Source organism: Sphaeramia orbicularis, chromosome 1, assembly GCF_902148855.1.
Source record: "Sphaeramia orbicularis chromosome 1, fSphaOr1.1, whole genome shotgun sequence".
NCBI classification, from domain to species: Eukaryota; Metazoa; Chordata; class Actinopteri; order Kurtiformes; family Apogonidae; genus Sphaeramia; species Sphaeramia orbicularis.
The window spans coordinates 13,684,117-13,756,205 of record NC_043957.1 but is presented as its reverse complement, the minus strand read 5'-3'; the positions used below and the strand labels follow the sequence as shown (position 1 = coordinate 13,756,205).

The window sequence follows — 72,089 nt, the reverse complement described above, 5'->3', positions numbered from 1 at the left end:
TGTCGTCATGGCAACATGATATTAAATAGAGATGTGTCCTCTTTGGCTTTTTGGTTCAGTTTGGCATGAGGGATGTGTGTGCCAAGTTTCATGATCCTGTGTCAAAAAATTTTTTTTCACTCCCATTCAAAAACTCTAGGGGGCGTGAGAGAGCCGTTTTACAATCCAGCTATACAAATTCCATATCATCGTGTTCAGGTTTTCATTTCGCACAAATGTTACTTTGGGTCCAACTCAATCTGACACTTTCTTTGCGAGACAAACTCACTTTTATACTTCTAAAAATGTCCACTTCATTGTGAGGTCATCAAAGCCACGCCAAAAATTTGATCAAAAATTTAGGTGATAACTTTTGATCACATATGTGTGTCGGTGATTTTCTCCCAGTTTGGTCCTAATTGGATGTAATCCCTCGGGGGAGATGATAAAAGTATGAGGGGTAGGATTTTTGAGGTCCACATTTCCATCCAATATGGCCGACTTCCTGTTGGGTTTAGGGCGGGGCCATAATGTAATTTTTTACTTGTCTTTTAATGGGCTATGTAAGGACCAAGTTTAATGTTTCTATGTTGAAATTTTTTTTGGGTGGGTTCCCATTCGCGCAATGTATTTTCATATTTTGAGGGGGCGTGGCAAAGTCATTTTTCAATATTTTGAAAATTCGTCTTTCTGGAAAATTCTACTTTTCCACACTGTAATTTTCAGTCTGTGTACCAATAATGGACCACAAATAGTTTCTCAGCAATAGTGTCCTTGTGGTAAAACCCCATTCATTTAAATGATACAGTTTTGGTGTTTTCATGGCAACACAATTGTAAATAGGGGTTTGTCCTCATTGGCTTTTTGGTTCAGTACTGCATAACGAATGCATGTGTCAAATTTCTTTTTCCTATGTCAACATTTTTTTTTCACTCCCATTCAAAAACTGTAGGGGGTACCAGTTAGCCATTTTACAATCCAACGATACGAATTGCATATCATCGTGTTCAGGTTGTCATTCCGCACAAATGTTGCAGTGGGTCCAACTCAATCTGACACTTTCTTTGCAAGATATCCATACTTTTATACTTCTAAAAATGGCCGCTTCATTGTGAGGTCATCAAAGCCACACCCAACATTTAATCAAAAAATTAGGTGATAACTTTTTATCAAAAATGTGTGTAGGTTATTTTTACCAAGTTTGGTCCAAATTGGATGTAAACCCTAGGAGGAGATGATGAAAGTATGAGGGGTGGGATTTTAGAGGTCCATACTTCCACCCAAAATGGCGAGCTTCCTGTTGGGTTTAGGGCGGGGCCATTATGTAATTTTTTACTTGTCCTACCATGGGCTATGTCTAGACTAAGTTAAATGTTTGTACGATAAAAAAAATTTGGGGAGGGCTCCCATCCGCGTAATGTATTTTGATTTTTGAGGGGGCGCTACCGAGTCATTTTGTGATATTTTTTCTTGGCGACTTCAAATAAAAAAAATTTTCGCCAAGCTTGAATTTTTGGTCAAATAAAATTGACTTTTCGTTAACGTTCAGGGGGTCAAATTTGCATCCAAAGAGGTGAGAGAATAATAATAATAATAATACTAACTAGAACTGCGAGCAGTTATGAACGGGGGCCAAGCCTCCCCGCCCTATCGGACCCCAGGCCCCACAGAGCCCACAGAAGTCGGCCCCGAAGGACTTGGGTCTTGGGCTGAGCTGGTGGAGGCTTGGCCCCGTTCATAAGGGTTTAATGTTGGAGTTAGTATTCCACCATCTGAGCCGCTGTATTCACTGGGATGGCACAAATGCACGAGTAGAGTGGAAGGAGGAATGTGTGGGACTGGGATTAGCTGGAATAAATTACGTCCACGTTGACCAATCATTACTAAACTTTACAGCTGGTCTCAGGAGTGACCCCACATCATACCCAACCAATTTCGTTGAAATCTGTAAAGGCGTTTCAGAGATAAAAGTTTTACATATTTGCAGTGCCCAATAGAGGCTAACATTCATCAAATTCGGCCCATACCCTCACAGTGACATGTAAACAAAGTATCTAATATTTGGTGTTGAAAGAATTTAATTTGTCTGAGATTTGTAATAGTTAACATTTTTTTAGCTAGCTACAGAAAATTATTCATTGAGAAATTTCACATTTTTTGACTGAACAAAATCCTTTTGGTAACTTAGTATCATGTCTATGAGAAGAGCGTACATGCCAAGATTCACGCACATCAGAAAAAATCCCAAGTAGGAGTTTGAAAAAGTAGGTTTTCCAGTTTTCGCAGTTTTGCCGAAAAAAAAGTCATCTGCCTGACCACGCCCATGTGATTCAACTCTATTCAGGGAATCTGAGGATATGAGGTTTTTTAATGTGCGATATGCAGTGTGGGAGTTATAGACCAAAATGCATATGCCTTGGTTCTATGGCCCCCTGCTGGTGGACATATATAATTGTTTGCGTCTCAGTTCCGTGCAGGGGTCTGGACCAACCCTCCAAATGTCACCGCTCTACCATGTACGCTTTAGGCTGCAGGAACAGTTGGAACCGGATTCCCTGCATTCACTGGAATGGGACCAATGCAATAGGAATGCAAAAGGAGGAATGTGTGGGACTGGGATTTGTTGTAATAAATTACACCCGCGTTGACCAATTATTACCAAACTTTACAGCTCGTCTCAGGAGTGACCCCACATCATGCTCACCCAATTTCATGTGAATCGGACCAACTTTTTTGTGACTTTGTTTTTCTCTGCTTATAGCGCCACCTATAATCCGATTTGTTCCAAATTTGGTACAGAGCCTCTGGTTTACGTCTAAAACAAGAATATTAACGTTGACATGGATAGCATTCATTTTGACAAAGATATGCAACAATATGTGTTTTTTAGCTAGCAAAAATTTTTACTCATTTATAACTAGTAAATTTTTTACAGCAGCAAGCTGATTGTAATAACTTTAGATCAGAAGCCTCTGGAGATTGTCTGTGCAAAGTTTGAAGCCAATGGGGCTTAAACCCTAGTAGGAGTTCGAAAAAGTATGTTTTCAATATGTAGCGACTTAGAAAGAAAAATATGAAGAGGAAGTGGGCGTGACCTATGTCAGAAGACTCATCTCTATCCAAGGAATACAAAGATGTAAAGTTTATGAATGTGTGATTCAAAATGTGGAAGTTAGAGGCAAAAACGCGTATTTGTCTGTTATAGCGCCACCTAGTGGATCACATCCACAGTTTTTTCTCTGGTAGATCTGTGTCCTATTCTATAGGGTCCATAGAAATTTCACAGCCCTCAGAAGAACAGTTCAGCTGTAGGAAATGTTTGTTGTTTAAGTTGTAATAGGCCACGCCCACATTGTTCAGCCACACCCACCTTCAAGATCTGGCCTCAGGAAAGGACCTTCATCATACCCACCAAATTTTGTAGAAATCGGTGCAGCCGTTTCAGAGATATAAATTTTACATATTTGCAGCGCCCCCTAGAGGCCAAAATCCACCAAATTCGGCTCATACCCTCACACTCACATGAGAACCAAGGATCTAAGATCTGGTGTTGATAGCATTTATTGTGACCGAGATATGTAAGAGTAAGCATTTTTTTAGCTAGCTACACAATTTTGTTATTTAATTATTTGCGCATTTTTCGACCAAACAAAATTCTTGTAATAACTTTGGGTCAGGCGCATGAGACAAGTGTATGTGCCAAAATTCACGCAGATCGGACAAAGTCCCAAGTCGGAGTTCGAAAAAGAAGGTTTTCCAGTTTTCGCGATTTTACGGGGAAAAAAGTCGTGGCGGAAATGGGCGTGGCCTAGCTCACGTGATTCAGTACTATTCAGGGAATCTGACGATGTAAGGTTTTTGAATGTACGACATACGGTGTGAGAGTTATTGTCCAAAATGCGTTATCCTTGATTATAGCACCCCCTACTGGTGAATATATGCGCCTTTTTGCATCAGAGGTCCCTGCAGGGGTCTGGACCAACCCTCCAAATTGCACCACCGTACCATGTACGGTTAAGGCTGCAGTAACAGTTTTATATACGGAAGAATAAAAAGAACTAGAACTGCGAGCAGTTATGAACGTGGGCCAAGCCTCCCCGCCCACTCGGACCCCAGGCCCCACAGAGCCCACGGAAGTCGGCCCCGAAGGACGTGGGTCTGGGGCTGAGCTGGTGGAGGCTGGGCCCCATTCATAAGGGTTTACAGTTGGAGTAAGTATTCCACCGTCTGAGCCGCTGTATTCACTGGAATGGGACAAATGCACCAGTAGAGAGGAAGGAGGAATGTGTGGGACTGGGATTAGTTGGAATAGATTACACTCACACTGACCAATCATTACTAAACTTTACAGCTGGTCTGAGTAGTGGCCCCACATCATACTCACCAAATTTCATAGAAATCTGTAAAGGTGTTTCAAAGATAAAAATTTTATATATTTGCAGCGCCCAATAGAGGCTAACATTCATCAAATTCAGCACATACACCCACAGTTACATGTAAACAAAGTATCTAGTATTTGGTGTTGATAGCATTTAATTTGTCCAAGATATGTAATAGTTAACATTTTTTAAGTTAGCTACAGAAATTTATTCATCAATAATTTTCACATTTTTTGACCAAACAAAGTCCTTTTGATAACTTAGTATCATGTCTATGACAAGAGCGTACATGGTAAGATTCACGCAGATCAGAAAAAATCCAAAGTAGATGTTTTAAAAAGTAGGTTTTCCAGTTTTCGCAATTTTGCCGGAAAAAAAGGCATCCCCCAAATCTGCCTAACCATGCCTTCATGATTAAACCCTTTTTAGGGAATCTGAGGATATGAGGTTTTTTAATGTGCGACATACAGTGTGGGAGTTCTAGACCAAAATGCATTGTCTTTGGTTCTATGGCCCCCTGCTGGTGGACATATATAATTGTTTGCATCTCAGTTCCATGCAGGGGTCTGGACCAACCCTCCAAATGTCAGCGCTCTACCATGTACGCTTTAGGCTGCAGGAACAGTTGGAGCCGGATTCCCTGCATTCACTGGAATGGGACCAATGCATTAGGAATGCAAAAGGAGGAATGTGTGGGACTGGGATTTGTTGTAATAAATTACACCCACGTTGACCAATCATTACCAAACTTTACAGCTTGTCTCAGGATTGACCCCCCATCATGCTCACCAAATTTTTGGTGAATCGGACCAACTTTTATATGACTTGGTGTTTCTCTTTTTACAGCGCCCCCTATTGTCTGATTTGCACCAAATTTGGTACAGCGCATCTGGCTGACCTCTAAGACAAGTATTTTAAGTTTGATGTTGATAGCATATACTTTGACAAAGATATGCAACAATATGTGTTTTTTAGCTAGCAAAAAAATTTGTTTGTTTATAATTAGCACATTTTTTACAGCAGCAAACTGATTGTGATAACTTTAACCCTCCTTTTGTCTTCGGGTCAAAATGACCCGCCACTGTGTTAAAACCCCCCAAAAAATCCCCTTAACGATATTTTTTCAACTTGAAATTTCATGACTTTTCCTAGATTGACCCCAACATTAGAAAAAGTGAACTGTTGCCTTTATTCACATTCCCATGCATGCTGTACGAAAAAAGGTACAAAGGTTGTCTTCGGGTCAAAATGACCCAACAGTGAAATTCAATTGAAATCACGGTCACAGAGTTATTTACACACCACAGAATGTGAGAATGTGTTAGTTCTGTCTCAGATCAATCAGTAGCAAATGTAATACAGGTGTTCTTCTCGCGACTGCAGTGCCTTTGATCTGTCTAAAATCATTCAGTAGCAGACGTAAACAAGACAAGAAGGGTGGCCTTCTCGTAGACTGCAGAGCCCTATTTCTTGCCCATTGTGCTGCAGATGACAGTACCTCGAATTCTCTCTGTGCTGAAGCCATCAGTGCGCGTTATAGCATCGAGCAGGCTCTAGAGCTGATTTTTTCAGATGTCCAGCAAGACAACTCTGATTCAGAAGAGGAAGTGGAGGATGTATCAGAAGAAGAAGATGGGGAGGAATACAACCCAGAGCATGATGAATCATCTTCAGAAGAAGAAGAAGATAACCCTGAAGCTGAAAGAGAGACTTTCACAGAAGCCTCTGCAGGAGTTGTCAAAGCTATTCAGAGTGCAGGAACTCCTGATCAACCTGAGGATCGTGCTGCCACAGCCACTGCCCCAGGTGGGGCAAGTAAGAGGAAGAGATGTCAGTTCTGCCAGCCAAAGAAGGACTGTACAACACATACTGTGTGTTGCAGGTGTAAGAAATATATCTGCAAGGGCTGTGCACTTGCATACTGCCCTACATGTGCTAATTAGTTGAATGAGTTGTTGTTTTTTATGTTGTATATTTTCTTACATCATTCACTGGCAAAAAAAAAAAAGAAAAAAAAAATCAAAAGAAACTGACTCATTGGGATGAATAAAAATACTTTCAAAACTCCGTTTTGCATATATATTTTCTTTCTTAAGCTATAGAAATACAGGTGAAGAGGGAAAACTCAGGTATTCATACATTTTGTGGTGAATGACATGTTTCTTCAAGCAAAATGAAATTTTATGTTTAAAATTCAATTAAGCTGGTTATATTGGGGAGTTAGTGAAGACGGGTCATTTTGACCCGGAGGACATGGGGTGTATAAAGAATATGAGGACAAAAGGAGGGTTAAATCAGAAGCCTCTGAAGATTGTCTGTGCAAGGTTTGAAGCCAATGGGGCTTAAACCCTAGTAGGAGTTTGAAAAAGTATGTTTTCAATATCTAGTGACTTAGAAAGAAAAATATGCAGTGGAAGTGGGCGTGGCCTATGTCAAAAGACTCATCTCTATCCAAGGAATACAAAGATGTAAAGTTTATGAATGTGTCATTCAAAATGTGGAAGTTAGAGGAAAAAAACGCATATTTGTCCGTTATAGCGCCACCTAGTGGAGTACATCCACAGTTTTTGCTCTGGTAGATCTGTGTCCTATTCTATAGGGTCCATAGAAATTTCACAGCCCTCAGTAAAATAGTTCAGCTGTAGGAAATGTTTGTTTTTTAACTTGAAATAAGCCACGCCCACAATGTTCAGCCACACCCACCTTCAAGATATGGCCTCAGGACGGTACTTCCATCATACCCACAAAATTTTGTAGAAATCGGTCAAGCCGTTTAGGAGATATAAATTTTTTATATTTGCAGCGCCCCCTAGTGGCCAACATTCACCAAATTCAGCTTATACCCTCAGAGTCACATGAGAACAAAGGATCTAAGATCTGGTGTTGATAGCTTTTACTTGGACCGAGATATGTAAGAGTTTGCATTTTTTTAGCTAGCTACAGAAATTTGTTTGTTAATTATTTGCGTATTTTTCAACCAAACAAAATTCTTGTAATAACTCTGGATCAGGTCCATAAGAAGAGTGTATGTGCCAAAATTCACGCAGATCGGACAAACTCCCAAGTCGGAGTTCGAAAAAGTAGGTTTTCCAGTTTTCGCGATTTTAAGGGGAAAAAAGTCATGGCGGAAATGGGCGTGGCCTAGCTCACGTGATTCAGTACTATTCAGGGAATCTGAGGACATATGGTTTTTGAATGTGCGACATACGGTGTGGGAGTTATAGACCAAAACGCATTATCTTTGATTATAGCGCCCCCTACTGGTGAATGTATGCGCATTTTTGCGTCTGAGGTCCCTGCAGGGGTCTGGACCAACCCTCCAAATTGCACCATTTACGGTTTTTGTACCATGTACGGTTTAGGCTGCAGTAACAGTTTTATCAACGGAAGAATAAAAATAATAATAATACTAGAACTGCGAGCAGTTATGAACGGGGGCCAAGCCTCCCCGCCCACTCGGACCCCAGGCCCCAAAGAGCCCACGGAAGTCGTCCCCGAAGGACGTGGGTCTGGGGCTGAGCTGGTGGAGGCTGGGCCCCGTTCATAAGGGTTTACAGTTGGAGTTAGTATTCCACCGTCTGAGCCGCTGTATTCACTGGAATGGGACAAATGCACCAGTAGAGCGGAAGGAGGAATGTGTGGGACTGGGATTAGTTGGAATAGATTACACTCACGTTGACCAATCATTACTAAACTTTACAGCTGGTCTCAGGAGTGACCACACATCATACTCACCGAATTACAAAGATATCTGTAAAGGTGTTTCAGAGTTAAAAATGTTACATATTTGCAGCTCCCAGTAGAGGCTAACATTTGTCAAATTCGGCTCATACCCTCACAGTGACATGTTAACCAAGTATCTAATATTTGGAGTTGATAGCATTTAATTTGTCTGAGATATGTAATAGTTAACATTTTTTTAGCTAGCTACAGAAATTTATTCATTAATAATTTTAACATTTTTTGACCGAAAAAAACCCTTTTGATAACTTAGTATCATGTCTATGAGAAGAGTGTACATGCCAAGATTCACACAGATCAGGTAAAATCCCAAGTAGGAGTTTCAAAAAGTAGGTTTTCCAGTTTTTGCAATTTTGCCGGAAAAAAAGTCGTCCCCCAAATCTGCCTGAACACACCCATGTGATTCAACCCTATTCAGGAAATCTGAGGATATGAGGTTTTTTAATATGTGACATACAGTGTGGGAGTTATAGACCAAAATGCATTGTCTTTTGTTCTATCGCCCCCTGTTGGTGGACATATATAATTGTTTGCGTCTCAGTTCCGTGCAGGGGTCTGGACCAACCCTCCAAATGTCAGCGCTCTACCATGTACGCTTTAGGCTGCAGGAACAGTTGGAGCCGGATTCCCTGCATTCACTGGAATGGGACCAATGCATTAGGAATGCAAAAGGAGGAATGTGTGGGACTGGGATTTGTTGTAATAAATTACACCCACGTTGACCAATCATTACCAAACTTTACAGCTGGTCTCAGGAGTGACCCCACATCATACTCACCAAATTTTGTATGAATCGGACCAACTTTTTTGTGACTTGATATTTCTCTGTTTATAGCGCCCCCTATTTTCCGATTTGTACCAAATTTGGCACAGAGCCTCTGGTTGATCTCTAAAACAAGTAACTAAAGTTTGATGTGGATAGCATTTTTTTTTGAGAAAGATATGCAACAATATGTGTTTTTTAGCTAGCAAAAAAATTTGTTCGTTTATAACTAGCACATTTTTTACAGCAGCAAGCTGATTGTGATAACTTTAGATCAGAAGCCTCTGAAGATTGTCTGTGCAAAGTTTGAAGCCAATGGGGCTTAAACCCTAGTAGGAGTTCGAAAAAGTATGTTTTCAATATCTAGCAACTTAGAAAGAAAAATCTGCAGTGGAAGTGGGCGTGGCCTATATCAAAAGACTCATCTCTATCCAAGGAAAACAAAGATGTAAAGTTTATGAACGTGTCATTCAAAATGTGGAAGTTAGAGGCAAAAACGCGTATTTGTCCGTTATAGCGCCACCTAGTGGAGCACATCCACAGTTTTTGCTCTGGTAGATCTGTGTCCTATTCTATAGGGTCCATAGAAATTTCACAGCCCTCAGCAGAACAGTTCAGCTGTAGGAAATATTTGTTGTTTAAGTTGAAATAAGCCACGCCCACATTGTTCAGCCACACCCACCTGCAAGATATGGCCTCAGGATGGGCCCTCCATCATACCCACCAAATTTTGTAGAAATCGGTCAAGCCGTTTAGGAGATATACATTTTTTTATATTTGCAGCGCCCCCTAGTGGCCAACATTCACCAAATTCAGCTTATACCCTCAGAGTCACATGAGAACCAAGTATCTAAGATCTGGTGTTGATAGCTTTTACTTGGACCAAGATATGTAAGAGTTAGCATTTTTTTAGCTAGCTACAGAAATTTGTTTGTTAATTATTTTCGTATTTTTCAACCAAACAAAATTCTTGTAATAACTCTGGATCAGGTCCATGAGAGGAGTGTATGTGCCAAAATTCACGCAGATCGGACAAAGTCCCAAGTCGGAGTTCGAAAAAGTAGGTTTTCCAGTTTTCGCGATTTTACGGGGAAAAAAGTCATGGCGGAAATGGGCGTGGCCTTGCTCACGTGATTTAGTGCTATTCAGGGAATCCGAGGATATAAGGTTTTTGAATGTGCGACATACGGTGTGGGAGTTATAGACCAAAACGCGTTATCTTTGATTATAGCGCCCCCTACTGGTGAATATATGTGCATTTTTGCGTCTGAGGTCCTGGCAGGGGTCTGGACCAACCCTCCAAATTGCACCACCGTACCATGTACGGTTTTGGCTGCAGTAACAGTTTTATCAACGGAAGAATAAAAAGAATAATAATAATAATATTGAAGAATAAAAATCCGTACAAAAACAATAGGGTTCCACAGCACCGCTGGAACTGTGGAACGCGTATGCTGGCATACGCGTCCCCCAGTCCCCGCGGGCTTGGCCCCCTAACTAGAACTGCGAGCAGTTATGAACGGGGGCCAAGCCTCCCCGCCCACTCGGACCCCAGGCCCCACAGAGCCCACGGAAGTCGTCCCCGAAGGACGTGGGTCTGGGGCTTAGCTGGTGGAGGCTGGGCCCCGTTCATAAGGGTTTACAGTTGGAGTTAGTATTCCACCGTCTGAGCCGCTGTATTCACTGGAATGGGACAAATGCACCAGTAGAGTGGAAGGAGGAATGTGTGGGACTGGGATTAGTTGGAATAGATTACACTCACGTTGACCAATCATTACTAAACTTTACAGCTGGTCTCAGGAGTGACCTCACATCATACTCACCAAATTACAAAGATATCTGTAAAGGTGTTTCAGAGTTAAAAATGTTACATATTTGCAGCGCCCAGTAGAGGCTAACATTTATCAAATTCGGCTCATACCCTCACAGTGACATGTTAACCAAGTATCTAATATTTGGAGTTGATAGCATTTAAATTTTCTGAGATATGTAATAGTTAACATTTTTTTAGCTAGCTACAGAAATTTATTCATTAATAATTTTAACATTTTTTGACCGAAAAAAACCCTTTTGATAACTTAGTATCATGTCTATGAGAAGAGTGTACATGCCAAGATTCACACAGATCAGGTAAAATCCCAAGTAGGAGTTTCAAAAAGTAGGTTTTCCAGTTTTCGCAATCTTGCCGGAAAAAAAGTCGTCCCCCAAATCTGCCTGAACACACCCATGTGATTCAACCCTATTCAGGAAATCTGAGGATATGAGGTTTTTTAATATGTGACATACAGTGTGGGAGTTATAGACCAAAATGCATATGCCTTGGTTCTATGGCCCCCTGCTGGTCGACATATATAATTGTTTGCGTCTCAGTTCCGTGCAGGGGTCTGGACCAACCCTCCAAATGTCAGCGCTCTACCATGTACGCTTTAGGCTGCAGGAACAGTTGGAGCCGGATTCCTTGCATTCACTGGAATGGGACCAATGCATTAGGAATGCAAAAGGAGGAATGTGTGGGACTGGGATTTGTTGTAATAAATTACACCCACGTTGACCAATCATTACCAAACTTTACAGCTGGTCTCAGGAGTGACCCCACATCATACTCACCAAATTTTGTATGAATCGGACCAACTTTTTTGTGACTTGATATTTCTCTGTTTATAGCGCCCCCTATTTTCTGATTTGTACCAAATTTGGCACAGAGCCTCTGGTTGATCTTTAAAAAGAGTAACTAAAGTTTGATGTGGATAGCATTTTTTTTTGAGAAAGATATGCAACAATATGTGTTTTTTAGCTAGCAAAAAAATTTGTTCGTTTATAACTAGCACATTTTTTACAGCAGAAAGCTGATTGTGATAACTTTAGATCAGAAGCCTCTGAAGATTGTCTGTGCAAAGTTTGAAGACAATGGGGCTTAAACCCTAGTAGGAGTTCGAAAAAGTATGTTTTCAATATCTAGTGACTTAGAAAGAAAAATGTGCAGTGGAAGTGGGCGTGGCCTATGTCAAAAGACTCATCTCTATCCAAGGAATACAAAGATGTAAAGTTTATGAATGTGTCATTCAAAATGTGGAAGTTAGAGGCAAAAACGCATATTTGTCTGTTATAGCGCCACCTAGTGGAGTACATCCACAGTTTTTGCTCTGGTAGATCTATGTCCTATTCTATAGGGTCCATAGAAATTTCACAGCCCTCAGCAGAACAGTTCAGCTGTAGGAAATGTTTGTTTTTTAAGTTGAAATAAGCCACGCCCACATTTTTCAGCCACACCCACCTTCAAGATCTGGCCTCAGGATAGGCCCTCCATCATACCCACCAAATTTTGTAGAAATCGGTGCAGCCGTTTCAAAGATATAAATTTTCCATATTTGCAGCGCCCCCTAGTGGCCAAAATCCACCAAATTCGGCTCATACCCTCAGAGTCAAATGAGAACCAAGGATCTAAGATCTGGATTTCATAGCATTTATTTTGACCGAGATATGTAAGAGTAAGCATTTTTTTAGCTAGCTACAGAAATTTGTTATTTAATTAAATGCGCATTCTTCGACCAAAGAAAATTCTTGTAATAACTTTAGATCAGGCGCATGAGACGAGTGTATGTGCCAAAATTCACGCAGATCGGACAAACTCCCAAGTCGGAGTTCGAAAAAGAAGGTTTTCCAGTTTTCGCGATTTTACAGGGAAAAAAGTCTGGCGGAAATGGGCGTGGCTAAGCTCACGTGATTCAGTCCTTTTCAGGGAATCTGAGGATGTAAGGTTTTTGAATGTGCGACATACGGTGTGAGAGTTATAAACCAAAACGCGTTATCCTTGATTATAGCGCTCCCTACTGGTGAATATATGCGCATTTTTGCGCCTGAGGTCCCTGCAGGGGTCTGGACCAACCCTTCAAATTGCACCTCCGTACCATGTACGGTTTAGGCTGCAGTAACAGTTTTATGGGCGGAAAAATAAAAAGAATAATAACTACAACTGCGAGCAGTTATGAACGGGGGCCAAGCCTCCTCGCCCACTCGGACCCCAGGCCCCACAGAGCCCACGGAAGTCGTCCCCGAAGGACGTGGGTCTGGGGCCGAGCTGGTGGAGGCTGGGCCCCGTTCATAAGGGTTTACAGTTGGAGTTAGTATTCCACCGTCTGAGCCGCTGTATTCACTGGAATGGGACAAATGCACCAGTAGAGTGGAAGGAGGAATGTTTGGGACTGGGATTAGTTGGAATAGATTACACTCACGTTGACCAATCATTAGTAAACTTTACAGCTGGTCTCAGGAATGACCACACATCATACACACCAAATTTCATAGAAATCTGTAAAGGCGTTTCAGAGATAAAAATTTTACATATTTGTACCGCCCATTAGAGGTTAACATTCGTCAAATTCGGCTCATACCCTCACAGTGTCATGTAAACCAAGTATCTACTATTTGGTGTTGATAGCATTTAATTTGTTTGAGATTTGTAATAGTTAACATTTTTTAGCTAGCTACAGAATTTTATTCATTAATAATTTTAACATTTTTTGACCGAACAAAATCCTTTTGATAACTTAGTATCATTTCTATTAGAAGAGCGTACATGCCAAGATTCACGCAGATCGGAAAAAATCCCAAGTAGAAGTTTTAAAAAGTAGGTTTTCCAGTTATCGCAATTTTGCCGGATAAAAAGTCGTCCCCCACATCTTCCTGACCATGCCTACATGATTCAACCCTTTTCAGGGAATCTTAGGATATGAGGTTTTTTAATGTGCGATACACGGTGCGGGAGTTCTAGACCAAAATGCATATGCCTTGGTTCTATGGCCCCCTGCTGGTGGACATATATAATTGTTTGCGTCTCAGTTCCGTGCAGGGGTCTGGACCAACCCTCCAAATGTCAGCGCTCTACCATGTACGCTTTAGGCTGCAGGATTAGTTGGAGCCGGATTCCCTGCATTCACTGGAATGGGACCAATGCATTAGGAATGCAAAAGGAGGAATGTGTGGGACTGGAATTTGTTGTAATAAATTACACCCACGTTGACCAATCATTACCAAACTTTACAGCTGGTCTCAGGAGTGACCCCACATCATACACTCCAAATTTTGTGTGAATTGGACGAACTTTTTTGTGAGTTAATATTTGTCTGTTTATACCGCCCCCTATTGTCCAATTTGTACCAAATTTGGTACAGACCATCTGGTTGACCTCTAAAAAAAGGACCTAAAGTTTGGTGTTGATAGCATTTATTTTGAGAAAGATATGCAACAATATGTTTTTTTTTAGCTAGCAAAAAAAATTGTTCATTTATAACTAGCACATTTTTTACAGCAGCAAGCTGATTGTGATAACTTTAGATCAGAAGCCTCTGAAGATTGTCTGTGCAAAGTTTGAAGCCAATGGGGCTTAAACCCTAGTAGGAGTTCGAAAAAGTATGTTTTCGATATGTAGCGACTTAGAAAGTAAAATATGCAGTGGAAGTGGGCGTGGCCTATGTCAAAAGACTCAACTCTATCCAAAGAATACAAAGATGTAAAGTTTATGAATGTGTCATTTAAAATTTGGAAGTTATAGGCAAAAACGCGTATTTGTCTGTTATAGCGCCACCTAGTGGAGTACATCCACAGTTTTTGCTCTGGTAGATCTATGTCCTATTCTATAGGGTCCATAGAAATTTCACAGCCCTCAGCAGAACAGTTCAGCTCTAGGGAATGTTTGTTGTTTAACTTGAAATAAGCCACGCCCACATTGTTCAGCCACACCCACCTTCAAGATATGGCCTCAGGATGGGCCCTCCATCATACCCACCAAATTTTGTAGAAATCGGTCAAGCCGTTTAGGATATATAAATTTTTTATATTTGCAGCACCCCCTAGTGGCCAACATTCACCAAATTCAGCTTATACCCTCAGAGTCACATGACAACCAAGTATCTAAGATCTGGTGTTGATAGCTTTTACTTGGACCGAGATATCTAAGAGTTAGCATTTTTTTAGCTAGCTACAGAAATTTGTTCGTTAATTATTTGCGTATTTTTCAACCAAACAAAATTATTGTTATAACTTTGAATCAGGTCCATGAGAAGAGTGTATGTGCCAAAATTCACGCAGATCGGACAAAGTCCCAAGTCGGAGTTTGAAAAAGTAGGTTTTCCAGTTTTCGCGATTTTACGGGGAAAAAAGTCATGGCGGAAATGGGCGTGGCCTTGCTCACGTGATTTAGTACTATTCAGGGAATCCGAGGATATAAGGTTTTTGAATGTGCGACATACGGTGTGGGAGTTATAGACAAAAACGCGTTATCTTTGATTATAGCGCCCCCTACTGGTGAATATATGTGCATTTTTGCGTCTGAGGTCCCGGCAGGGGTCTGGACCAACCCTCCAAATTGCACCACCGTACCATGTACGGTTTAGGCTGCAGTAACAGTTTTATCAACGGAAAAATAAAAAGAATAATAATAATATTGATGAAGAATAATAATAATAATAATAATAATAATAAAAATCCGTACAAAAACAATAGGGTTCCACAGCACCGCTGGAACTGTGGAACACGTATGCTGGCATACGCGTCCCCCAGTCCCCGCGGGCTTGGCCCCCTAATAATAATAATAAAAATCTGAACAAAAACAATAGGGTTCCACAGCACCGCTGGAACTGTGGAACGCGTATGCTGGCATACGCGTCCCCCAGTCCCCGCGGGCTTGGCCCCCTAATAATAAAAATCCGTACAAAAACAATAGGGTTCCACAGCACCGCTGGAACTGTGGAACGCGTATGCTGGCATACGCCTCCCCTAGTCCCCGCGGGCTTGGCCCCCTAATAATATTGAATAGTAAAAATCCGTACAAAAACAATAGGGTTCCACAGCACCGCTGGAACTGTGGAACGCGTATGCTGGCATACGCGTCCCCCAGTCCCCGCGGGCTTGGCCCCCTAATAATATTGAAGAAGAATAAAAATCCGTACAAAAACAATAGGGTTCCACAGCACCGCTGGAACTGTGGAACGCGTATGCTGGCATACGCGTCCCCCAGTCCCCGCGGGCTTGGCCCCCTAAAAATCCGTACAAAAACAATAGGGTTCCACAGCACCGCTGGAACTGTGGAACGCGTATGCTGGCATACGCGTCCCCCAGTCCCCGCGGGCTTGGCCCCCTAAAAATCCGTACAAAAACAATAGGGTTCCACAGCACCGCTGGAACTGTGGAACGCGTATGCTGGCATACGCGTCCCCCAGTCCCCGCGGGCTTGGCACCCTAAAAATCCGTACAAAACAATAGGGTTCCACAGCACCGCTGGAACTGTGGAACGCGTATGCTGGCATACGCGTCCCCCAGTCCCCGCGGGCTTGGCCCCCTAATAATATTGATGAAGAATAAAAATCCATACAAAAACAATAGGGTTCCACAGCACCGCTGGAACTGTGGAACGCGTATGCTGGCATACGCGTCCCCCAGTCCCCGCGGGCTTGGCCCCCTAATAATAAAAATCCGTACAAAAACAATAGGGTTCCACAGCACCGCTGGAACTGTGGAACGCGTATGCTGGCATACGCGTCCCCCAGTCCCCGCGGGCTTGGCCCCCTATTAATAATAATAATAAAAATCTGTACAAAAACAATAGGGTTCCACAGCACCGCTGGAACTGTGGAACGCGTATGCTGGCATACGCGTCCCCCAGTCCCCGCGGGCTTGGCCCCCTAATAATATTGATGAAGAATAAAAATCCATACAAAAAGAATAGTGTTCCACAGCACCGCTGGAACTGTGGAACGCGTATGCTGGCATACGCGTCCCCCAGTCCCCGCGGGCTTGGCCCCCTAATAATAAAAATCCGTACAAAAACAATAGGGTTCCACAGCACCGCTTGAACTGTGGAACGCGTATGCTGGCATACGCGTCCCCCAGTCCCCGCTGGCTTGGCCCCCTAAAGAAGATGAAGAAGAATAAAAATCCGTACAAAAACAATAGGGTTCCACAGCACCGCTGGAACTGTGGAACGCGTATACTGGCATACGCGTCCCCCAGTCCCCGTGGGCTTGGCCCCCTAAATACGTGTCCCCCAGTCCCCGTGGGCTTGGCCCCTTAATAATAATAATAACGGAACCATGCGATTTTAATAGGCCCTCGCCGACATGTATGTCTGGGCTCGGGCCTAAAAATAAAAATAATTAAAGCCGCAAGCGGCATCTAAAGGCCCTGGCCAAGGGCACGTCCAGTGGAAGTATGCCCATCGTTCAGCAGGTGGCGCTCTAGAACCAAATTTCAGTTTCTTCTGATGAATGGGTTTACGCCTGGGAGATTGACAACTGATTCAAATTTGAGGGAAATCATTGCTCGTATGTCCGAAGTAAGGAAATTTTTGTATAAGTAAATCAGTAGTGGGCGCTATCCAGCTAAAATTAAATTTCTTCAATTGAATGGGTGTAGGCGTGAAAGATGTACCACTGAGTCAAATTACAGCCAAATCGGTGGTCGTATGTCCGAAGTAATGCAATTTTCGTGAAGGTAAATTTGTAATGGGCCCTAGTGAGCGAAATGGCAATTTCTCTTGATAAATGGGTGTAGGCCTGGGAGATTAACAACTGATTCAAATTTGAGCCAATTTGGTGTTCGTATGTCTGAAGTGAAGTAATTTCCATGAAGGTCTAATTGTAGGGGGCACTATAGCTCCAAATTTCAAATTTTTCTGATAAATTGGTGTAGGCCTGAGAGATAGACGTCTGAGTCAAATTTGAGCCAAATTGGTGTTCGTATGTCCGAACTAAAGCAATTGTAATAAAAAAATTTAAAATAAACTTTTTGGGGGCGCTGTAGTGTGAAATTTCAGTTTCTTTTGACAAATAGGTGTAGGCCTAGGAGACAGATGTCTGTTTTCAATTTAAGCCAAATCGTTGTTCGTATGTCCGAACTGATTTCATTTTTGTAAATGTACATTTGTAGGGGGCGCTATAGTTCGAAATTTCAATTTCTTTTAGTAAATGGGTTTAGGCCTGGGAGATGGACGTCTGAGTCAAATTTCAGCCAAATCGGTGTTTGTATGTCTGAGCTGACGCAATTTTTTTAATGGAAAATTTTTGAAAAAATTTTGAAAAGTGTGCAACCTCGTCGCAAAAAAAACGGTGAAACCAATTCAAAAAATTCAGCAAACTTTTGATGCCCCACTTCTTTAGATACTCTACACCGATTTTCAGCTCATTTGGCCAAACGGCTTAGTAGGAGAAAGTTAAAATACAACGTCAGCGAAAACGCTGACTCAGCATTTTGGCAATTTCAATCCAATATGTTCAACTAAGGGTTGGTTTTGGGGCGTGGCCATAATATTTTTTGTTTGTCTCCTCATGATGAATCTGTGTACCGACTTTTGTGGCCCTACGACAAACTTTATGTTGGACGCGCTCCCATTGGTGCAATGCATTTCAAGTTTTCAAGGGGGCGCTGCCGCAACATTTCTTTACCGACATTTTCGAAACCTATATGTAAATTCAATTTCTCGCACTTCTGAATTTTAGGCAAAATTTGGTGAGTTTTCGTAAATGTTGAGTGGGTAAAAATTGAGCTCAAAGCGCAGGAGAAGGAAAAATTAAAGCCTCAAGCGGCATCTAAAGGCCCTCGCCAAGGGCACATCCAGTAGAAATATGCTCATCGTTCAGCTGGTGGCGCTCTAGCCCCAAATTTTGTGTCTTCTGATGAATGGGTGTAGGCCTGGGAGATTGACAGTTGACTCAAATTTGAGACAAATCAGTGTTCGTATGTCCGAACTGAATAAATTTTTGTATAAATAAATCATTCGGGGGCGTTATGGAGCAAACATTCAATTTGTTCCATTGACTGGGTGTAGGCCTGCGAGATGTACCACTGAGTAAAATTTGAGCCAAATTGGTGTTCTTATATCTGAAGTAAAGTAATTTTCATAAAGGTGAAATTGTAGGGGGCGCTATAGCGCCAAATTTCATTTTTTTCTGACATATGGGTGTAGACTTGAGAGATAGACATCTGAGTCAAATTTGAGCCAAATTGGTGTTTGTATGTCCGAACTGAAGCAATTTTAATGAAAAAAAATTAAAATAAACTTGTAGGGGGCGCTGTATTGCAAAATTTTAGTTTCTTTTGACAAATAGGTGTAGGCCTGGGAGACAGATGTCTGAGTCAAATGTGAGCCAAATTGGTGATCGTATCTCCGAACTGATGTTATTTTTTTAAATGTACACTTGTAGGGGGCGCTATAGTGTGAAATTTCAATTTCTTTCAATAAATGGGTGTAGGCCTTGGAAATGGACGTCTGAGTCAAATTTGACTTAAATTGGTGTTTCTATGTCTGAGCTGAAGAAATTTTTGTAATGGTAAATTCTCAAAGAAACTTTGCAAAGAATGCAACGTCGTCACAATAAAATGGTGACACCAATCCAAAAAATTCGGCTAACTTTTGATGCCCCACTTCTCTAGATACTGATTCTGATGAATGGGCATAGGCCTGGGACATTGACAATTGACTCAAATTTGAGACAAATCAGTGTTCGTATGTCCATAAAAGAGAAATTGTTTTATAAGTAAATCTGTAGGGGGCGCTATGAAGCTAAAATAAAATTTCTTCCATTGAATGGGTGTAGGCCTGCAAGATGTACCACTGAGTAAAATTTGAGCCAAATCGGTGTTCATATGTCTGAATTAAAGAAATTTTCGTGAACGTAAATTTGTAGGGTGCGCTATTGAGCGACATGTCAATTTCTTCTGATAAATGGGTGTAGGCCTGGGAGATTGACAACTGATTCAAATTTGAGCCAAATTGGTGTTCATATATCTGAAGTGAAGTAATTTTCATAAAGGTAAATTTGTAGGGGGCGCTATGGCACCAAATTTCAAATTTTTCTGATAAATGGGTGTAGGCCTGGGAGATAGACATCTGAGTCAAATTTGAGCAAAATCGGTGTTCGTATGTCCGAACTGAAGCAATTTTAATAAAAAAATATAAACAATTTTTTAGGGGGCGCTATAGTGCAAAATTTCAGTTTCTTTTGACACATAGGTGTAGGCCTGGGAGACAGATGTCTGAGTCAAATTTGAGCCAAATCAGTGTTCGTATGTCCGAACTGATTTCATTTTTGTAAATGTACATTTGTAGGGGGCAAATGTGCAAAATTTCAATTTCTTTTAATAAATGGGTGTAGGCCTGGGAGAAAGACGTCTGAGTCAAATTTTAGCCAAATCGGTGTTTGTATGTCTAAGCTGAAGCAATTTTTATGATGGTAAATTTTCAAACAATCTTCGCAAAGTTTGCAACCTCGTCACACAAAAACGGTGACACCGATTCAAAAAATTTGGCTATCTTTTGATGCCCCACTTCTCTAGATACAGTACAGCGATTTTGAGCTCATTTGGCCAAACGGCTTTGTAGGAGATAGTTAAAATACAACGTCAGTGAAAACGCTGACTCAGCATTTTGGAAATTTCAATCCAATATAGCCGACTAAGGATTTGTTTAGGGGCGTGGCCATAATATTTTTTGTTTGTCTCCTCATGATGAATCTGTGTACCGATTTTCGTGGCTCTACGACAAACTTTATGTTGGACACGCTCCCATTGGCAAAATTCATTTCTAGTTTTCAAGGGGGCGCTGCCGCAACATTTCTTTACCGACATCTACGAAACCTATATGTAAATTCAATTTCTCGCACTTCTGAATTTTAGGCAAAATTTGGTGAGTTTTCGTAAATGTTCAGGGGGTCAAATTTGAGCTCAAAGAGCAGGAGAAGAAAAATAAATTTAAAAAATAATAATAATAATCTGAGCAAGAACAATATAGCCGTTTCTATGGCAACCACATATCTGGCCTTATTTGAAGGCTCTCGACGTCCCCCACATGTCTGTGAGGTCAGATGTCACATGTCATGCACTTACACCCACGTGACTGACCCCGAGTGGGCGTGTCCCATTGACTCCCATTCATTCTGAGCAGGTGTAAATATGCGATTTGTGCAGAGGTCATGTACATCTTCGGAAAGGTCTCAGTGCCATGAATGTGAATGTGCGTGAGAGTGGCGACAGTGGCAAAAGGCGACCGCGTCACTGGCGATTTCGTCCCCATGCGCCCACTGCAGACTCAATAGGACCTGCGCCGGCTTTACTCAGCTCGGGCCTAAAAATAAATAAAGAAAGAAAAATAATAAGAATCTGAGCAAGAACAATATAGCTGTTTCTATGGCAACCACGTATTTGGTCTTATGTCAAAGCTCTCGAGGTCCCCCACATGTCTGTTGGGTCAGATGTCACTTGTCGTGCACTTACACCCACATGACTGACCGCGACTGGGCGTGTCCCATTGACTCCCATTCATTCATAACAGGTGTAAATATGCAATTTGTGCACATGTCATATACATCGTCAGAAAGGTCTCAGTGCCGTGAATATGAATATGTGTGAGAGTGGCGACAGTGGCGAAAGGCGACTGCGCCACTGGCGATTTTGTCCCCATGCGCCCACTGCAGACTCAATAGGCCCTGCGCCGGCTTTACTCGGCTCGGGCCTAATTAAAGCCTCAAGTGGCATCTAAAGGCCCTCACCACGAGCACGTCCAGTAGAAGTATGTCCATCGTTCAGCAGGTGGCGCTCTAGCACCAAATTTCAATGTCTAATGAATGGGTGTAGGCCTGGGAGATTGACAACTGATTCAAATTTGAGGCAGATCTTTTTTTGTATGTCCAAACAAAAGAAATTTTTGTATAAGTAAATTTGTAGGGGGTGCTATGCAGCTAAAATAGAATTTCTTCCTTTGAATGTGTATATACCTGCGAGACGTACAACTGAGTCAAATTTGAGCCAAATCGGTATTCGTATGAGTGAATTATTGCGATTTTCGTGAAGGTAAATTTGTAGGGGGCGCTATTGAGCGAAATGTAATTTTCTTTTGATAAATGGGTGTAGGCCTGGGAGATTGACAAGTGATTAAAATTTAGCCAAATTGGTGTTTTCATGTCTAACATGAAGTAATTTTTGTAAAGGTAAAATTGTAGGGGGCGCTATGGCACCGAATTTAAAATTTTTCTGATAAATGGGTGTAGGCCTGGGAGATAGACGTCTGAGTCAAATTTGAGCCAAATCGGTGTTCGTATGTCCGAACTGAAATAATTTTGATAAAAAATATTAAAAATTTTTGTAGGGGGCGCTGAAGGGCAAAATTTCAGTTTCTTTTGACAAATAGGTGTAGGCCTGGGAGAAAGACGTCTGAGTCAAATTTGAGCCAAATCAGTGTTCGTATGTCCGAACTGATGTCGTTTTTTTAAATGTACATTTGGAGGGGGCGCTATAGTGCGAAATTTCAATTTCTTTCAATAAATGGGTATAGGCCTGAGACATGGACATCTGAGTCAAATTTTAGCCAAATCGGTGTTTGTGTGTCTGAGCTGAACAAATTTTTGTGATGGCAAATTTTCGAAAAAACTTCGCAAAGTTTGCAACATTGTCGCACAAAAACGTTGACACCGATTCAAAAAATTCAGCTAACTTTTGATGTCCCACTTCTCTAGATACTTTACACTGATTTTGAGCTCATTTGGCCAAACGGTTAAGTAGGAGATAGTTAAAAGACGACGTCAGCGAAAACGCTGACTCAGCATTTTGGAAATTTCAATCCAATATGGCCGACTAAGGGTGGGTTTAGGGGCGTGGCCATTGTAATATTTTTTGTTTGTCTCCTCATAATGAATCTGTGTACTGATTTTCGTGGCTCTAAAACAAACTTTATGTTGGACACGCTCCCATTGGCGCAATGCATTTCCAGTTTACAAGGGGGTGCTGCAGCAACATTTCTTGACCAACATCTTCGAAACCTATATGTAAATTCAATTTCTCACACTTCTGAATTTTGTGCAAAATTTGGTGAGTTTTTGTAAATGTTAAGGAGGTCAAAATTGAGCTCAAAGCGCAGGTGAAGGAAAAATAAGACAAAAATAAAGCCGAAAGCAGCATCTAAAGGCCCTCGCCAAGGGCACGTCCATTGGAAGTACGCACATCGTTCAGCAGGTGGCGCTCTAGCACCAAATTTCAGTTTCTTCTGATGAATGGGTGTAGGCCTGGGAGATTGACAACTGATTCAAATTTGAGGGAAATCATTGCTCGTATGTCCGAAGTAAGGACATTTTTGTATAAGTAAATCTGTAGGGGGCTCGATGCAGCTAAAAAAAAATTTCTTCAGTTGAATGGGTTTAGGCCTGCAAGATGTACCACTGAGTCAAATTTGAGCCAAATCGGTGGTCGTATGTCTGAATTTATGAAATTTTCGTGAAGGTAAATTTGTAGGGGGCGCTAGTGAGCGAAATTGAAATTTCTTTTGATAAATGGGTGAAGGCCTGGGAGATTAACAACTGATTCAAATTTGAGCCAAATTGGTGTTCGTATTTCTGAAGTGAAGAAATTTTCGTGAAGGTAAAATTTTAGGGGGCACCATAGCTCCAAATTTCAATTTTTTCTGATAAATTGGTGTAGGCCTGAGAGATAGACGTCTGAGTCAAATTTGAGCCAAATTGGTGTTTGTATGTCCGAACTGAAGCAATTTTAATAAAAAAATTTAAAAAAAAAAACTTGAAGGGGGCGCTGTAGTGCGAAATTTCAGTTTGTTTTGACAAATAGGAGTAGGCCTGGGAGACAGATGTCTGAGTCAAATTTGAGCCAAATCGGTGTTCATATGTCCGAACTGATGTCATTTTTGTAAATGTACATTTGTAGGGGGCGCTATAGTGCAAAATTTCAATTTCTTTTAGTAAATGGGTGTAGGCCTGGGAGATGGACGTCTGAGTCAAATTTCAGCCAAATCGGTGTTTGTATGTCTGAGCTGAAGTTTTTTTTGTAATGGTAAATTTTTGAAAAAACTTTGCAAAGTTTGAAACCTCGTTGCACAAAAACGGTGACACCGATTAAAAAAATTTTGCTAACTTTTGATGCCCCCCTTCTGTAGTTACTGTACAACGATTTTCATCTCATTTGGCCAAACGGCTTAGTAGGAGATAGTTAAAATACAACGTCAGCGAAAACGCTGACTCAGCATTTTGGAAATTTCAATCCAATATGGCCGACTAAGGGTTGGTTTTGGGGCGTGGCCATTATAATATTTTTGTTTGTCTCCTCATGATGAATCTGTTTACCGATTTTCGTGGCTCTACGACTAACTTTATGTTGGACGTGCTCCCATTGGCGCAATGCATTTCCACTTTTCAAGGGGGCGCTGTAGGAACATTTCTTTACCGACATCTACAAAACATATATGTAAATTAAATTTTGCACATTTCTGAATTTTGGGCAAACTTTGGTGAGTTTTCATAAATGTTTAGGTTGTCAAAATTGAGCTCAAAGTGCAGGAGAAAAAAAAAAAAAAATTAAAGCCGCAAGCGGCATCTAAAGGACCTCACCATGGGCACGTCCAGTAGAAGTATGTCCATCGTTCAGCAGGTGACGCTCTTGCCCCAAATTTTGTGTTTTCTGATGAATGGGTGTAGGCCTGGGAGATTGACAATTGACTCAAATTTGAGACTAATCAGTATTCGTATGTCCGAACTAAAAAAATTTAAAATCTGTAAATCTGTAGGGGGTGCTATGCAGCTAAAATTAAATTTCTTCCATTGAATGGGTATAGGCCTGTGAGATGTACCACTGAGTCAAATTTAAGCCAAATCGGTGTTCGTATGTCCGAATTGATGCAATTTTCGTGAAGGTAAATTTGTAGGGGGCGCTACTGAACGAAGTGGCAATTTCTTTTTATAAATGGGTGTAGGCCTGGGAGACTGACAACTGATTCAAATTTTAGCCAAATATGTATTCGTATGTCTAACGTGAAGTAATTTTCGTAAAGGTAAAATTGTAGGGGGCGCTATGACACCAAATTTCAAATATTTCTGATAAATGGGTGTAGGCCTGGGAGATAGACGTCTGAGTCAAATTTGAGCCAAATCGGTGTTCGTATGTCCGAACTGAAGAAATTTTAATAAAAAAATATTAAAAATTTTTGTAGGGGGCGCTGTAGTGCAAAATTTCAGTTTCTTTTGACAAATTTGTGTAGGCCGGGGAGACAGATGTCCGAGTCAAATTTGAGCCAAATTGGTGCTCGTATGTCCGAACTGATTTCATTTTTGTAAATGTACATTTGTAGGGGGCGCTATAGTGCGAAATTTCAAATTCTTTTAATAAATGGGTGTAGGCTTTGGAGATAGACGTCTGAGTCAAATTTGAGCCAAATCGGTGCTCGTATGCCTGAACTGAAGAAATTTTAATAAAAAAATATTAAACATTTTTGTAGGGGGTGCTGTAGTGCAAAATTTCAATTTCTATTGACAAATAGGTGTAGGCCTGGGAGACAGATGTCTGAGTCAAATTTGAGCCAAATCGGTGTTCGTATGTATGAGCTGAAGCAATTTTTGTAATGGTAAATTCATGAAGAAACTTTGCAAAGTTTGCGACGTCGTCACACAAAAACGGTGACACCTATCCAAAAAATTCGGCTAACTTTTTATGCCCCACTTCTCTAGATACTGTACACCGATTTTGACCTCATTTGGCCAAACGGCAGAGGAGGAGATAGATAAAATACGACGTCAGCGAAAACGCTGACTCAGCATTTTGGAAATTTCAATCCAATATGGCCGACCAAGGGTTGGTTTTGGGGCATGGCCACAATAATATTTTTTGTTTGTCTCCTCATGATGAATCTGTCGACTGATTTTCGTGGCTCTACAACAAACTTTACGTTGGACATGCTCCCATTGGGGTAATGCATATCCACTTTTCAAGGGGGCGCTGCGGCAACATTTCTTTACCGACATCTACAAAACCTATATGTAAATTTAATTTCTCGCACTTCTGAATTTTTTGCAAAATTTGGTAAGTTTTCGTAAATTTTCAGAGGGTCAAATTTGAGCTCAAAGAGCAGGAGAAGAAAAATAAATAAAATTAAAGCCGCAAGCGGCATCTAAAGGCCCTCGCCAAGGGCACGTCCAGTGGATGTATGCTCATCGTTCAGCAGGTGGCGCTCTAGCCCCAAATTTTTTGTGTTCTGATGAATGGGTTTAGGCCTGGGACATTGACAATTGATTTGAGACAAATCAGTGTTCGTATGTCTGAACTGAAAAAAATTTTGTATAAATAAATCTGTAGGGGGAGCTATGAGCCAAAATTCAATTTGTTCCATTGAATGGATGTAGGCCTGTGAGATGTGCCACTGAGTCAAATTTGAGCCAAATCCATGTTCGTATGTCTGAACTTAGGCAATTTTCATGAAGGTAAATTTTTAGGGGGCGCTACTGAGCGAAGTCGCAAATTCTTTTGATAAATGGGTGTAGGCCTGGGACATTGACAACTGATTCAAATTTGAAACAAATTGGTGTTCGCATGTCTAACGTGAAGTAATTTTCGTAAAGGTAACATTTTAGGGGGAGCTATGGCGCCGAATTTAAAATTTTTCTGATAAATGGGTGTAGGCCTGGGATATAGACGTCTGAGTCAAATTTGAGCAAAATTGGTGTTCGTATGTCCGAACTGAAGCAATTTTAATAAAAAAAAATTAAAAATTTTTGCAGGGGGCGCTGTAGTGCAAAATTTCAGTTTCTTTTGATGAATAGGTGTAGGCCTTTGAGTCAGATGTCTGAGTCAAATTTGAGCCAAATCGGTTTACGTATGTCCGAACTGATGGCATTTTTTAAAATGTACATTTGTAGGGGGCGCTATAGTGCGAAATTTCAGTTTCTTTTGATAAATAGGTGTAGGCCTTGGAGAAAGATGTCTGAATTACATTTGAGCCAAATCGGTGTTCGTATGTCCGAACTGATGTCATTTTTGTAAATGTACATTTGTAGGGGGCGCTATAATGCAAAATTTCAATTTCTTTTAATAAATGGGTGTAGGCCTGGGAGATAGACGTCTGAGTCAAATTTCAGCCAAATCGGTGTTCGTATGTCTGAGCTGAAGCAATTTTTGTGATGGTAAATTTTTGAAAAAACTTTGCAAAGTTTGCAACCTCGTCACACAAAAACGGTGATGCCGATTCAAAAAATTCGGCTAACTTTTGATGCCCCACTTCTCTAGATACTGTACACTGATTTTGAGCTCATTCGGCCAAACGGCTTAGAAGGAGATAGTTAAAATACAACTTCAGCGAAAACGCTGACTCAGGATTTTGGAAATTTCAATCCAATATGGCCGACTAAGGGTTGGTTTAGGGGCGTGGCCATAATAATATTTTTTGTTTGTCTCCTCATGATGAATCTGTGTACTGACTTTCGTGGCTCTACGACAAACTTTATGTTGGACGCGCTCCCATTGGCGCAATGCATTTCCACTTTTCAAGGGGGCGGTGCCGCAACATTTTTTTACCGACATCTATGAAACCTATATGTAAATTCAATTTCTCGCACTTCTGAATTTTAGGCAAAATTTGGTGAGTTTTCGTAAATGTTCAGAGGGTCAAAATTGAGCTCAAAGCGCAGGAGAAAGAGGAAAAAAAAAATAAAAAAAATAAAATAAATTAAAGCCGCAAGCGGCATCTAAAGGCCCTCGCCAAGGGCACGTCCAGTAGAAGTATGCTCATCATTCAGCAGGTGGCGCTCTAGCACCAAATTTCAATGTCTTCTGATGAATGGGTGTAGGCCTGGGAGATTGACAATTGACTCAAATTTGAGACAAATCACTGTCTATAAGTCCGAACTGAAAAAATTTTATATAAATAAATCTGTAGGGGGCGCTGTGGAGCCAAAATTCAATTTGTTCCATTGAATGGGTGTAGGCCTGCGAGATGTACCACTGAGTCAAATTTGAGCCAAATTGGTGTTCAAATGTCTGAACTGTTACAATTTTCGTCAAGATAAATTTGTAGGGGGCGCCATTGTCTGAATTTTCAGTGTCTTCTGACAAATGGGTGTAGGCCTAGGAGATTGACAATTGATTTGAGAAAAATCAGTGTTCGTATGTCCGAACTGAACAAAATTTTGTATAAATAAATCTGTAGGGGGTGCTATGAGCCAAAATTCAATTTGTTCCATTGAATGGGTGTAGGCCTGTGAGATGTACCACTGAGTCAAATTTGAGCCAAATCGGTGTTCGTATGTCTGAACTGATGCAATTTTCGTGAAGGTAAATTTTTAGGGGGCGCTACTGAGCGAAGTGGCAATTTCTTTTGATAAATGGGTTTAGGCCTGGGACATTGACAACTGATTCAAATTTGAGCCAAATTGGTGTTCGCATGTCTAACAAGAAGTAATTTTCGTAAAGGTAACATTGTAGGGGGCGCTATGGCACCGAATTTAAAATTTTTCTGATAAATAGGTGTAGGCCTGGGATATAGACGTCTGAGTCAAATTTGAGCCAAATTGGTGTTCGTATGTCCGAACTGTAGCTATTTTAATAAAACATATTGAAAATTTTTGTAGGGGGCGCTGTAGTTCAAAATTTCAGTTTCTTTGGATGAATAGGTGTAGGCCTTTGATACAGATGTCTGAGTCAAATTTGAGCCAAATCGGTGTTCGTATGTCTGAACTGATTTCATTTTTGTAAATGTACATTTGTAGGCGGCGATATAGTGCAAAATGTCAATTTCTTTTCATAAATGGGTGTAGGCCTAGGAGTTAGATTTCTGAGTCTAATTTCAGCCAAATCGGTGTTCGTATGTCTGAGCTGAACCAATTTTTTTGATGGTAAATTTTCGAAAAAACTTCGCAAAGTTTGCAACCTCGTCACAAAAAAACGGTGATGCCGATTCAAAAAATTCAGCTAACTTATGATGCCCCACTGGTCTAGATACTATACACCGATTTTGAGCTCATTTGGCCAAACGGCTTAGTAGGAGATAGTTAAAATACAACTTCAGCGAAAACGCTGACTCAGCATTTTGGAAATTTCAATCCAATATGGCCGACTAAGGGTTGGTTTAGGGGCATGGCCATAATAATATTTTTTGTTTGTCTCCTCATGATGAATCTGTCTCCCGATTTTCGTGGCTCTACAACACACTTTATGTTGGACACGCTCCCTTTGGCGCAATGCATTTCCACTTTTCAAGGGGGCGCTGCCGCAACATTTCTTTACCGACATCTACGAAACCTATATGTAAATTCAATTTCTCGCACTTCTGAATTTTAGGCAAAATTTGGTGAGTTTTCGTAAATGTTCAGAGGGTCAAAATTGAGCTCAAAGCGAAGGAGAAAGAAAAATAAGACAAAAAAAAAAAAATAATAATAATAATAAAAATAAAAATAATAATAATCTGAGCAAGAACAATATAGCCGTTTCTATGGCAACCATGCGATTTGTGCACGTCATATACATCGTCGGAAAGGTCTCAGTGCCGTGAATGTGAATATGTGTGAGAGTGGCGACAGTGGCGAAAGGCGACCGCGTCACTGGCAATTTCGTCCCTATGCGCCCACTGCAGACTATATAGGCCCTGCGCTGGCTTTACTCGGCTAAGGCCTAATTAAAGCCGCAAGCGGCATCTAAAGGCACTCGCCAAGGGCACGTCCAGTGGAAGTATGCTCATCGTTCAGCAGGTGGCATTCTCACCCCAAATTTTGAGCCTTCTGATGAATGGGTGTAGGCCTGGGAAATTGACAATTGACTCAAATTCAAGAAAAATCAGTGTTCGTATGTCTGAACTGAACAAAATTTTGTATAAATAAATCTGTAGGGGGCGCTGTGGAGCCAAAATTAAATTTGTTCCATTGAATGGGTTTAGGCCTGTGAGATGTACCACTGAGTCAAATTTGAGCCAAATCAGTGTTCGTACGTCCGAATTGATGCAATTTTCGTGAAGGTAAATTTGTAGGGGGCGCTACTGAGCGAAGTGGCAATTTGTTATGATAAATGGGTTTGGGCCTGGGAGATTGAAAACTGATTCAAATTTGAGCCAAAAATTTTTTTTGTATGTCTAACATGAAGTAATTTTCATAAAGGTAAAATTGTAGGGGGCGCTATGGCACCGAATTTCAAATTTTTCTGATAAATGGGTGTAGGCCTTAGAGATAGACATCTGAGTCAAATTTGAGCCAAATCGGTGTTCGTATGTCCGAACTGAATCAATTTGAATAAAAACATATTAAAAATTTTTGTAGGGGGCGCTGTAGTGCGAAATTTCAGTTTCTTTTGATAAATAGGTGTAGGCCTGGGAAACAGATGTCTGAGTCAAATTTGAGCCAAATCAGTGTTTGTATCTCCGAACTGAAATCATTTTTGTAAATAGTACATTTTTAGGGGGCGCTATAGTGTGAAATTTCAATTTCTTTTAATAAATGGGTGTAGGCCTGGGAGATGGACGTCTGAGTCAAATTTCAACCAAATCACTGTTTGTATGTCTGAGCTGAAGCAATTTTTGTGATGGCAAATTTTCGAAAAAACTTTGCAAAGTTTGCAACGTCATCACACAAAAACCGTAACACTGATTCAAAGAATTCGGCTAACTTTTGATGCCCTTCTTCTCTCGATACTGTACACCGATTTTGAGCTCATTTGGCCAAACGGCTTAGTAGGAGATAGTTAAAATACGTCAGCGAAAACGCTGACTCAGCATTTTGGAAATTTCAATCCAATATGGCCGACTAAGGGTTGGTTTTGGGGCGTGGCCATAATAATATTTTTTGTTTGTCTCCTCATGTTGAATCTGTGTACCGATTTTCGTGGCTCTACGACAAACTTTGTGTTGGACGTGCTCCCATTGGCGCAATGCATTCCCACTTTTCAAGGGGGCGCTACCGCAATATTTCTTTACCGACATCTACGAAACCTATATGTAAATTCAATTTTGCACATTTCTGAATTTTGGGCAAAATTTGGTGAGTTTTTGTAAATGTTTCGGGAGGTCAAAATTGAGCTCAAAGCGCAAAAGAAAGAAAAAAAATAAAATAAATAATTAAAGCTGCAAGCGGCATCTACAGGCCCTCGCCACGGCCACGTCCAGTAGAAGTATGTCCATCGTTCAGCAGGTGGCACTCTAGCACCAAATTTCAATGTCTTCTATTGAATGGGTGTAGGCCTGGGAGATTGACAACTGATTCAAATTTGAGGCAGATCTTGGTTCGTATGTCCAAACTACAGAAATTGTTGTATAAGTAAATCTGTAGGGGGCGCTATGCAGCTAATATTAAATGTCTTCCATTAAATGGGTGTAGGCCTGCGAGATGTACCACTGAGTCAAATTTGAGCAAAATCTGTGTTCGTATTTCTGAATTAATGTAATTTTCGTGAAGGTAAAATTGTAGGGGGCGCTATTGAGCGACATGGCAATTTCTTCTGATAAATGGGTGTAGGCCTGGGAGGTTGATAACTGATTCAAATTTGAGCCAAATTGGTGTTCGTATGTCTGAAGTGAAGTAATTTTCGTAAAGGTAAAAATGTAGGGGGCGCTATGGCACCAAATTTCAAATTTTTCATATAAATAGGTGTAGGCCTGGGAGATAGACATCTGAGTCAAATTTGAGCCAAATCGGTGTTCGTATGTTCGAACTGAAGCAATTTTAATAAAAAAAGTATTAAAAATTTTTGTAGGGGGCGCTGTAGTGCAAAATTTCAGTTTCTTTTGATAAATAGGTGTAGGCCTTGGAGACAGATGTCTGAGTCAAATTTGAGCCAAATTGGTGTTCGTATGTCCGAACTGATGTAATTTTTGTTAATCTAAATTTGTAGGGGGCGCTATAGTGTGAAATTTCAATTTCTTTTAATAAATGGGTGTAGGCCTGGGAGATGGACGTCTGAGTCAAATTTCAACCAAATCGGTGTTTGTATGTCTGAGCTGAAGCAATTTTTGTGATGGCAAATTTTCGAAAAACTTCGCAAAGTTTGCAACGTCATCGCAAAAAAACGGTAACACTGATTCAAAGAATTCGGCCAACTTTTGATGCCCTTCTTCTCTAGATACTGTACACCGATTTTGAGCTCATTTGGCCAAACGGCTTAGTAGCAGATAGTTAAAATACAACGTCAGCGAAAACCCTGACTCAGCATTTTGGAAATTTCAATCCAATATGGCCGACTAAGGGTTGGTTTTGGGGCGTGGCCATAATAATATTTTTTGTTTGTCTCCTCATGATGAATCTGTGTACCGATTTTCGTGGCTCTACGACAAATCTTTTTTGGTGGACGTTCTCCCATTGGCGCAATGCATTTCCACTTTTCAAGGGGGCGCTGCCGCAACTTTTCTTTACCGACATCTACGAAACCTATATGTAAATTCAATTTTGCATATTTCTGAATTTTGGGCAAACTTTGGTGAGTTTTCGTAAATGTTCAGGGGGTAAAAATTGAGCTCAAAGCACAGGAGAAAGAAAAAAAAAAATAAAATAACTAAAATAAATAATTAAAGCCGCAAGCGGCATCTAAAGGCCCTAGCCATGGGCACATCCAGTAGAAGTATTTCCATCGTTCAGCAGCTGGCACTCTAGCACCAAATTTCAATGTCTTCTAATGAATGGGTGTAGGCCTGGGAGATTGACAACTGATTCAAATTTGAGGCAGATCTTGGTTCGTATGTCCAAACTAGAGAAATTGTTGTATAAGTAAATATGTAGGGGGCGCTATGCAGCTAAAATTAAATGTGTTCCGTTAAATGGGTGTAGGCCTGCGAGATGTACCACTGAGTCAAATTTGAGCAAAATCAGTGTTTGTATGTCTGAATTAATGCAATTTTCGTGAAGGTAAAATTGTAGGGGGCGCTATTGAGCGACATGGCAATTTCTTCTGATAAATGGGTGTAGGCCTGGGAGGTTGATAACTGATTCAAATTTGAGCCAAATTGGTGTTCGTATGTCTGAAGTGAAGTAATTTTCGTAAAGGTAAAAATGTAGGGGGCGCTATGGCACCAAATTTCAAATTTTTCATATAAATAGGTGTAGGCCTGGGAGATAGACATCTGAGTCAAATTTGAGCCAAATCGGTGTTCGTATGTTCGAACTGAAGCAATTTTAATAAAAAAATATTAAAAATTTTTGTAGGGGGCGCTGTAGTGCAAAATTTCAGTTTCTTTTGATAAATAGGTGTAGGCCTTGGAGACAGATGTCTGAGTCAAATTTGAGCCAAATTGGTGTTCGTATGTCCGAACTGATGTAATTTTTGTTAATCTAAATTTGTAGGGGGCGCTATAGTGTGAAATTTCAATTTCTTTTAATAAATGGGTGTAGGCCTGGGAGATGGACGTCTGAGTCAAATTTCAACCAAATCGGTGTTTGTATGTCTGAGCTGAAGCAATTTTTGTGATGGCAAATTTTCGAAAAACTTCGCAAAGTTTGCAACGTCATCGCAAAAAAACGGTAACACTGATTCAAAGAATTCGGCCAACTTTTGATGCCCTTCTTCTCTAGATACTGTACACCGATTTTGAGCTCATTTGGCCAAACGGCTTAGTAGGAGATAGTTAAAATACAACGTCAGCGAAAACCCTGACTCAGCATTTTGGAAATTTCAATCCAATATGGCCGACTAAGGGTTGGTTTTGGGGCGTGGCCATAAAATATTTTTTGTTTGTCTCCTCATGATGAATCTGTGTACCGATTTTCGTGGCTCTACGACAAATCTTTTTTGGTGGACGTTCTCCCATTGGCGCAATGCATTTCCACTTTTCAAGGGGGCGCTGCCGCAACTTTTCTTTACCGACATCTACGAAACCTATATGTAAATTCAACTTTGCATATTTCTGAATTTTGGGCAAACTTTGGTGAGTTTTCGTAAATGTTCAGGGGGTAAAAATTGAGCTCAAAGCACAGGAGAAAGAAAAAAAATAAATAAAATAACTAAAATAAATAATTAAAGCCGCAAGCGGCATCTAAAGGCCCTAGCCATGGGCACATCCAGTAGAAGTATTTCCATCGTTCAGCAGGTGGCACTCTAGCACCAAATTTCAATGTCTTCTATTGAATGGGTGTAGGCCTGGGAGATTGACAACTGATTCAAATTTGAGGCAGATCTTGGTTCGTATGTCCAAACTAGAGAAATTGTTGTAAAAGTAAATATGTAGGGGGCGCTATGCAGCTAAAATTAAATGTCTTCCGTTAAATGGGTGTAGGCCTGCGAGATGTACCACTGAGTCAAATTTGAGCAAAATCAGTGTTTGTATGTCTGAATTAATGCAATTTTCGTGAAGGTAAAATTGTAGGGGGCGCTATTGAGCGACATGGCAATTTCTTCTGATAAATGGGTGTAGGCCTGGGAGATTGATAACTGATTCAAATTTGAGCCAAATTGGTGTTCGTATGTCTGAAGTGAAGTAATTTTCGTAAAGGTAAAAATGTAGGGGGCGCTATGGCACCAAATTTCAAATTTTTCATATAAATAGGTGTAGGCCTTGGAGATAGACATCTGAGTCAAATTTGAGCCAAATCGGTGTTCGTATGTCCGAACTGAAGCAATTTTAATAAAAAAATATTAAACATTTTTGTAGGGAGCGCTGTAGTGCAAAATTTCAGTTTCTTTTGATAAATAGGTGTAGGCCTGGGAGACAGATGTCTGAGTCAAATTTGAGCCAAATCGGTGTTCGTATGTCCGAACTGACGTCATTTTTGTAAATGTACATTTGTAGGGGGCGCTATAGTGTGAAATTTCAATTTCTTTTAATAAATGGGTGTAGGCCTGGGAGATGGACGTCTGAGTCAAATTTCAACCAAATCGCTGTTTATATGTCTGAGCTGAAGCAATTTTTGTGATGGCAAATTTTTGAAAAAACTTCACAAAGTTTGCAACGTCATCGCACAAAAACAGTAACACTGATTCAAAGAATTCGGCTAACTTTTGATGCCCTACTTCTCTAGATACTGTACACCGATTTTGAGCTCATTTGGCCAAACGGCTTAGTAGGAGATAATTAAAATACAACGTCAGCGAAAACCCTGACTCAGCATTTTGGAAATTTCAATCCAATATGGCCGACTAAGGGTTGGTTTTGGGGCTTGGCCATAATAATATTTTTTGTTTGTCACCTCATGATGAATCTGTGTACCGATTTTCGTGGCTCTACGACAAACTTTGTGTTGGACGTGCTCCCATTGGCGCAATGCATTTCCACTTTTCAAGGGAGCGCTGCCGCAACATTTCTTTACCGACATCTACGAAACCTATATGTAAATTCAATTTTGCACATTTCTGAATTTTGGGAAAAATTTGGTGAGTTTTCATAAATGTTCAGGGGGTCAAAATTGAGCTCAAAGCGCAGGAGAAAGAAATTTTTTTAAAAAAAAATAATAAAATTAAAGCTGCAAGCGGCATCTAAAGGCCCTCGCCAAGGGCACGTCCAGTGGAAGTATGCTCATCGTTCAGCAGGTGGCGCTGTAGCCCCAAATTTTGTGTCTTCTAATGAATGGGTTTAGGCCAGGGACATTGACAATTGATTTGAGACAAATCAGTGTTCGTATGTCCAAACTGAACAAAATTTTGTATATATAAATCTGTAGGGGGCACTATGAGCAAAAATTCAATTTGTTCCATTGAATGGGTGTAGGCCTGTGAGATGCACCACTGAGTCAAATTTGAGCCAAATCGATGTTTGTATGTCTGAACTGATGCAATTTTCATGAAGGTAAATCTGTAGGGGGCGCTACTGAGCGAAGTGGCAATTTCTTTTGATAAATGGGTGTAGGCCTGGGAGATTGACAACTGATTCAAATTTGAGCCAAATTGGAGTTCGCATGTCTAACGTGAAGTAATTTTCGTAAAGGTAACATTGTAGGGGGCGCTATGGCGCCGAATTTAAAATTTTTCTGATAAATGGGTGTAGGCCTTGGATATAGACGTCTGAGTCAAATTTGAGCCAAATTGGTGTTCGTATGTCCGAACGGAAGCAATTTTAATAAAAAATATTTTAAAAATTTTGTAGGGGGCGCTGTAGTGCAAAATTTCAGTTTCTTTTGATAAATAGGTGTAGGCCTTTGAGACAGATGTCTGAGCCAAATTTGAGCCAAATCGGTTTTCGTATGTCCGAACTGATGTCATTTTTGTAAATGTACATTTGTAGGGGGTGCTATTGTGCGAAATTTCAATTTATTTTAATAAATGGGTGTAGGCCTGGGAGATGGACGTCTGAGTCAAATTTCAGCCAAATCGCTGTTCGTATGTCTGAGCTGAAGCAATTTTTATGATGGTAAATTTTACAAAACTTTGCAAAGTTTGCAACCTTGTCACACAAAAACGGTGATGCCGATTCAAAAAATTCGGCTAACTTTTGATGCCCCACTTCTCTAGATACTGTACACCTATTTTGAGCTTATTCGGCCAAACGGCTTAGTAGGAGATAGTTAAAATACAACTTCAGTGAAAACGCTGACTCAGCATTTTGGAAATGTCAATCCAATATGGCCGACTAAGGGTTGGTTTAGGGGCGTGGCCATAATAATATTTTTTGTTTGTCTCCTCATGATGAATCTGTCTACCGATTTTCGTGGCTCTAAGACAAACTTTATGTTGGACGCGCTCCCAATGGCGCAATGCATTTCCACTTTTCAAGGTGGCGCTGCCGCAAAATTTCTTTACCGACATCTACGAAACCTATATGTAAATTCAATTTGTCACACTTCTGAATGTTAGGCAAAATTTGGTGAGTTTTCATAAATGTTCAGAGGGTCAAAATTGAGCTCAAAGCGCAGGAGAAAGAAAAATAAGACAAAAAAAATAAAAATAAAAAAATAAAAATAATAATAATCTGAGCAAGAACAATATAGCCGTTTCTATGGCAACCACGTATTTGCCCTTTTTTGAAAGTTCTCCATGCCCCCCACATGTGTGTGGGGTCAGATGTCACCTGTCGTGCACTTACACACATGTGACTGACCCCGAGTGGGCATGTCCCATTGACTCCCATTCATTCTGAGCAGGTGTAAATATGCGATTTGTGCACGTCATATACATCGTCGTAAAGGTCTCAGTGCCGTGAATGTGAATATGTGTGACAGTGGCGACAGTGGCGAAAGGCGATCGCGTCACTGGCGATGTTGTCCCCATGCGCCCACTGCAGACTCAATAGGCCCTGCGCTGGCTTTACTCGGCTCGGGCCTAATAATAATCTGAGCAAGAACAATATAGCCATTTCTATGGCAACCACATATTTGGCCTTATTTGAAAGCTCTCGAGCTCCCCAACATGTCTGTGGGGTCAGATGTCACGTGTTGTGCACTTACACACACGTGACTGACCCCGAGTGGGCGTGTCCCATTGACTCCCATTCATTCAGAGCAGGTGTAAATATGCGATTTGTGCACATGTCATGTACATCGTCGGAAAGGTCTCAGTGCCGTGAAGGTGAATGTGTGTGAGAGTGGCGACAGTGGTGAAAGGCGACCGCGTCACTGGCGATTTTGTCCCCATGCGCCCACTGCAGACTCAATAGGCCCTGCGCCGGCTTTACTCGGCTCGGGCCTAAAAATAATAAGAATCGGAGCAAGAACAATATAGCCGTTTCTATGGCAACCACATATTTGGCCCTATGTGAAAGCTCTCGAGTTCCCCCACATGTCTGTGGGGTCAGAAGTCACATGTCGTGCACAGGGGACCTCGAGAGCTTTGACATATGGCCAAATACGTGGTTGCCATAGAAATGGCTATATTGTTCTTGCTCAGATTCTTATTATTTTTCTTTATTTATTTATTTATTTATTTATTTATTTAATTTATTTTTCTTCTCCTGCTCTTTGAGCTCAATTTTGACCCCCTGAACATTTATGAAAACTCACCAAATTTTGCCGAAAATTCAGGAGTGCGAGAAATTGAATTTACATATAAGTTTCGTAGATGTCGGTAAAGAAATTTTGCTGCAGCGCCCCCTTGAAAAGTGAAAATGCATTGCGCCAATGGGAGCACGTCCAACATAAAGTTTGTCATAGAGCCACGAAAATCGGTACACAGATTCATCATGAGGAGACAAACAAAAAATATTATTATGGCCACGCCCCTTAACCCACCCTTAGTCGGCCATATTGGATTGAAATTTCCAAAATGCTGAGTCAGCGTTTTCACTGATGTTGTATTTTAACTATCTCCTACTAAGCCGTTTGGCCAAATGAGCTCAAAATTGGTGTACAGTATATAGACAAGTGGGGTATCAAAAGTTAGCGGAATTTTTTGAATCGGTCTCACCGTTTTTGTGCGAAGAGGTTGCAAACTTTGCGAAGTTTTTTCGAAAATTTCCCATCACAAAAATTGCTTCAGCTCAGACATACAAACAGCGATTTGGCTGAAATTTGACTCAGACGTCTATCTCCCAGGCCTACACCCATTTATTAAAAGAAATTGAAATTTCGCACTATAGCGCCCCCTACAAATGTACATTTACAAAAATGACATCAGTTCGGACATACGAACACTGATTTGGCTGAAATTTGACTCAGACATCTGTCTCCCAGGCCTACACCTATTTATCAAAAGAAACTGAAATTTTGCACTACAGTGCCCCCTACAAATTTTTTTAAATATTTTTTTATTAAAATTGCTTCAGTTCGGACATACGAACACCGATTTGGCTCAGATTTGACTCCGATGTCTATCTCCCAGGCCTACACCCATTTATCAGAAAAATTTGGTGCCATAGCGCCCCCTACAAATTTACCTTTACGAAAATTACTTCACTTCAGATATACGAACACCAATTTGGCTCAAATTTGAATCAGTTGTCAATTTCCCAGGCCTAAATCCATTTATCAGAAGAAATTGCCATGTCGCTCAGTAGCGCCCCCCACAAATTTACCTTCACGAAAATTGCATTAATTCAGACATATGAAAACCGATTTGGCTCAAATTTGAATCAATTGTAAATCTCCCAGGCCTACGCCCATTCATCAGAATCAGTATCTAGAGAAGTGGGGCATCAAAAGTTATTTTTTGGATTGGTGTCACCGTTTTCGTGTGACGACGTCGCAAAGTTTCTTCACCCCCTAAAAATTTACATTTACAAAAATTGCTTCAGCTCAGACATACAAACACCGTGGCTCAAATTTGACTCAGACGTCCATCTCCTAGGCCTACACCCATTTTATAAAAAAAATTGAAATTTCACACTATAGCGCCTCCTACAAGTGTACATTTAAAAAAATGACATCAGTTTGGAGATACGAACACCAATTTGGCTCACATTTGACTCAGGGGTCATTCGGGGTCAGTCATGTGGGTGTAAGTGCACGACACGTGACATCTGACCCCACAGACATATGGGGGACCTCAAGAGCTTTAACATAAGGCCAAATATGTGGTTGCCATAGAAACGGCTATATTGTTCTTTCTCAGATTCTTATTATTTTTATTTATTTATTTATTTTTTATTTATTTTTCTTTCTCCTGCGCTTTGAGCTCAATTTTGACCCCCTGAACATTTAGGAAAACTCACCAAATTTTGCACAAAATTCAGAAATTTGCAAAATTGAATTTACATATAGGTTTCGTAGATGTCGGTAAAGAAATGTTGCTGCAGCGCCCCCTTGAAAACTGGAAATGCATTACGTCAATGGGAGCATGTCCAACATAAAGTTTGGTGTAGAGCCACGAAAATGGGTACACAGATTCATCATCAGGAGACAAACAAAAAATCTTATGTTGCCATGTTCCTAAACCAACCGGAAGTCGGCCATATTGGATTGAAATTTCCAAAATGCTGAGTCAGCGTTTTCGCTGACGTTTTATTTTAATTATCTCCTACTAAACCGTTTGGACAAATGAGCTCAAAATCGGTGTACAGTATCTAGAGAAGTGGGGAATCAAAACTTAGCCGAATTTTTGGAATTGGTGTCACCGTTTTTTTGCGACGAGGCTGCAAACTTTGCGAAGTTTTTTCGAAAATTTGCAATCACAAAAATTGCTATAGCTTAGACATACAAACACCGATTTGGCCGAAATTTGACTCAGACGTCCGTCTCCCAGGCCTACACCCATTTATTGAAAGACATTGAAATTTCGCACTATAGCGCCCCCTACAAATGTACATTTACAAAAATGACATCAGTTCAGACATACGAACACCAATTTGGCTCAAATTTGACTCAGACATCTGTCTCCCAGGCCTACACCTATTTGTCAAAAGAAACTGAAATTTTGTAATACAGCACTCACTACAAAAATTTTTAATATTTTTTTAATTAAAATACTTCAGTTCGGACATACAAACACCGATTTGGCTCAAATTTGACTCAGACGTCTCTCTCCCAGGCCTACACCCATTTATCAGAAAAATTTGAAATTTGGTGCCATAGCGCCCCCTACAATTTCACCTTTATGAAAATTACTTCATGTTAGACATACGAACACCAATTTGGCTCAAATTTGAATCAGTTGTCAATCTCCCAGGCCTACACCCATTTATCAAAAGAAATTGCCACTTCACTCAGTAGCACCCCCTACAAATTTACCTTCACGAAAATTGCATCAATTTGGACATACAAACACCGATTTGGCTCAAATTTGATTCAGTGGTAAATCTCACAGGCCTACACCCATTCAATGGAAGAAATTTAATTTTAGCTGCATGGCGCCCCCTACAGATTTACTTATACAAAAATGTCTTTAGTTTGAACATACAAACAAAGATTTGCCTTAAATTTGAATCAGTTGTCAATCTCCCAGGCTACACCCATTCATCAGAAGACATTGAAATTTGGTGCTAGAGTGCCACCTGCTGAACGATGGACATACTTTTACTGGACGTGCCCGTGGCGAGGGCCTTTAGATGCCGCTTGCGGCTTTAATTCTTTTTTTTTTTTTTTTATTTTTCTTCTCCTGCTCTTTGAGCTCAAATTTGACTCCCTGAACATTCACGAAAACTCACCAAATTTTGCCCAAAATTCAGAAGTGCGAGACATTTAATTAATAACCTTAATATAGGTTTCGTAGATGTCGGTAAAGAAATGTTTCGGCAGCGCCCCCTTGAAAAGTGGAAATGCATTACGCCAATGGGAGCACGTCCAACATAAAGTTAGTTGTAGAGCCACGAAAATCAGTACACAGATTCATCATGAGGAGACAAACAAAAAATATTATTATGGCCACGCCCCAAAACCAACCCTTAGTCGGCCATATTGGATTGAAATTTCCAAAATGCTGAATCTGCGTTTTCGCTGACGTTGTATTTTAACTATCTCCTCCTTGGCCGTTTGGCCAAATGAGCTCAAAATTGGTGTATAGTATCTAGAGAAGTAGGGCATCAAAAGTTAGCCGAATTTTTTGGATTAGTGTCACTGTTTTTGTGTGACGATGTTGCAAACTTTGCAAAGTTTTTTCAAAAATTTACCATCACAAAAATTGCTTCAGCTCAGACAAACGAACACCGATTTGGCTGAAATTTGACTCAGACATCCATCTCCCAGGCCTACACCCATTTATTAAAAGAAAAGATACCAATTTCTTTCTTCTTTAGACATACAAACACCAATGTCACTCAAATTTGAATCAGTTGTCAATCTCCCAGGCCTACACCCATTTATCAAAAGAAATTTCCACTTCCCTCAGTAGCGCCCCCTACAAATTTACCTTCACGAAAATTGCATTAATTTGGACATACGAACACCAATTTGGCTCAAATTTTGCTCAGTGGTACATCTTGCAGGCCTACACCCATTCAATGGAAGAAATTTAATTTTACTTGCACAGCACCCCCTACAGATTTACTTATACAAAAATTTCTTTAGTTCGGAAATTTGCCTCAAAGATTTGCCTCAAATTTGAATCAGTTGTCAATCTCCCAGGCCTACACCAATTCATCAGAAGACATTTAAATTTGGTGCTAGAGTGCCACCTGCTGAACGATGGACATACTTCTACATGACGTGCCCGTGGCGAGGGCCTTTACATGCCGCTTGTGGCTTTAATTCTATCTATTTTTGCATAACAACAATTACTAATGGATTCAGTTCAACAAAACCCTTTTCTTTATTCCAGTGTTTTTCAAGCATGGGGTCCCCTGGAATTCAAATGGGGTTGCCTGACACTTCTAGTAACTGATAAAAAATTAGAAAAAAAAAAAAAGACAAAAAACAACAACAACAACAACCTTATATATGTATATATGTATGATAAAAATATATGTTGTGAGTTGAGAGAGACAATCGCAATCCATAAAAGATGACAAAATCTGAAGCTGAAACTGAAGCACTGTGGTACTGTTTATCTTTCAAATGTTCATTGTGGTCGGTTTAAGATGCTGCAGCTCTTTCATAATTCATAGTTTGAGTTATTGTTTGTTCAAAATTAATTGTCAGCCTTGTAAATACAAGCTGGACTGACTGTACTTATCCTGACCAAGAAAAATAAAATTCTGACTTGTGCAGTAATCTACACCTGGCTTTTCTTCCTCCGTCCATAATATACATTAAAACCACAAGCGGTGTTAAGGCCCTCGCCCTCCCACGTGACCGCCTCCCGACACGACCGCCGAGGCCACCTGACAGTGAGAGGACACCGTATCATGGATTCAGTTTCACATTCTGCGAGACAAGCACAGTTTTATACTTCTGAAAATGAACGCTTCATCACAGGCTCGTCATAGCCATGCCCGACATTTGATCAAAAATGCCACTGATAACTTTTGATCACACATGTGTGTGGGTGATTTTCACTATATATACTATATACTGTGTGTGTATATATATATATATATATATATATATATATATATATATATATATATATATATATATATATATATATTTACATATACAGTACAGGCCAAAAGTTTGGACACACCTTCTCATTCTTCGCATTTTCTTTATTTTCATGACTATTTACATTGTAGATTCTCACTGAAGGCATCAAAACTATGAATGAACACATGTGGAATTATGTACTTAACAAAAAAGTGTGAAATAACTGAAAACATATCTTATATTCTAGTTTCTTCAAAGTAGCCACCCTTAGCTCTGATGACTGCCTTGCACACCCTTGGCATTCTCTTGATGAGCATCAAGAGGTAGTCACCTGAAATGGTTTTCACTTCATAGCTGTGCCTTGTCAGGGTTACTTAGTGGAATTTCTTGCCTTATTGATGGGGTTGGGACCATCAGTTGTGTTGTGCAGAAGTCAGGTTGATGTACAGCTGACAGCCCTATTGGACAACTGTTAGAATACATATTATGGCGAGAACCAATAAGCTAAGTAAAGACAAACGAGTGGCCATCATTACTTTAAGAAATGAAGGTCAGTCAGTCTAGAAAATTTCAGAAACTTTGAATGTGTCCCCAAGTGCAGTCGCAAAAACCATCAAGCACTACAACGAAACTGGCTCACATGAGGACCGCCCCAGGAAAGGAAGACCAAGAGTCACCTCTGATGCTGAAGATAAGTTCATCTGAGTCACCAGCCTCAGAAATCGCAAATTAACAGCAGCTCAGATTAGAGACCAGATGAATACCACACAGAGCTCTAGCAGCAGACACATCTCTACAACAACTGTTAAGAGGAGACTGCGTGAATCAGGCCTTCATGGTCAAATAGCTGCTAGGAACCACTGCTCAGGAGAGGCAACAAACAGAAGAGATTTATTTGGGCCAAGAAACCCAAGGAATGGACATTAGACCAGTGGAAATCTGTGCTTTGGTCTGATGAGTCCAAATTTGAGATCTTTGGATCCAACCGCCGTGTCTTTGTGCGACGCAGAAAAGGTGAACGGATGGATGCTACATGCCTGGTTCCCACCGTGAAGCATGGAGGGGGAGGTGTGATGGTGTGGGGGTGCTTTGCTGGTGACGCTGTTGGGGATTTATTCAAGATTGAAGGCAACCTGAATCAGCATGGCTACCACAGCATCCTGAAGTGACATGCCATTCCATCCGGTTTGCGTTTAGTTGGACCATCATTTATGTTTCAACAGGACAATGACCCCAAACACACCTCCAGGCTGTGTGAGGGATATTTGACCAAGAAGGAGAGTGATGGAGTGCTGCGCCAGATGACCTGGCCTCCACAGTCACCGGACCTGAACCCAATCGAGATGGTTTGGGGTGAGCTGGACCGCAGAGTGAAGGCAAAAGGGCCAACAAGTGCTAAGCATCTCTGGGAACTTCTTCAAGACTGTTAGGAAACCATTTCAGGTGACTACCTCTTGATGCTCATCAAGAGAATGGCAAGAGTGTGCAAAGCAGTCATCAGAGCTAAGGGTGGCTGCTTTGAAGAAACTAAAATATAAGATATGTTTTCAGTTATTTCACACTTTTTTGTTGAGTACATAATTCCACATGTGTTCATTCATAGTTTTGATGCCTTCAGTGACAATCTACAATGTAAATAGTCATGAAAATAAAGAAAATGCAAAGAATGAGAAGGTGTGTCCAAACTTTTGGCCTGTACTGTATATTTACATACATATATATATATATATATATATATATATATATATATATATATATATATATATATATATATATATATTTTTTTTTTTTTTTAAACTATAACTAGAACATATCATCGTGTTCAGGTTGTCATTCCACACAAATGTTACATTGGGTTCAACTCAATCTGACACTGTCTGTGCGAGATATACCCACTTTTATACTTCTGAAAATGGCCGCTTATTTGTGAGGTCATCACAGCCACGCCCAACATTTGATCAAAAATGTAGGTGGTAACTTTTGATCACACGTGTGTGTAGGTTATTTTTACCAAGTCTGGTGAAATTGGATGTAAACCCTAGGAGGAGATGTTGAAAGTATGAGGGGTGTGATTTTATAGGTCCACACTTCCATCCAATATGACCAACTTCTTCTTGGGTTTAGGGCAGGGCAATAATGTAATTTTTTACTTTTCCTACCATGAGCTGTGTCTGTACCAAGTTTCATGTTTGTACGTGGAAAAAAATTTGGGCTGGGTTCCCATCCGTGTAATGTATTTTCATATTTTGAGGGGGCATGGCCGAGTTATTTTTCAATTTTGTGAAAATTCTTCTTGCTGGAAAAATCTTTTTTTTCCACAGTGTAATTTGCAGTCTGTGTACCATTAGCGTAACACAAAGAGTTTTTCATATATTGCGTCCTTGTGGCAAAACCCAATTCATTTGAATGGTACTGTCTTGGTGTTGTCATGGCAACACAATTGTAAATAGGGGTGTGTCCTCATTGGCCTTTTGGTTCAGTTTGGGATGAGTGATGTGTGTGCCAATTTTTTTTTTGACTATGTCCAAAAAAAAAACTTTCACTCCCATTCAAAAACTGTAGAGGAGGGGTGAGACCCATTTTACGATCCAACTACACAAGTTACATATCATCGTGTTCAGGTTGTCATTCCGCACAAATGTTTCATTGGGTCCAACTCAATCTGACACTCTGTGTGCAAGATATACACACCTTTATACTTTTGAAAATGGCCGCTTCGCTCTGAGGTCATCACAGCCACGCCCAACATTTGATCAAAAATGTAGGTGATAACTTTTAATCACACAAATGTGTAGGTGATTTTCACCAGGTTCGGTCCAAATTGGATGTAAACCCTAGGGGGAGATGTTGAAAGTATCAGGGGTGTGATTTTGTAGGTCCACACTTCCATCCAATATGGCCGACTTCCTGTTGGTTTAGGGCGGGGCCATAATGTAATTTTTTACTTGTCCTACCATGTCTGTACCAAGTTTAATGTTTGTATGGGGGAAAAAAATTTGGGGAGGCCTCCCATCCACGTTATGTATTTTAATTTTTGAGGGGGCGCTGCCAAATTATTTTGCGAAAAAAAATTTTTTGGCGACTTCAAATTTAAAAAAAATGTCACCGGGCTTGAATTTTTGGTCAAATAAAACTGACTTTTTATAATGTTCAGGGGGCCAAATTTGCATGCAAAGTGGTGACAGAATAATAATAATAATGGAACCATGCGATTTTAATAGGCCCTCGCTGGCATGTGTGCCTGGGTTCAGGCCTAATTATATAGACTAAATGTCACCTAAAATTTGTGTTTATTTGCAACATAGCATAGCAAACTATTACATGATCAAAAACAAATTAATTTTAGCAAAAAAAAAAAAAAAGTCTCCGTTTTGAATGTCTGGGGTCGCTAAAAATTTGTGACGTTAAAATGGGATCACGAGCCAAAAAAGGTTGGGAACCACTGCTTTATTACCTCCGCCAGGAGGTATAGTGATCACTTTGCTTTGTGTGCGTGTTTGTTTGTTTGTTAGCAAGATAACTCAAAAAGTTATGGACGGATTTTCATGAAATTTTCAGGAAATGTTGATACTGGCAAAAGGAAGAAATGATTAAATGTTGGTGGTGATGGGGGGGGGGGGGGAGGGTGTGCCACTGATCTGCCTTGGCGGAGGTCTGCGCTGTCTTTTCTAGAAAAGCACTCAGTAGAGTGCAGACCTCCGCCAAGGCAGATCAGTGACCCCACCCCCGTTCACCACCCAAATTAACTAAATTTAAATAACTTTTTGAGTTATCTTGCTAACAAACAAACAAACGCGGGGGGGGGGGGGGGGGGGGGGGTCCTTGTTGGCGGAGATCTGCGCTCTCCGAGTGCTTTTCTTGTTTCTTTATGAGCCTAGTTTTGATGAAGGCTTCCTGCTCCAGTCCAGCAGGTGGCGTTGGATTAACTGAACCATAGACATAATTTAACCCACAGCAGAAGGGAAGCAACATCTCGGGACACCCCCTACTCTCGCGGTGTTTGAGTACCAGCCGGCAAGCCAAATGACAAGGTCAGTTTCACGTGTCTGTTGCTCTTATCTCATCTGTCTGTCAGGAACTACTTTCTAGAACCATCGGCCGAACTCTCCTGTTTGTCTCCTACAACTCTCGACAACTTTCTGTCGTTTTAAAGATGGTGAGAGGAAGCCGCAGCCGTCCCTCCGCTCCAGCCAGGTGAACATTTATCTGACTCATAGCTCTGTCATAAACACCATGTGTCAATTTAAAGCGCAGAAAGTTGCGCTATCTCAGCACTTGACATGTACAACAGTGGATATGAATCTGATAGAGCAGCTAAGACAGTTAAGATTTACTGGAATCACACATATAATTGTTTTTAACACCTGAGTGTGGATGTATTTAATGTTGCGTCATACTGAGTCCATGTCGAGGTCTTGCAAGGTCAGGAGGGTACAGGTCCTCTAGCAAATGAAAAATATATTTGTTATACTTATAAACTAAAGGCTAAATGTACTATTTGTCTGACTTTGAGAAGTACTGTTGTGCAAAACCTGTGTTTGAATATCCTCATGAGACCCAGGAAAGTAAAAGTTTCAGCTTTTTGCATTAAATAATTGTCTTGGTTGAAAGACAAGACAAAATCGTTCAGTCATTGAGTCTGTGATACTACCTTGTCTTTCATTTATTGTTTCCAATCTCGTAAGGTAAAGCAGAAGAAGATACTGAATAAGGTGGTTAATGTCTGTTGTAAAATAACTGGAACTGCTCAAGAACGTTTGCAGGATTTTTATAACAAACAGGTTGTGCAAGAAAGCAGAATCCATCTTATGTGATTGTTTTCATCCTTTACATCAACATTTTCAATATTCATTAAATACATGACTGCTCATAGTTGTATTGCTGAACAACATTGCATTATGCCTTTGAGATTACTTATTAGACCACCTGTGATTTTCTGTATAAATTCAATATTACAGCCCATCATTACTAATCACTGTTCCACAAGATTTATGAATGATCTGCCTCAAAAATTAAATGTGCTAAATCTTACATACTTTAATAAGATGAATTGGAAAACAAAAATAAATGTATTGGTTAGCTGATGCTTTCCATGTATATAATAAAGTGTTATATATACAGTGTATTGGTTTATGTTCATTTATGCAATATATTTCTAAATGTTCCAGTATAAAGAACCTGTAAAGTGAATGTATTGTAATGTACAGACAGTGTTTTCAAGTAGGTCTGGTAGCTCTGATACATACAGTCCTTTGGAGTAAAACTCATTATCTTATTAATTCTCACAATTTCATTTTGTGACCCAAGATTGTATTTTGGAAGCCACAGCCAACCAGCATTTGGATTTCATTTTTCTTCATAAGAGACTCAAACTTGGTAAAGTTTCACTACTTTTATTCTGGAGGCATTTTACTTGTAGACCAGTGTAATCTCTTCAAAGATTATTAATTGCTTCTAAATTGTTCCACCATCACATGTTCTCATCTTATCTTAATCTTAATATTGCCACACATATACACAGCTTGATGGCTTTAAAATGACATCTATGACAAATATTCACTTTTCACTGCTTTATCTCAGTTATCCAACAATAATGATCTGCATAAATATGTGTGTCTGTCTATGGACAGTTTGGGACAGTTGGTCATTACATAATCATGCTTTAAGCTACTTTTACACATTAAAAACTGTACAGCTGTCTTCTTTGTTCAGCCCTCCTCCATCCCATGCTCCGTTCCCTGCTCATCCACCTCCAGCTGCCATGGCCCCGGCTCCTGCTCCTGCTCCATCCCAGGGACCAGGTCTTATGGCCCAGATGGCTACTACTGCCGCTGGTGTGGCAGTAGGTTCGGCTGTGGGCCATGTTATTGGCGGCGCTCTCACAGGAGCTTTTAGTGGCAGCAGCAGCAGCCCAGAGCCAGCCAAGCCATCCTACCAGGTAATGGTGTGATCAGACATTAAGGATTAAGATGTCTGATGAGCTGAATTTAGCTGATCCAAATGTGGCAGAACTTTTTCTACCTGCTGTACTATAATCTTTATTTCTGATATCTATTTTACTTCCAAAAGAAGAACAAAAAAAGCATTTAATATTATCCCACTAAACTTGTGTTAAAGATTATCTTTTTGTAATTCCATCTGTTAATCTGTCATTTGTATTTGTCATCCTCTGGTTTCAGCTGTTATGACAGTGGAAGTTTTCTATATATTGCTGACTGATTCTAAAAGAATTCAGTTCATTCCCAGACAAAGCAACTTTGTCATATCAGTAAGAAGTACCATTTTTGGGGGCTGGAAGATTTATTATCAGAGGATGGCATTGGCTTTTTTTAGTGATCTCAAACATTACATTAGTTTATTCTTTTCTAGCAGCTCTTCAAATCTGCAATGTTTGTTTTATGTCTTGCCTCTGTCATTGCAGGAGACCCCTCGTCCAGCTCCAGCGCAGCCTGGACCATGTCACTTTGAAGTCAGACAGTTCCTGGACTGTGCCACCAACCAGAGTGACCTGAGTTTATGTGAGGGCTTCAATGAGGCGCTCAAACAGTGCAAATACTCACATGGTAAGTCTAAGGTTCAGTGAGTAGAGTTCAGTAGAGTTCCATCATAGACCACCACACTTTTTTACTTTATGATGAACATTGGATTTTGTACTTGATGAATGCATCCCCTCACATATCTATAAAGGGTCCTGCCATTGGTTGGCACTATTTCTAAATGTGATGTCTGATAAACCAAATGTCAGGAATGATTTGACACAGTGTCATAAAAGGTAGCACTATCATTCATTTGGACAGAATGTCATTGCGAACTTATAAACACATGGTTTGCCCATAACTGCTTGTAATTCATAGAACTGCATGAACAAATTATGATAAAATGATAATGGACACATTTGATTAAAGTTATATTTTTTGTCTTAAAAGAGCTACCCTAAGTCTGCATTTACTGTATATCATGGACAGTGATGTGAAGCAAATAGATACATGAAGTGTAATAAAATTACACAATAAAAGTAATCAGTCAAATATGTAATTAATTTATCAAAATGTTGCTGATTGGGGTTTCATCTAAATATGTTGTATCTTATCTTAAGCAAAAGCAGAATATAAAGCCCACCAACCTATGGTTGATGGCCATGTTGTTGGTCAAGAGTGTCCTTCACTTCTACCAATCTCATAGTGTTTTTCCACAGACACCAGAAAATAACGGTTTGCATAAATCCAGTGTTGGTTTAAATTTGTGCTTTCTAAAGCACAAATTTAGTCAGCAATGTCTGACTAAAAGTCCATGAAATAACTGCAGCTGATCCAAAAAGCTGCTGCTCAAGTCCTCACTAGAACCAAAAAAGTGGACCACTTCACACCAGTTCTGAGGTCTTTACACTGGCTTCCTGTCTCTCCGTGGATAGACTAGCTCTGAATGGTTCAGGGTCCAAATACATCAGTGACCTTATTTAACCGCATGACCCAGACCACTCAGGTCCTCTGGCACAGGTCTGCTCTCTGTCCTCAGAGTCAGAACCAAACCAGGAGAAGCAACTTTTAGTTTTTATGCTCCACACATCTGGAACAAACTACCAGAAAACTCCAGGTCTGCTGAAACTCTCAAATCTTTTAAACCAAGGTTAAAAACTCATTTGTTTACAGCTGCCTTTGATTAGACTAGTTTTTTCAGTTCTAATACCTGAACTGACTCTCACAATTTTAACTTGAATGATTTAACATAACATTCTTAATTTTAGTTAAGACTGTTCTTAGCTGTTGTTTTAACCATCTCTTATTCCTGTTTTAATTTCCTTCTTTATTTTAATCTTTTCTGCATTCTCCTCTTGTTTAATGTTTTATTCTCTTTGATTTTAATGTAATTTTATGCCTTTGTAAAGCACTTTGAATTGCCTTGTGTATGAATGGTGCTATAGAAATCAATTTGCCTTGCCATTCAGTTTTTCATCTTTTTTTCAAGATCAAGTCCAAGATCAAGTTACATTAGTTTAAGTGAGTAAAATAGTTTTTAAACAACATTTTTAACAGGGTAAACATTCATATGTAACATGTTGCATATCAGAAATTTAGTTTAGTTGAGTCATAAAAAGAAAAAAGGAAAGAAGACAGAAAAAAGAATATCTGCTTTTACATTTTGGTAGAAAGCCCACACTATGAATGAAAAGGAGTAAAAGGAAGAACAATATTATATCCTCTGATTCTCTGCCCCTATTTAACTCTTTCAGTGGCATGGGCCGATAGAATCGGCTTAATGAATACAACCTTTAAAGTGCCACGGGCCGATCAGATCGGCTTTGGAGAACACGCCATATTTGTGTACAAACAAACCATCCACCCCCATTTCTTTCTCACATTTCGATGACGTTCTTTCAAATCTTCTTGCAAATTACGATCAATAATGAATCGGCTGCGTCCGGTGTGTTTTGAATCTAAATAGCAATCGGTCGGATGTTACCGAGTGGTTTTTGACCAAGGAAGAGCTCGCGTTTCGTTTTCTGCTTGGGAAATTTTATGAATGAATTTATGAATGAAATCATATACAAATTAGATGGCCATTTTGTAGTAATATCGTAAACACAGCGATCTGTCAAAACAGTCCCATCTGCTAGAAAATGAGTTCTGATTATGATTCAGACTTCGATTATAAAAACGACGCGAAATACTGAAAAACTGCCAAATTCTGTGGCACTTTTAAGGCTTATTAGCCCCTTAACTGTCTGGCACTGAAAGAGTTAACAAAATATTTGGTAATCTCTTGCAGAATTGTGAACTCAATCTCTCAGTCCAGTATCTGCCAAAATAACTTTCCCACCAATGATTGTATATTCATCAGATAATCATTTATTAACATTACATTTTTTTTGTTTGTTTTTTTTTGTTTCCCTTTTATTTCTGTTTTTCTGCAGGTGTGTCATCACTGGTATAAAGGATGAACATCTGCTATCCTCAACAACATACTTCAGTAATGAAATATACTTTAGACACGGTTACATCTGCTGTTTGATCTGTAGTAATATAAGTATATGATTGGTGTAACGCAGACACTGAACTCTCAGGATTGCTTTGTTTGGTTATTGACTGACTGAAATGTAAGGAATGTTTTTGGTAATGTACAGTAATAAAATCTTAACTTGTCTTATATGCTGCCTATCTTGTTGTGTTCTAATATTTATTTATGACTTTATCAAGTATTGAGATCCTTTAAGGTAACAACAGTACAAATAACTAATCAATCAAGTATTTTTACTTTTTAAGTCTTTAAGTAAAATAATTGTATTTCATGTGTGTTTGAAGGCAGGAAGTTTGCCCAATGGGAGTTAACACACACAAGAAGAGATGGATAACTATGTAGAACAGCAAATGAATCAACCATTAACTCACTCTTAACAGATAAAAGAACTACAGCTTACAGTCACAGTGTTACTTAAAACAAAAATTAATGTAAAAATGTAAGATACTGTCACACCCACACATTCACCTAAACTCCAATAAACACAATAAATGTAAATGGAGAAAAAAAATAAATAATAAATAAATAAATATATATAAATAAAAAAAAAAAAAAAAAAAAAAAAATATATATATATATATATATATATATATATATATATATATATAAACATAACTATAACTTATTTCATTCTTGAGGACCTGTTTTTCTTTGACAAATAAATAATGGCTTCATTTATTTATTTCTTCATTCATTGACTCATTCATTCATTCACTCATTCTTTTATTTATCTTCTCTTTTTTTGTCTTACATTGTTGTGTTTTATGGTGTACATTTCAATTTTGTATTTGTTCAGCTTTATTCTCTTTGTAAAAAGTACATACACTATATTGCCAAAAGTATTGGCTCACCTGCCTTGACTCACATATGAATTTAACCGACATCCCATTCCTCATCTGTGGGGTTCAATATGATGTCGGTCCACCCTTTGCAGCTATAACAGCTTCAACTCTTCTGGGAAGGCTGTCCACAAGGTTTAGGAGTGTGTTCATGGGAATTTTTGACCATTCTTCCAGAAGCGAATTTGTGAGGTCACACACTGATGTTGGACGAGAAGGCCTGGCTCCCAGTCTCCGCTCTAATTCATCCCACAGGTGTTCTATGGGGTTGAGGTCAGGACTCTGTGCGGGCCAGTCAAGTTCATCCATACCAGACTCTGTCATCCATGTCTTTATGGACCTTGCTTTGTGCACTGGTGCACAGTCGTGTTGGAAGAGGAAGGGGCCAGCTCCAAACTGTTCCTACAAAGTTAGGAGCATGGAATTGTCCAAAATGTCTTGGTATGCTGAAGCATTCACAGTTACTTTCACTGGAACTAAGGGGCCAAGCCCAGCTCCTGAAAAACAACCCCACACCATAATCCCCCCTCCACCAAACTTTACACTTGGCACAATGCAGTCCGACAAGTATCGTTCTCCTGGCAACCGCCAAACCCAGACCCGTCCATCAGATTGCCAGATGGAGAACTGTGATTGGTCACTCCAGAGAACACGCCTCCACTGCTCCAGAGTCCAGTGGCGGCATGCTTTACACCACTGCATCCGGCGCTTTGCATTGCACTTGGTGATGTATGGCTTGGATGCAGCTGCTTGGCCATGGAAACCCATTCCATGAAGCTCTCTGCGCACTGTTCTTGAGCTAATTTGAAGGCCACATGAAGTTTGGAGGTCTGTAGTGACTGACTCTGCAGAAAGTTGGTGACCTCTTCACACTATGCGCCTCAGCATCTGCTGACCCCGCTCCGTCAGTTTACGTGGCCTACCACTTCGTGGCTGAGTTGCTGTCGTTCCCAAACACTTCCACTTTCTTATAATACAGCTGACGGTTGACTTCGGAATATTTAGGAGTGAGGACATTTCACGACTGGATTTGTTGCACAGGTTGCATCCTATCACAGTTCCACGCTGGAATTCACTGAGCTCCTGAGAGCGACCCATTCTTTCACAAATGTTTGTAAAAGCAGTCTGCATGCCTAGGTGCTTGATTTTATACACCTGTGGCCATGGAAGTGATTGGAACACCTGATTCTGATTATTTGGATGGGTGAGCGAATACTTTTGGCAATATAGTGTAACTGCTTTGTAAGAACTGATAATGGGCTCTATGCACAGCCTCACTACTTCCTGAACTTCAGGTGGCTCCTTCATTTCTTGTCTTTGATTATAGGGCACACTGATTAATCCAGGTGTGCCTATTTAATCAGTAGTCACAACAAGAATTAGCAGGCACACCTGGATTAATCAGTCTGTCCAATAATCAAAGACAGCAAATAAAGGACCCACCTGAAGATCAGGAAGTAGTGGGGCTGTGCATAGAGTCCATTGAAATACAGTTATTAAAAAGTACATTAATAGACCAGTAGGGGCGCTGTGTCCTCTGATGCATTAAGTTCACTGTGCTTGCATACTTCCGGTTCTGGCTTCAGAATAAAACCATTACCTCAGAATTAAAAATTAAAATGGCAGTATTTTTGCATATTTGGTGAGTTGAAAAAATAAAAACATGCTTTCCTACATTGGTGTCAAACATTAATAAGGAGAAGTTAAGGAATTGTGCTCGAATCATCAAACAGTAGTTTGACTCTGCACGTATTTCCAAAATCCAAACCGGAAATACAATGCGTTGAAGTATATTCTCGTCCTTTTGCTGCCAGCACACCTCACATCATTCCAGCAGACTTGACTCTCATCAAAATGCCTTTTCTCGACTTACAGACAAACTTGCCCGCCAGCTCTTTCCCGGAGGACTTTTTGAAGAAGTTCTGTTCCATCACTGCTGCTGCTCTGGGTAAACCGGAGGATGTGAGTACACGTACACGGAGAAATAAATCTGTTCTATGGGTAAATGTCAGTGAAAGCTACAGGCTTCTGGGTCACAACTGGTTTGCATTAGTTCTGCTCTTCTATTCTGCACTTAAGAAATGTTATAAAAGTGTCTTCATCCTCCTATGGTGCAAAAGGCAAAAGTTGTTTTTTTTTTTTTTAAAGCTTTATTACGTGTTAAATTCTTTTCCTAAATTATTGAGGTCCTACTTGTGTAGATTTGTATACTCACTGCTGGTAGCCTATATGGATTAAAAGCTAAAACATTACTGAAAATGTACTGGCTTTAGGTTAAACTCCAGGATAGTTAAATTGCTGCTCTGTGTCTCATACAGATCAAGGTGGTCAGTGACATGCGCAGATCCTTCAGTATGTAGCGCCATTAAGAACCAGTACATGCAGTGGTGGCCAAAATTATTATGACACCTGACAGATCTGAAAATATTGACCTTTTTGCCCCCAAAATATGCTTTCATTTCATAATGTTCATGAAACATGCAGAAACATTGCTCTGACCACACATCTGATGAAATGAGTCTTAGTGTTTGTATCCACTTTTAAATTTTTCATTAATGAGCAGGACCCTGTACCTGTAGACCCTGTACATTCAACAGAATCACACAGCTGGGAGACTCGCCATTACCATCAGTTTAACCACAATCACACCTGACAGTCACTCAAGGAATTTGGATTCTTCTATGAAGGAATATGATTGTGTCACACTGACACTGAACTAGGCTGAGGGAAATGACCTATATCTCCTATAATGGTTAGTTATCTATAACTGATGAACATTATCAATGGGAAACTCATACTGGTTAAGTTAGTCTGTGCTATGATCTGTGGGGTATAATTATAACTTTGTAGGTATTTCATTTGTTTCATGGATATTTTGATGGACAGCTTACAAAACAAAACAATGTTCTAAAAATGTTGGCCTCCACTACATATAATCTGCATTTGTACATTGTGTATGCTTGGGTGGCAAATGAAAATCCTGGTGGGAGTGGCCTGTTCCAGGATGGCTTTGCCCTCATATATAGGGCAAGAAGGGTCACTGAATGGTTTGGAAATGAATGAATAATGTTGTGACCATCACAGTAACAGAATCATCCCAATGGAACACATGTAGGAGATAAAGGGCAGATGTGCCAGATGTTTCTCTCCACCAACATCATTAAAAAACACAACATGAGGGAATATTTCCTAGAAGAGTGGTTTTCATCCCTGTAATGGAGACATTGAGAATCAGTACCGACATAAAGACAATACTTTCTTTTGGTTTTTCTTATAGTTTAGCTCAATGTAATTTATAAGTGCTTTGTGTACATATAAACACACAGATTTGTCTGTAGTGCTCAGAATAGACTTCTCCTTGAAATCGTTGCATATGTCCAACTAGTACAGGCTGCTGTAGTGCTCAAACACAGCTTTGCATCCATGGCCTTGTAGTAACTATTGTGCCTTCATTACTGGATTTCTCTACTTGTTGTATTTTCAGAGGATGAACTTGGTCGTGAAACCCGGGTTGCCGATGCTCATTGCAGGCTCTTGCTCTCCTTGTGTGATGTTGTCGGTGTCTGCCATTGGTGTGACTGACACAGCTGAAAAGAATAAGGAGCACAGCGCTAAGATCTTCCAGTTTCTCACCAGTGAACTTGGTTTGGCTGAAGATAGGTAAGCTCCTTGAAAGTAAATGTCCTGACCCACATGCATACGTTATCAATCTTGCATAAAAATATAAGGAACATAATGGAGTATGACCAGCTCTATCTGCAGTGTTGTGTTGTAACAATCACAAAGTCTGTTGACTGTTGAAGTCTGGACTTCTTTTTTGCCATAAAGTAATAAACCACAAAACACAATCAATGAAAGAATCTCGATTTTACACCAAGTCTAAGTATCTCATCTTGAGTGTCCTTTACTGAGTGGTTGTCTTTGTGCTGCTGTGATTATTTGTCTGTACTCTGACCTAGTTTAGTTTTGTGCCCTCATTTGGTTAAGGCTACATAGTGAGTGCTTTCAGACAGACATGGTTCTGGTTCTGTCTCTGGTGCATTTTGGAGAACCAGCCTGTGTTCACATCCGTTCATCACAGTCAGAGGATGTTGCTCTCCATTACTCATGCAGAAGTAAACAGTAAACCTCTACTCCTCACTTGTCTTCACATCCTATATTATTACCCACCCGCTGATGATGTCACGGTTCATGGAAATGAACCTACTCTTTTTTTGTTCAGTTTCTGAACCAATTTATTTTCAGTGTGAACATGCCAGCCACCTCAAAATCAGGTTTGGAAACCAGAACCAGCAGGGAGGTCCGCCAATGTGAAAGCCTTAAAGGTGCGGGAGACTTACGTGACCAATTTTTCATCAAATCTGTGAAATCTCAGTCATAGCCAAAGTATCACGAATCTGTAAGTCTTTCTGTGATTACTCACTTGAATCTCTTGCATTACGGTGAACAATTTTGAAGTGTCATCTACCATAAACAAACCATGTGTTTACAAACAGAGCCAGGAGGTAACTCAGGCATCTCTGGAATTTTGTCGCAACATGCATTGTGGGTAACGGAGGCTCACACAGCCGCCTGGTAACAGCAGCGGCAGCGCAAACATATGATATTATATGGATGAAACAAACACGACACGGAAACGGCTATAGGAATATGCATGGAGGGAAGGGAGCGCCTGCCGTTTACGTGTTGTGTCTGTAGCAGCTGCCGCTGCCAGGTGGCTGCGCGAGCCTCCATTTCCCATAATGCACATCGCGACAAAATTCCGAAGATGCCCGAGTTACCTACTGGCTCTGTTTGTAAACACATGGTTTATTTATGGCGGATGGTACTTCGAAATTGTTCACCGTGATGCAAGAGATTCAGGTCAGTAATCACAGAAAGACTTACGGATTCGTGATATGTAGGCTATGACTGATGTTTTACAGATTTGATGAAAAATTGGTCACAAAAGTCTCCCACAGTTTTAAATAAAACATGGAAAACTTGTTTTTTCTTTCATATGCGCTTCTGCTTCAAGGCTGGTACATAGTTTTGTAAGGAGTCAAAAAAAAGTAGTTTACATTTAAATAAAATAATGAACAGTACCATGAGATTATTGGTGTCTCTGAGAGACTGTTTAATAACATCATAACAGCAAAGTAACAAACTGGCTTTGGAATGGACATTAAAGTGTGTTGAATAAGTTAAGACCACACACACATTTATTACTGGTTCATTGAATACATCTGATCAGTTAACCACTCAGTTCCCAAAATAGTGTTATTTTCATGTTTGGTTAAAGGGAGGAATGTCTAAATGAATGACACACTTGTTCTTAATTCACAGGGTTGTTATTGTGTTCCACCCTCTGGGTCCTCACCAAGTGGGCAAGAAGGGAACTGTCATGAGCTTCTTATGAAGGATTCCAGCACAACTTGCAACATTAAGGAAGAAGACAAAGACCTAAAGACAGATTAGATTTCCACCATCTCCAGTATGTCTGTTCCAAAAGCTATAGCATTTTAATTTCTGGCACAGTAATATCAGGAATACTGTCACTGCTAGAACACAGTATTGCATAGTATTGCAGAATGCCTTATAAGTGTTTTGTAGGGGAATATTGCAAAATTTTAGTTTTTAACTGGTTTTAGAGCCCAGTTATCTACACCGGACTGAAATATAATAAACTGATGAATGAAATGGGACCCTTTTAGGATCATATAACCAGCAAGAAGAAAATACTATACATTAGATATATTCATACATATAATTCCTGTTTTGGAAACACCTTAATAGGTATTTTTTTGTGAACAGTCTGACTTTATCAGTGGCATTCAGATATTTTAGTACTTTTTATCCACAGCTCTGTTGTACAGATGTTATGACTGTTGAGTGATTTTGGACTATATTAATAAAATATGCTGGATGTAACTTAGCATAATTAATGTTGTCACACACAATAATGCAAATAAATAATTCATGTCATTGGTGCTATATGCAGTATTCACTGGTATTTAAATTGGACACAATGACTATTGATGTTAAATATCAAATAACAAAATAAACCAATAAGCACTTGTTAAACAAATGAGAAACATCACCAATTTGTGTTATTATTGGAAGTTTATTGTCTCCTCATCACACTGTTCAATGTACACAAGCTTCTCTGGCCATAGGACTTAAAGGTCATGTGGAACTGTAATATATCAGCAGACTCCAGAAAAGTAACTCCTCTGAGCCAAACATGAACCTGTGACTGAAGGATATCATGTTACAATCAACTTTGACTCTTTACATAACTTCTCAACAAGAAACTTCATTTTTCCATCCACCAATTTTGCCATTTTAACTGTCCATATAACATAAAAAATCCCCCATCTTTTCTTTTTCTAAAGCATTATTATTTAATCAAGGTCAGAGCAACTTTTCACACAGGCAACGGTAGCTGAAGCAGCTCAACGTGATGCAACTGAGCTTCGACAAAATAAATTTACAGGTTCGCCCGTTTTTTACACCAGTACAGTGAATGTTTAACAGCTCTGTATATATTCAGTGTAAATCAGCCTTTTCTTAACTTTTGTTCTAGACCTAAAATGGTTTTCATTTTCATTGTGTTGCCAGTTGTCAGATTAAACCAGTGGTTCTCAATCTTTTTCTCTTGGGCCCCCCTTTGGAGGACGAAAAATCTCCAGGCCCCCCTCAACGCCAACAACATTGTAACAGTAGTGTAATTATAACTTTTATTGAAAGAAACATCAATATCGTAACAATCCTTTTTGCTTTTCCTTGAATATTTTGTTGTGCAAATTAAAAATAACTTAGATTTTTGCTTAAAAAATACAAATAAACTCAACAAGACTGCTCCGAGACAGTATTTTTCCAAATAAAAACAGGAAATGATCTTACAACTATGACAATAAAGTTACTTTTTTTAGAACAAACAAATTTTGAAAACAAAGATGGATGAACATTTTAACAAAATCAGTGGCTGCAATGAGCCTGTTTACATTGTACATCTCAGAACATTAATGTACAAACTGTACAAAAACAGAGACATTGCACATTTGTCTTTTCCAGTCCAATCCTTGTCCATTCTCCAAACCTAAACTCTTTAGTGACAGATCACCATGGCAGTAGATTTATTTGTTGTACGTCCCTAAAATGAGTCCAGGGTGCTCCAATGCTAAACGAAAAACTCTGGATTAAACCATATAACAGCACTATGATATCTGAGTTCATTCTCCAAACTTATTTTACACACATGTCAGTTTTTTATGTAGATTCAGTATCTATATTAAATTTATCTGCACTGATGACTGCTGTTTTTCTTTATTTTTGGATTAAGGGTATAATTGTATCAACCTTACTGCCTGAATGAGAACATCGCTACATTTGTGGGAAATTCTAAGTAAACAGCTTTAAATAAACAGCTTTGGAATAAACAACCCAAACCTGAGTTACATAAGGTACCAAACACAGGCTGTATTGCATCACCCTGCGTCACCTTCCACCTAGTGTTATCCCATATCACGTGAAATTATTGTTTAAACATTACCAGTGCTGGAAAGAGGCTAGAGTTAAAGCAAGAGTGTTCACTACTTCCCCTCTTTCATGAAATCTTCCTTCAGGCAAACTCAGCCTTTTCTACATTATATAATCAACTTAACTGTATTGTTTTGCTGCCATAATTATAAACTTGTACATAAATTACTGAACGCCCAAGGTAAGACAAGACAGGGCAAGATTATAATACGTATGTCATATCCTTCACATAAACATCTAGAGAAAAATACAAGAAAATATATTAAATATAATTAAAATGAAGTATAGAATACACAAATAATAACAATAAAAGTGAAAATTATTTTTTAGGAATGATCAGAGGAAAGTACAGAACTCACACTTCCATGAAAGTGTAAGTTTTCGCATTCATCCACAGGCAGATGAACCTGGCTTTGGAGTAAATCATTGATTTACAGACAGTTTATGAGACTCCTCATTTGTATGTTTCTCAGTTCAATTCAACTTTATTGCTCAACACCATGGAAATGTTTCTTTGATTCCCTCACAAACTGCGCACACACATGTCCAAGCTTTCAAATACACATAAAATATAAAATACTTCAAAATATAGTTAGTCTGAAAGTTATTTTGACTAACAACCAAAATAATTACATTTCAGGTCCCATCTCAGATCAAACTGTCTTACAATTGAGAGCTGAAAGGAAAACTGATTTCAGTGAAGTATGAAATTAGAAAAATATCATCAGATCCATGACTGTAACCGTTAATACTGTGGCTGCAGATGGACTGTGACTCCACTCTCTAAGTTATTTAAATAATGAATGACCTTGCACCTTTACAATTAATTGTGAATTTTGCAGGCTTCGGAAAATACTTTGTCTTGCAGAATCCGCCGGTTATTGAGCTACTCCAAGATTTCCCAAACTTAAAATACATATCTGTTGCATCAATTGGCATGAAATATTTGTATATACATACGCAAACTGCTCTCCCTTTGATTTTACCAGATTTTGCAGGGTTTTTAATCTCCTACTTGACTAATATGTCCCTGTTGTTTGTGGTAATAAACGAATGATACTGTGAGCATGGAAATATTAAGCCTGTGTTGGGAACCTTGTTGAGAGCATGCAGAGCTACAGTTCAAAGCTAATAAAACTGGGTTTGTCTTGGTTAAAGTTGACAATGAAGTTTTAAGAGTCTGGTTTAGACCAGCTCTAAATGTAAAGTGTCATGAGGTCATTTTTGTTATGATTTGATACTATATAAATACAATTTGATTGATTGATGATATAATAAACTGATAAATCTCTCAGGAAAATGTAGATATGGAGAAAAGGTCATTGGAAGTCTGCACAAATAAATGATTCTCGGTCTTTAAGAGTTAAGGAAAATTGTTCTAAGATATCAAACCAGATGAGCTGGATCCTAAATGTTTAAGAAGACAGGACAAATTGTAACATCATAACAGTTTATGTAAGATAAATGCATCATTAATGAACAAGCAATAAATTAAAACATTTTCTGAACTGTTTCACGTGAGCGTCATAGGTAAATAAGTAAATATAAATAAATAAACAAATGAATGAATCCATCCATCCATTTTCCAAATCCAAATAAATGAATGAATGAATGAATAAACTGATAAATAAATGGATGAATGAATCCATCCATCCATTTATTTTCGGGTAAATAAATAAATAAATCCATCCATCCATCCATCCATATATTTTCGGGTAAATACATGAATGAATGAATGAATGAATGAATGAATGAATGAGTAACAGGTAAATAAACAACTGAATACATCCATCCGTCCATTAATTTTCGGGTAACTAAGTAAGTAAATAAGTAAGTAAATAAATAAACAATCATTAAAGAACAAGCAACAAGCAATCATTTCTCTGAAACATTTATTCCACGTGAGGGTCGTAGGTAAATAAATAAATAAATAAACGAATGAATCCATCCATCCATCCATCCATCCATCCATCCATCCATCCATCCAATTATTTTCGGGTAAATAAATAAATAAATAAAAGTGTTTGTATTGTGTCTTTCTTATCGTAACTATCTGTTGTAGTTATTAGTTCTGTTTCTTCATTTCTATCTGAAACCTGAAGGGGCGGGATCAGACTTTGTCGCCTGCACGGGGCGTGAACCGTCTCTATAAAATGCATGTGTTTTTTTCTGTGGCTTTTACCAAGTTGCACGAACTCATACGTTTGCAGATCACGCAGAAAGTGAGCGAAGAGACCGTCGGTTGAAAATGGAGTTGTACTTGGACCTGTTCTCTCAGCCCTGTCGATCCGTTTACATGTTTGCCAAGAAGAACAACATTCCGTTTGAGTTTAAGGACATAGCCCTGATGAACGGTGAGTTAAATCCTAGTTTTCCGGGAATAAAAAGATTAACGACTCTGATAGGGATCCAGACTGAGCAGACAAAACAGATTGTCAAATCAGATCAGGCTTATGTCTGTTTAGTCTAATTCACACTTACATTATAGAATAAAACCAGCAGACATAAAGAATATTGTGTCTAGCTTTAAATACTCAGCTTTGCCTACAATATTAAAGTCTTACTACTTTATTTATTTTTGCACATTTACACAGATATACAAGTCCAAATGGCAGGAATGAAACTGCGATTGAAAAAAAAAAAAAAGTGAACTAGAAAAGCAAAGAAGGGCTGTGACTTTTACTTTTTGCCATGTCAGAAGTTAGTTTCATAATAAACACAACTCAAACCTTCCTTTTGCATCCAAAGACAATCACATGATGTTATGTAATCACACGGAGCTGTGTAAATGGTCTGAATCTGACAAACGTTTGATTAAATTTGAAAATTACATGTCATATAGAAATCAAGATCAGACGAAGAACACAAAATGTCAGCTTTTAGTACCTAACAGTCTTTTTTTTCAGGTGTGTAAAGAGTACCTTTAGTGATGTTTACAAGAGAACATTTTCTATTGTTTATCTGACCTGGAAAAAGTCGAATCTATCCTCAGGTGATCATCATTCAGAAGCATTTGGGAGGATCAACCAGCTGAGAAAAGTTCCTGCTCTTCGAGATGAAGACTTCTGCTTGGCCGAAAGGTGCAAAAAAATATGGAAAAAATCTGATTTTTAATTAAAAAAAGAAGTAACTATCCCACATAGATCTTCAAGTAGAGCATCATGCAAACTTATTTCAATTATTAAGCCTCTATGTAAAATGTCAGGACTTGCTGGTTTCAGTTTGTCATGAACAACAATTTAACACAGTAAATACATAGAAACGATAATAATTAACAATATAGAATATGAGCAAGAACAGTTGCAGATATGAACTAAAATATGGTGCAGTTCAGTGAAGTTTTAGCATATAGTATATTATAAAGTGTACAGTGATCAGTGGTGAAAGACCCATAAAGCCTGTTGAAACAGGAACATCTTTAGTATTTTTGTGAGGGTGTCCAGTGACTTGGGCCTATGGTGGTCAGAGGGGGATTCCAGATAAGAGGGGTGGGGCAGAACAGAAGGCACCGTCTCCCATGGTCCGCAGTTTTGGTTTGGGGGGGGGTTGGTGCTGTGGGGCTGGAGGGTCCAGGTGGATGTGTGAGGGGTGAGGAGGTGAGGAGGTCTGTCAGGTAGTCAGGGGCGTTGCCATAAATGCACTCGTGTGATATTTATATTTATATTCCCACCAGTTAGGGATGCACAATATTGGAAAAAACTGACATTGTGATTGTTTTTTTTTTTTTAAACCTGCGATATATATTGCAATGTGAAAAAATACTCAGGAAGATATAACAGCTGTGTGGTGCCGATGTAAATGGTCAAACAAAGTAGTTGTGTTACGTCCCATTGTGGCAACAGGTGCAAGACACTGTCAACACAGAACACGTATTTCAACATCATTCTTCTTGTAGCCGAAATAATTCCAGATAAGTGACGGTGCTTTTCTTTTTGGCACCAAGTCTTCGATTTTGGGGATTTTTCTCTTGGTTGTTGCTCATTTTTCAATGTTGTTACCAGTTACTCTCTCCAAACTGATTAAGAATGATTATGATTGGTGGATCGATGTGTGTACCTGTGTCAGGTACCCTTAAAATTAGATGAGATCATGTTGAGTTAATTTGCCTGCTACATCGCAGGACCTGCAGTCTGACTATTGCGCACACATACATCACAATGACGATGCTCAAATGATATATTGTGCAGCTCTACCACCAGTGTTCATTTCTTGCAGTCACCAGTGTTCTGTGTCTCTGTAGCATTGCCATCATGCAGTACATGGCTGAAAAGTTCAAGACCCCTGACTTCTGGTATCCAGCTGATCTGCAGCAGCGAGCTCGTGTCAATGAGTATCTGTCATGGCAGCACACAGCTATACGTATGAATGGATCCAAGATCTTCTGGATGCGGGTATGTTCCTAAATTTCTGATCATTTCCTGCTTGCTTTAACATGCATTGTGATGTACAGGGTTACTGTGGGGTCTTAAAAAGTCTTAAAGGAGTGATATTTTGTTTGTTTTTTTTAAATGGAATTATGCATTTTAAATCATTTCCCTGTGGTCTACATAAACTGTAAATGCTATGCTTGGGTCTGAATTCTTCATTAATTCAACTCCACAGGTCCATCTTCAACCCTATTTCTGAGTAATGACACCAGAAAGGTCATTTTGAGTGCTGGCCCTTTAAATGCACATGAGCCACTTCACACCCCACCCCCTCCAGGTTGTTGACCCTGATTTCTGTCCCGTTCAGCCACTCTGTTCATTAATACAACCAACAACTAAACATATTAGGTAATCAGCTCGAAGTTTGGACATATTTTCAGTTTTTACTACAATTGCTGCTGCTGATAAACAATTATGGCATACTCTGAGAAATGTTCATCAGAAGTCTTGACCTTATATGTGCAAATGTTGTGATGTAACTAGTTATAAAACATGACAAATTAATCAGGAATGGAAACGGGCTGTAGAAATCCACTCGATTTTTGCTGGAATGAAAATAAAAATAGCTTTGCACCACCTGGAGGGTTCAAATTCAAACGTTTTGAACTATTAGGTTCGAAATACACAAATAAATGTACCAAAAGACTAATAAAAGTGGGTTTAGCAAAATAGGACCCCTCTAAAAGTTTTGAATTTACAAATCTGCATTTAATACCTTAAAAAATGTCTTTAAAAGGTATTAAATTTGATATGGTAGGTCTTAAGTTATGTTGTCATGAACTTGTTTACTATATTGGGTCTAATGTGTCTATTAAATGTCCAAGCTGCAAAGACAGTGACGTTATGAGTAACAAGTCAACTCAGTTCCACCCGTTCCAACCCAACAATTTATATTGAAATTAGGAACTAATTATCGCTGACTTTGCAGCCCCTGGTGAGAAATGATTTCAGAACATTCAGCCCAACACACGCACAGCGTTATGCACACATCACAGAGAAAGCTGACTTTGGGAATGTTTTTTGAAATGGACATGAAAATCTGTTCCAAGTAGTTTTAAAAAGGTCTTCAAAAGTCTTAAATTTAACTTGGAAGAACCCTGTAGGAACCCTGGAAATATGTCAAGCTGACCTTTCTTTTCATTGACAGGTCCGCCCAGATGTGTCAAAGTTTGGTCTTTCATCTCTAGTAGTAAAACTGTTCAGTGCTTTCAGTGTTTTGTTCAATTAACTGATTCTGGGTGTTTTTCTGTCTACATGAACTAAAAAAAAACAGTCAGTAGTTGCAGTTGTTTTGAACTGGACTGGTTTTGCTCTTGAAAATGTGTCATCTCTCATCCCAGAGACTTCATCAATTGTATTTGGTTGTGTGTGTGGGGGGGTTCCATTATGTTATATTCACACTGCTACATCCTGATTCACACTGCAGGTAAAACTGGCCCAAATATGACTTTTTTTTTACCCTAAATGTGACTCTTATCTGATTTATTTTTTAAATGACAGTGTAAGAGCCATATTCATTAAGTTCAGAGTCACACATTATTCTTGTCACATGGGTTGTATTTACTGTGCCGTGTCATTGGGTGTCGCTGTCCTGTCACCAAGAGCACAGGTATTTAGTAGGCCTGTAACGGTACACGTACCGAACCGAACCGTTTCGTATGCACCTGTTCGGTTCGGTGCACAGATGTACCGAAACGGCACAGTATGATGAGAAAAAGAAAAAGGAATGAAAGACGTCGTTCGATGTGGAACTTTAAATCCGCGCAAGTTTCACACGGACATATTGAAGGAGCACACATTGACCCAAAATATGAAATAGCAGTTGACATAAGGTTAAAAAAAACCCAGCAAATATGATGTGAACCTGGAAGGAAGAGACTGAAGACCCTCCATCATCATTACAGTCCAGTTTGGATCAGTTCAGGTTCAGGTGAAAGACAACAACGAGGAAAGAGACGTTAATAAGACGGATGTTGTTTGGCCCCTATGAACTACGGTAGTTTTTAAACACTTACACTATCTCTGTCTTTCTGTCTATCACGCACGCTGTATAATAGAGGAATAAATAGAACGTTGAAAGTATGTAAAGTTTCACTTTCGTTTCACAACAGTGTTCGTTACGTTAGTTATGGACCGCACACCCAGGTATATAACTGTGTGCCCCCCCTACCCCACGGCTCCGACAGATAAAAAAAACAAAAACAAATCCCCCGTGCACACAAGCACACACAAATACACACGGTGTCCTAAACAGTTTGTTCTCTGACCTAAAATAAATAATTTGGTTCATTGTGTTGTCAGTGTTTCTCTTCAGTTTGTTAAAGAGAATACCAGTTTACCCTCTTGTTAATGTTGCACTTCATGTGGAATTTTTTTTATTTTTATGCAGAATGTGAACTGACAGAACTGTGATTAGATTTTTCTTGTTTGTTCGAAACTACCTTTCAGAGAAAAGTGCAATACTAATGTTTAAAATACATTTAGTAATATTAATAATTTATTTTATTTTCTATTTGATTTGTAGCAGCAGAATTATATTATTCCTGTTTTTCTATATTCTATTGTCTCCAAAAATTGGGGGAAAAATGTTAAAAAATTCATAAATGCATTAATAGACATTTTGAGGGGTTTTCTTTCTTACCGTACCGAACCGAAAAAAAACGAACCGTGGCTTTGAAAACCGAAAACGTACCGAACCGAAAATTTTGTGTACCGTTACAGGCCTAGTATTTAGGCAGGTCACTTCACCTTGTCGTTGGGTGTTTTGACCCTGGAAGGGCTCATGGTTTTTGACCGCTATAGTGGCTAGAAGATGAGTTACTGTTTCGTCAGGATTATATATTTGTTGTGAACAAAAAAATAAATTGTTTGTTTTTTAATATGCATCACAACTGAGACGAGCCTGAAGACTCTTAATTAAAACAACGGACATATGGTGAGATTTCATTAGTGCGTCAGCCAGGTCAATCCTGGGAGTCAAGCACCACAGTAGCAGTGTATCAGAACACGCTACTACAAGGCAGTCTGAAGCAAACATCAGATTTTTTTTCTTCTTTCAACTCAGACTCAGGCCACTGTTTTGTGGTCCTAAATTGGATACCTATCTGATGTTTTGCAAAGTGACTTCAGTCTGAACAGTCATGTAACATTCTGTCTGACTTTTACATCACTGAAATGTGACAGACCTCGCAATTCATTGCTGGAGGAAGTGGAACCAGCCAAGATCCACATTTACTTGTGTAAATATGGATCTTCATGTCTTCCTCTGCACATATGGGTCACCTTGAGACATAGCCTGTTCATGCATGAGTCTCATGACATTGCATTTGAATAACAAGAAAAGCACTCAGAGAGCACAGACCTCCGCCAAGAGAGGTCTGCCCCCCCCCCCCCCCCCCCGATCACCACCAAAATTTAATCATGTCTTCCTTGTGCCAGTATCAACATTTCCTGAAAATTGCATGAAAACCTGTCCATTACTTTTTGAGTTATCTTGCTAACAAACAAAGTAACAAACACGCGCCCAAAGCAAAGTGATCACAATACCTCCTGGCGGAGGTAATAATGTAAACGTCTGTGCAAACAAACAAACAAAAAAAAAAAAAGGATTTCAGCAAAAAATCTGAATTGAACAATAAAACCTGCAGGGTGAATGCAGTGTAAGTGTCATGGTCATAGAGGGATGATTCTGAGTTTCAGGCTCTGAGTTTCAGCCCACCCCCCCCATACACCGTGTCCTCAGTGTCAACAAACATAAAAAAAAAAAAAAAAAAAGTAAGTAATTCAATTATTTTGACATATTTGTATTTATTTATTTAGTTACAGGACAGTGTGCATTGGCATTAGTTGCTAAGAACAAGATGCATGCACCAGATTTAGCAGAAAAGCTAATTTCCATCTGTTGTCCTGGACAAACAACCAACATAATAAAACATCACATAGATGCCCAGCCTTACATAGTAGTCCCAATGCGACACTTTGGATCACATTTGGCAGTGTGTTTGTCAAAATCTTATACAAGTGGACATAATGTCACTAGTTTTGTTCACATATCAGTGAAAAGCAGAAGACTTTGTGCTTATGAGCCCCATGACTGTTGTAGGCTCATTCACTGTATCTGTCAACATCTACAGGGGTTGGACAAAATAATGGAAACACCTTCACCTCAAGATGGTAATGCCCCAATCCATACAGCTAGAATTGTTAAAGAATGGCATGAGGAACATTCTAATGAAGTTGAGCATCTCGTATGGCCGGCACAGTCCCCAGACCTCAACATTATTGAGCATTTATGGTCAGTTTTAGAGATTCAAGTAAGACGTCGATTTCCACCGCCATCGTCTCTAAAAGAGTTGGAGGGTATTCTAACTGAAGAATGGCTTAAAATTCCTTTGGAAACAATTCACAAGTTGTATGAATCAATACCTTGTAGAATTGAGGCTGTAATTGCCGCAAAAGGCGGACCTACACCATATTAAATTATATTTTGTTGATTTTTTAAGGTGTTTCCATTATTTTGTCCAACCCCTGTAGTTCTGTGCGTGACAGGGATCAGGTCTGTCTTTGTATGTAGAATACAATGAGTTGGCAGAGGTGAATGGTGTGTAATTTCATCCACATTTCTTGGAAAGGACTCATTCAGATTTTTTGTTGCTCTGTAGCTTATGATGCCTACGGTGTATGAATTAGAGGTCCCCCAGGAAAAGATGGATGGCGCTATTGAGGACCTGAATACATCTCTGACTCTCATTGAGGAGAAGTTCATTCAGGACAAGGCGTTCATCATAGGAGATAACATTTCCCTGGCGGACCTGGTCGCCATTGTGGAAATCATGCAGGTGAGGTCTCATTGGACCAAAAAAAAAGTTTTTTGTAACTCTGAAATGATGCTGTGTTCGTGTTTGGTTAGTTCAGTCACATTAAACATGTCCTCCTCTGTATGTGTTCCTTTAAAAGCCTTTGGGTGCAGGATTGGACATATTTGAGGGAAGGCCCAAGCTGAGTGCCTGGAGGGACAGGGTCGTGGACGCTATCGGAAAGGATCTCTTTGACGACGCCCACCAGAAAATTCTGGGAGCTGAGGAGGCCATAAAACATCTGGACAAGAGCATAGTGCAGATTTTTAAACCTAAGGTCATCAGGCTGTTCCTGTGAGGGGAGGTGATGTTGGCCAGTAGCATAGGGTCACGTCTTGGATCACATACAGTATTGCATGCATTACGAGCCTCTAATATCTGCACTGTTTAATACAAATCAGAAAGCAATAACAGTGTTTCATATTTGGATGAAGGGCTGTGACCTGTGATGGCTGAGGCAGTGGTCAGTGGAACTGAGAGGTCACTGAGGGCCTGTTGTGAAATGTAGAGGAATGTGAAATGTGAGATAGCTCCACCGAGAGCTGAAATATGTCTGTGTCCACAAACAGCACTAAAACCACTTCATCTCTATCTAACTATGGCCATTATACATGCAGCATAGAATGAACGGGTGCAACTAATCCGATTTATTTCATGTGATGAGATATGCATGTTCTAATCCTTAATAAAACTGTTTATATGTGACAATCATACCTTTGTGTTTTTCTATGGCCTAGAAGACCGCATCTACTTCAAAACACTGTCTGCACATTACAATACATTCACTTTACAGGTTCTTTGTACTGAAACATTTACATGTTACTTCAGTAGTAGCAAAATTATATTATATCCACGGGTTTGTTTTTTTTGGAAGTGTATTGAAAATTCAACTGTAAATCTACATTTTAAAGCTGATGGGTGTGTCCCCAATCCTCCGTATGACTTCACATCTCATCTTTTCCATCCTGAGTCTGACAGATTTAGATGGTATTGAAGAATGTGAAACTGGAGTCTGTCTGTTTTGGATGGCTCAGGTCCTGCATTGGCTTTTACTGTCATTATTTTATCAAAAAGTGCAGGTTTGCTTAATTGTGCATGCATAGTATTACAATCAGTAGTGTATTATCTTAACAATTATTGAGTTTTTGAAGTGCACATGAAAATAATTTGGGGATGTAAAACAGATAGGTAGCCCACTCCCATGATGTTCTTGTATCTGTATACATATATATATATATATATATATATATATATATATATATATATATATATATATATATATATATTTATTATATATCATTTTTTTTCCTTCTCCAGTGGGTGATGGTAGTTGTCATGGTGATCTTTGTTTTTTCCTCCACATTCTTTCACATAAAGGCCCCCTGTCCTGCCACCGCTGAAGACACAGTACATTCATTTAGGAAACATGATGTCAAGCATCGCAGCAGGGTCACACAAGGTCAAAGATCTTGTGAATATAGATGGAAAATAAGGAAGCACATTTACTCAAGTACTTACTGTCTACTTGTGTACTTCCATTTCCTTACTTGACCGAGAGCTTCCTTTACATTAAACGTTAAGATATTATACAATATATGATACAAAATGATTGTTAGGTGACAGAATTCAAGCCTGTTTGTCTTCTGCTGTTTAGTGTGTAGCCAGTCATTCCCTCCCATTTCTTGTGTGAGAGTCATCTGATTTATCTGTATTATAATTATACTGGAAGTAAAGCGGTAGCATGGATATAACACTGATGCTTCATTATTATCAATAATGCGATGATGAAGTTCATGTCTATCAATAAATATGTCCAAGGGGCCAAATGTGTAGTCTACAATAACCTATGCACTACATCTGGAACATACCAAGAATCTGTTATTATTATCTTGCAGATTCAAGTTTAGGGATTTAGTGGAATTTAAACAGAGCAATGATATCATTAAATTTAAGAAGATCTCTAAAAATATTATTTTTCAGTGGTATATGTATTTGTTTAGTCTTAAGATAAAATAAGTTAGATGAAATATGACTTTATTTATCCCACCATGGGGAAATTTCACAGTTAAAAACATCAACATACTACGGAGCCCGGGAAGGGACATGAAGAGAAAAAAAAATTATTGCGTTATAACGCAGTAGTTCAAAAGTATTGCGTTATAATGCAATAGTTTTTGCGTTATAATGCAAAAGTAGTGCGTTTAAACGCAAAAGTATTGCGTTATAACGCAATAGTTTTTGCATTGGGATCTGTATTCTGGATCAGACAGGTCGGTCAGGTCAGACACACCTGTACCTGCAGTCCTGTGCCCTATGCATGTGTAGTTCAGATGACCGTAACTCTTTCATTATTGGTCCGATCGGAAAAATTCCAACGGTTTCTGAAACCTGACACACTGTGCTTTATGGACATTCTTGGGTCAATGCGAAAATTTCACGGGCACCCGTTCTAGAAGCTGCTAAATAAGCCATTCGGTGACTGGGGACGCACACAGCAGAGCGGATTCACTGAGCGGAGAACCGGAGCGCATAACGGAGTGGAGAACAGATTAGAGTTTTGGAAAATGTAGGCAAGACGGACAAGTTCCAGACCCCCCTGGACGTTTACGGATGGATCTGTGACCGAAGGAGCGACTGATGGAGCAACATGTGAAGAAGAAAGGTAAAGTTCACCCAGTTCCATTTAGTGGATTTTCTACATGACTGAAGCACTCTCTGCTTTTTCTGTGGAGTTTTTACTTGCTTCACTTTAGTATATGTGTAAATTGACGCTTATACTGCATGGTGGCTTTATAGAATAAAGTAGGAACCATGCAGAATATGTGTTAGTTTGGAGTATGTTGGACTTTCTGTGCGTAAAAGTGCGCATGACGCTCTCCAAAATAAGAGCGCATACGCTGATGTTCGGTGACTTTTTTTCTTCAATAGTACAGTTTGACCTGGTCTTGTTTGTCTAATACATTGTTCTGTGTGTGCTATTTTTCCATGTGTCCACCGGAAGTCACATTCAAGGATGAAGAGGGAGAA

The 72,089-nt window shown here is 39.6% G+C and overlaps 3 protein-coding genes across 3 annotated transcripts; all 3 read left to right on the top strand.

Moving 5' to 3' along the window:
* Positions 1–46,400: 46,400 nt before the first annotated feature.
* chchd10 (coiled-coil-helix-coiled-coil-helix domain containing 10) lies at positions 46,401–51,550 on the top strand. Its single transcript, XM_030150320.1, has 4 exons — positions 46,401–46,598; positions 48,117–48,342; positions 48,826–48,967; positions 51,316–51,550. Exons 1-4 carry the CDS (start codon positions 46,558–46,560, stop codon positions 51,333–51,335), a joined length of 429 nt encoding a protein of 142 aa, XP_030006180.1. The 5' UTR covers positions 46,401–46,557; the 3' UTR covers positions 51,336–51,550.
* Positions 51,551–54,033: 2,483 nt separating this feature from the next.
* ddt (D-dopachrome tautomerase) lies at positions 54,034–58,320 on the top strand. The gene is made up of 3 exons (XM_030150552.1): positions 54,034–54,220; positions 55,743–55,918; positions 57,584–58,320. The coding sequence occupies exons 1-3, from the start codon at positions 54,113–54,115 to the stop codon at positions 57,654–57,656; spliced, it is 357 nt and encodes a 118-aa protein (XP_030006412.1). The 5' UTR covers positions 54,034–54,112; the 3' UTR covers positions 57,657–58,320.
* Positions 58,321–61,940: 3,620 nt separating this feature from the next.
* gstt1b (glutathione S-transferase theta 1b) lies at positions 61,941–69,773 on the top strand. The gene is made up of 5 exons (XM_030149525.1): positions 61,941–62,133; positions 62,772–62,859; positions 64,020–64,170; positions 68,868–69,044; positions 69,163–69,773. The coding sequence occupies exons 1-5, from the start codon at positions 62,028–62,030 to the stop codon at positions 69,358–69,360; spliced, it is 720 nt and encodes a 239-aa protein (XP_030005385.1). The 5' UTR covers positions 61,941–62,027; the 3' UTR covers positions 69,361–69,773.
* The last annotated feature ends 2,316 nt before the right edge of the window (positions 69,774–72,089 follow it).

Bases quoted from the DNA above. Each gene is read 5' to 3' on its own strand.
- chchd10 (XM_030150320.1), top strand. From the start codon at position 46,558: ATGGTGAGAGGAAGCCGCAGCCGTCCCTCCGCTCCAGCCAG. The intron at 46,599-48,116 runs GTGAACATTTAT...TTCTTTGTTCAG, and splicing joins CGTCCCTCCGCTCCAGCCAG to CCCTCCTCCATCCCATGCTC. The intron at 48,968-51,315 runs GTAAGTCTAAGG...GTTTTTCTGCAG, and splicing joins ACAGTGCAAATACTCACATG to GTGTGTCATCACTGGTATAA.
- ddt (XM_030150552.1), top strand. From the start codon at position 54,113: ATGCCTTTTCTCGACTTACAGACAAACTTGCCCGCCAGCTCTTTCCCG. The intron at 54,221-55,742 runs GTGAGTACACGT...TTGTATTTTCAG, and splicing joins CTCTGGGTAAACCGGAGGAT to AGGATGAACTTGGTCGTGAA. The intron at 55,919-57,583 runs GTAAGCTCCTTG...CTTAATTCACAG, and splicing joins CTTGGTTTGGCTGAAGATAG to GGTTGTTATTGTGTTCCACC.
- gstt1b (XM_030149525.1), top strand. From the start codon at position 62,028: ATGGAGTTGTACTTGGACCTGTTCTCTCAGCCCTGTCGATCCGTTTAC. The intron at 62,860-64,019 runs GTGCAAAAAAAT...GTGTCTCTGTAG, and splicing joins GACTTCTGCTTGGCCGAAAG to CATTGCCATCATGCAGTACA. The intron at 69,045-69,162 runs GTGAGGTCTCAT...TTCCTTTAAAAG, and splicing joins CCATTGTGGAAATCATGCAG to CCTTTGGGTGCAGGATTGGA.